Genomic DNA, 72,089 nt, shown 5'->3' with positions numbered 1-72,089 from the left:
GAATAGCGGAATAGAAAATATGATATCAAAAGGTGTATGTATCTCACACGTACAGACACAGACTAGGCCCCAATTACTATTTTTTGTACCCCCAAAGGCAGGATGAGGAGTAGGAGGAGTTCGGAACAGGCAGCACCCTCAAATCCTTGGAAGTATGAGATGCACCCCAAAAATTGGAAAGGTGTATCTCACACGTACCGACACAGACTATCCCGCAATTTAATTGTTTATACCCAAAGGTTTTGATTGAATAGCGGAATAGAAAATATGATATCAAAAGGTGTATGTATCTCAAACGTACAGACCCAGACTAGGCCCCAATTACTATTTTTTGTACCCCCAAAGGCAGGATGAGGAGTAGGAGGAGTTCGGAACAGGCAGCACCCTCAAATCCTCGGCAGTATGAGATGCACCCCAAAAATTGGAAAGGTGTATCTCACACGTACTGACACAGACTATCCCGCAATTTAATTGTTTATACCCAAAGGTTTTGATTGAATAGCGGAATAGAAAATATTATCAAAAAAAGGTGTATGTATCTCACACGTACAGAACCAGACTAGGCCTCAATTACTATTTTTTGTACCCCCAAAGGCAGGATGAGGAGTAGGAGGAGTTCGGAACAGGCAGCACCCTCAAATCCTTGGAAGTATGAGATGCACCCCAAAAATTGGAAAGGTGTATCTCACACGTACCGACACAGACTATCCCGCAATTTAATTGTTTATACCCAAAGGTTTTGATTGAATAGCGGAATAGAAAATATGATATCAAAAGGTGTATGTATCTCACACGTACAGACCCAGACTAGCCCCCAATTACTATTTTTTGTACCCCCAAAGGCAGGATGAGGAGTAGGAGGAGTTCGGAACAGGCAGCACCCTCAAATCCTTGGAAGTATGAGATGCACCCCAAAAATTGGAAAGGTGTATCTCACACGTACCGACACAGACTATCCCGCAATTTAATTGTTTATACCCAAAGGTTTTGATTGAATAGCGGAATAGAAAATATGATATCAAAAGGTGTATGTATCTCACACGTACAGACCTAGACTATGCCCCAATTACTATTTTTTGTATCCCCAAAGGCAGGATGAGGAGTAGGAGGAGTTCGGAACAGGCAGCACCCTCAAATCCTCGGAAGTATGAGATGCACCCCAAAAATTGGAAAGGTGTATCTCACACGTACTGACACAGACTATCCCGCAATTTAATTGTTTATACCCAAAGGTTTTTATTGAATAGCGGAATAGAAAATATGATATAAAATTGGTGATTTATCAATAGCACATGTGAACAGCAGTGTCTTAAATCAGTCAGCTCTGCTGCAGGCTATGGAGGGAAAAAAAAATTCCCCTTTTAAGTTTGTAATTTTTAACTAGATTAGTACAGACTATGCCACAATTTAATTTTTTTAACCCAAGGGTGTATATTGAATAGTGGAATAGAAAAAAGTGTATAACTTTTGAAATCACTCAATAATAGCACATGTGAACACAGCAGTGTATTATCAAAGTCAGCACAGCAGCACTGAAGGAAAAACGCTGCACACAGTGACTGATGAAAAATACTTTTCTCCCTCCTCCTCAGTGGGCAAAAAAGATTGTGTTCACTGCACCCCACACACAGCAAAATCGATGTGGACCAGCTCTGCTGCAGGCTATGGAGGGAAAAAAAATTCCCCTTTTAGGTTTGTAATTTTTAACTAGATTAGTACAGACTATGCCACAATTTAATTTTTTTAACCCAAGGGTGTATATTGAAAAGTGGAATAGAAAAAAAGTGTATAACTTTTGAAATCACTCAATAATAGCACATGTGAACACAGCAGTGTATTATCACAGTCAGCACAGCAGCACTGAAGGAAAAACGCTGCACACAGTGACTGATAAAAAAGACTTTTCTCCCTCCTCCTCAGTGGGCAAAAAGATTGTGTTCACTGCACCCCACACACAGCAAAATCGATGTGGACCACTGACACCTGCCTATCTCCAGCCTCTCCCTAAAAGGATTGATAAGATCAGTCACTGCAAACCCCCCCCCCCCCACACAGCAAAATCGATTGTAGAACACTGACCCTAAAAATTAGCAGCCTCGCCCTAAAATGCCCTACAACTCGCCCTGCCTAAAACACTCCGACCTGTCCCTCAATTCTATTTGGACACAAATGATTTTTGCCTGTCTGTCCCTAATCAGCAGCCAGCAAGGATGATGTGTGCTCTGTCCCTGAACTACAGCATAATGACGCAGCGGCGCTCCGTCTCGAACTTATAAAGACTTGGTCACATGCTTCAGATGGCCAATCACAGCTACTAATACATTTGTAGGCATGGCTGGGATGGCTTAAGGCACACCAGTTAAACGCTTGTTGATTGGCTGTTGAAAGCCCGCCATGAAAAGCGCGCCAATGCATACAAAACCCGGAAATAAAATGACCGAACACGGATTTTTACCCGAATATACAGTAAAGTTTTTGGGTCCGTGTTCGGGTAACAAAAATCCAATTATTCGGTACGAACACGAATAATACAGTCCGTGTTCGCTCAACCCTAGTAGTATTGTCTAGGAAAAAGCGGGCTTGTCGGTCATCAAAGGGGTCTGGGGAGTACAGGGAAGCGTAGAATTCTCTCATAGTCTTTTTCACCTCCGGGGGGGGGGGGGGGGGGGTTTGGATACATTAATGCCCGAGGAATTAAGGAGGGAAGCAATGTGCGTGGGTCTATGAGGCGCCCCACCTAGTCTCACCAAAAGTTTACCCGCCTTATTCCCAAATTTGTGCATCATGGTGAAAAACGGCACTTTAATGTCTTCCAAATTTTCTGACCACGTATTGAAGGCTTGCTTGGCTAAGGTCCATTCCTGGCGGTGTTCGGGAGAGTCTGCAGTCAACAACACACGTTGAGCCAGCCGGAGTCGTTCACTGGCCCGTTGATAGCTTTTAGAAGTGTTTTTCCTATATGCCGAGGCATAGGATATAATTTTGCCACGTAGGTATGCCTTGCCCACTTCCCAGAACAAATTGGGCTGCGAAGCGTGCGAAACATTGACCTCCGCATATCCTTCCCACGCCTTAGCCAAGTAAATCTGAAAGTCAGAGTTGTTGTGTAGGTATCCCGGGAATCGCCACAGCGTGGAGTCAGCCTGTTTATCAGGGGGATCTAGAGTCAGGGAGATAGGGGCATGGTCAGAAATAACGATGTCATGGATATCTGGGTCTTCAATCCTATGAAGAACATTGGCCGAGGAAAAGAAGTAGTCCATCCTGGTAAACACATTATGTGGATGGGAGTAAAACGTAAATTCCCTGTCGGTAGGGTGGTGAAGACGCCAAACGTCCGTAAGATGGAGGGATTCCACAACCTGTGCTAACTGACCTAGGACATGTGGAGCAGAACGGGTGCGCTTAGGGTTTGTCAATGATTTATCTAGGAGTGGATCCATGAGGGAGTTAAAGTCACCGCCTATGAGATGTGGGACATGGGGATATTTAAGAAGATGGGTGGATAGGTCTCTATAAAAAGTTTGGTCTGGTGTATTGGGAGCATATACATTCGTCAACAATATTTCCTTATCATTTATCTTCAAATGTGCGGAGACATAACGACCACTAGTGTCTGAGGAGAGGGAAAGTACGTCGCAGGAGAGCCGCTTGTGGATCAAAATCAACACACCCGCTTTACGACCTGAAGCAGCTGAGCCCACCACCGTACCCACCCACAACTTCTTCATCCTGAAGAAGTCATCGAAGGAGAGATGGGATTCCTGTAACAGGGCAATGTCAGTTTTAAGCCTTTTAAGGTGTCTTAAAACCTTCATCCGCTTAATTGGGGAGCGCAGACCCCTAGCATTCCATGAAAGAATCCTCATGGAGGGTCAGGATAAAAGGGAAATAGTACTAGGAAAGATATGACATCACTTGTAGTTACAGCAGGGAAATGGATGGGTGGTAGTCTGGGAGCTGTAGGTAAGTGTCGACAGTTAGGTGTATGTCGGTACCAAGTAGGGGCCGATTCCAACCGTGGAATCCAGTGGAGAGATGACAGGAGAGGAACAGTGGGAAGCGATATAGGGAACAGGAAGAGGAGGGACAGAAGGGTAATCGGAGAAAAGTACATCAGAGACCTCACTTTTTTCCGAATGCTGTGACTGTGGCCGACGGCAAGTCCCTTGGTGCGGACAGGAGCAGGCCTGCAACTAACCTGTCCCAAATCACCCTTACAAGAGGGGGGGGGGGGAGAAGGGGCGACGGACCCCCAAAACCTGACCCATGTGGGAAAGAAGGAAGTGCCCGAGTCAGACACAATACAGCATTAACGGTAGCATAACATGAGACTTGAGCTGCAATAGAAGAACATCTCAACCTATATTGCATAGAGAAAAACACTATTATAACACAACAGTGCAAAAGAATAAAGCAGAGGGTAGGACCTCAATATGGCCCCCAAGGTGTAGCCTGGGGAGAGAGAAAAACAAAAAAAAAAACAGCTTGTAGAACCATACTTTACGTGACCCCTATAATACCCTCGGAAGAGGAGAGAACATCAGTCAAAGATCCAAGATTCTTCAGCGGTGAGGGAGGAAGCGATTGCCACTGACAACGTCAGAATATTTTTGCCGCTTGGGAGATTCCTTACGTGGGCTCCTCGGAACCAGGGGGCGTTGAGTCGAGGAGGTCTTGAATGAAAGGGGTCGGACCCATCCGCCTGGAGCGAACGAGTAAAAGCTTCCGCCTCCGACGGGTCCTGAAAGGAAAGTTGTTCGCCTGAAGGTGCACGCAGCCGGAGTGTCGCTGGGTATGCCAACGTAAATTTGATTTGAGCTTGATGCAGCTTTGAGCATACAGTCTGGAAAGCCTTTCTTTTTCTGGCCACTTCCACTGAATAATCCGCAAAAATCAGGACTTTCGCGTAGAGTTGAGCAGACACCTGGATGTCCGTGTTCGGCGGGTTCGGCCGAACTTGAAAAAACTTTACCCGGACACCGAACCCCATTGAAGTCAATGGGGACCCGAACTTTCAGGCACTAAAATGGCTCTAAAAAACCAATGGAAAGGGCTAGAGTGCTGCAAATGGCAGCAAAATGTAGTTAAGAGCATGGCAAGTGCTCTGCAAACAAATGTGGATAGGGAAATAACTTAAAACAACAAAAAAAAAACATAAAAATAAAACAATTTTTTTCATCTGTGAAGGACGAGGCCCATATGGAGTAGGAGGAAGGTTGAGGTGGCGGTGTAGGTGGAAGCGGCGGTGGAGAGGGACGAGGTAGCCAACACTGCTTTTTTGTCATTTTAAATTAGGGTACACCCCAAAAGAGTGAGAAAGATCAAAAATATAACAATGGCTGGGTAAGGTCGGTATCCATCTCTATTCTGCACAAGGTACGGAAAAGTCCTGTGGGATCCATGCCTGGTTCATTTTAATGAATGTGAGCTTGTCCACATTGTCTCTGGACAGGCGGCTGCGCTTGTCTGTGATAACGCCCCCAGCCGTGCTAAATACCGTTCAGATAATACACTGGCTGCAGGGCACACCAGCACCTCCAAGGCGTAAAGGGCAAGCTCAGGCCATGTGCCCAATTTGGAGACCCAGAAGTTGAAGGGGGCAGACCCATCATTCACTACAAGTAGGCGTGTGCACACATACTGCTCCACCATGTTGGTGAAATGCTGCCTCCTGCTAAGACGTTCCATATGAGCTGCTGGTGCTGCTGTTTGTTGTGGCGTGCTGACAAAGCTTTTCCACATATCGGCCATGCTAACCCTGCCTTCTGAGGTGCTGGCGGTGCCCTGGTTGCGTTGGCGACCTCTTCCTCCTCCTCCTCTGCCTTGGCCTTGTGCTTCCACTGTGGCCCCACTGTCAGGTGGGAATGCCAGCAGCATCGCCTCTACCAGCGTGCGCTTGTACTCGCGCATCTTGCGATCACGCTCCAGTGAGTGAATTAAGGACGGTACGTTGTCCTTGTAACGGGGATCCAGCAGTGTGGCCACCCAGTAATCAGCACAAGTTAGAATGTGGGCAACTCTGTGGTCGTTGTGGAGACACTGCAGTGTGTAATCTCTCATGTGTGCCAGGCTGCCCAGAGGCAACGAAAGGCTGTCCTCTGTGGGAGGTGTATCGCCTGTGTCCTCTGTATCCCCCCAGCAACGCACCAGTGATGGCCATGAGCTGGCCTGGGTGCCACCCTGCTGTGAACATGGTTCCATCTCCTCCTCCATCTCCTCCTCCTCATCCTCCAGAACTGTGCCCCTGCTGGACAATTGTGTACCTGGCGTTTGTGGGTGCAGGAACCCACCCTCGGAGCCACTTGTGAATGACTGCCCTGAAAGCCTTGGAAATTATCCTTCTTTCTCCTCCTCCTCCTCCTCCTCCTGTGCCACAACCTCTTCCATCATCGCCCGAATAATTTTTTTGAAGGAGGCATAGAAGTGGGATAGTTAAGCTGACAACGGCGTCATCGGCACTGGCCATGTTGGTGGAGTACTCAAAACAGCGCAACAAGGCACACAGGTCTCGCATGGAGGCCCAGTTATTGGTGGTGCTGTTCCGCAGAGCGACTCACGCATGTGCTGCAGTTGAAACTCCACTATCGCCTGCTGTTGCTCGCACAGTCATTCCAGCATGTGCAAGGTGGAGTTCCACCTTGTGGGCACGTCACATATGAGGCGGTGAGTGGGAAGGCCGAAGTTACGCTGCAGCGCTGACAGGCGAGCAGCAGCAGGGTGAGAACGCCGAAAGTGCGCACAAACGGCCCGCACTTTCTGCAGCAGCTCTGACATATCGGGGTAGTTTTTAAGGAACCTCTGCACCACCAAATTCAGCACATGCGCCAGGCAAGGGATGTGCGTCAAACCGGCTAGGCCCAGAGCTGCTATGAGATTTCGCCCGTTATCGCACACCACCAGGCCGGGCTTGAGGCTTGCTGGCAGCAACCACTCATTTGTCTGCTGTTCCATGCTCCTCCACAATTCCTGTGCAGTGTGTGGTTTTTCCCCCAAACAGGCAAGTTTTAAAACTGCCTGCTGTCGTTTACCCCTGGCTGTGCTGAAGTTGGTGGTGAAGGTGTTACGCTGACCGGATGAGGAGGCGGTAGAGGATGAGGAAGCGGAGTAGGAGGAGTTAGGAACAGGAGGCAAACTGAAGCGCCCTGCAATCCTCGGTGGTGGAAGGACATGCGCCAAATTGCTATCCGCCTTAGGCCCAGCCGCCACTGCATTTACCCAGTGTGCCGTTAGGGAGATATAACGCCCCTGACCGTGCTTACTGGTCCACATATCGGTAGTTAGGTGGACCTTGCCACAGATGGTGTTGCGCAGTGCACACCTGATTTTTTCCCCCACTTGGTTGTGCAGGGAAGGGATGGCTTGCCTGGAAAAGTAGTGGCGGCTGGGCATGACGTACTGTGGGACAGCCACCGACATAAGGCTTTTAAAACTGTGCGTCTCCACCAGACAGAATGACAGCATTTCAAAGGCCAAGAATTTTGAAATGCTGGATTCAGGGCCAGGGATCGTGGGTAGGTAGGGGGGTACTTCTTCTGAAGTGTTTGGGAGATGGAAAGCTGAATGCTTCCACGGGACATTGTGGAGATGGTTGGTGACCCAGGTGGTGGTGTTGCTGACAGATCGTTTGTTTGCGGTGTGGCAGGTGCCGGTATCACTACAGAGGTGGATGAAGAGGCCGAGACTGCAGCAGAAGAGGAAGCAGGAGGAGCCAGAGACCTTTCTTGATTTTGAAGGTGTCTACTCCACTGCAGCTCGTGCTTTGCACTTAGATGCCTGATCATGCAGGTTGTGCTCAGGTTGAGAAGGTTTATGCCTCGCTTCAGGCTCTGATTGCACAGGGTGCAAACCACTCGTGTCCTGTCATCAGCACATTTTATGAAGAACTTCCACGCTAGAGAACTCCTTTGAGCTGACTTTGCTGCGCTCGGTCCCTTGCTGCGTTGGGCAGTAGCAGCGTAATGTCTAGGGCACGGCCGCTCTGCTTCTGCACCCTGCTCCCTCTTCTGCTGTGCTGGTGGCTCTGTGCGACCACCTCCTCTTCCTCCAAACTACTCAGGTCACCTGCATGACCTTCATTCCATGTGGGGTTGAGGACCTCATCGTCCTCCACATCATCTTCCACCCAGTCTTCACCCCTGCCCTCCTTGTCGGTCTCCACAATTCTGAGTGCCGCAGCAGTTGGCACCTGTGTTTCGTCATCATCTGAGATGTGCTGCGATGGTGGAAAATTTGAAAGGTGTATCTCACACGCACTGATACAGACTATGCCGCAATTTAATTTTTTTTACCCCAAAAGGGTGTATATTGAATAGTGGAATAGAAAAAAGTATATAAAATTGGTGATTTTTTTTAATAGCACATGTGAACACAGCAGTGTCTTATGTTTTATGTCACGGTCAGCAGCAGGCTATGAAGGAAAAAAAAAAAAAAATTGCACTTTAAATTTGTAATTTTTAAATAGCAGATTAGTACAGACTATGCCGCAATTTAATTTTTTTTACCCCAAAAGGGTGTATATTGAATAGCGGAATAGAAAAAAGTATACAAAAAGGTGTATCTCAGACGTACAAACACAGACTAGGCCCCGATTACAATTTTTTGTAACCTAAAGGCAGGATGAGGAGTAGGAGGAGTTCGGAACAGGAGGCAAACTGAAGCACCCTGCAATCCTCGGCGGTGGAAGATGCGCCCAAAAAATTTGAAAGGTGTATCTCACACGTACCGATACAGACTATGCCGCAATTTAATTTTTTTTACCCCAAAAGGGTGTATATTGAATAGCGGAATAGAAAAAAGTATATAAAATTGGTGATTTTTCAATAGCACATGTGAACACAGCAGTGTCTTATGTTTTATGTCACGGTCAGCAGCAGGCTATGAAGGGAAAAAAAAAAAATTCCCCATTAAATTTGTAATTTTTAAATAGCAGATTAGTACAGACTATGCCACAATTTAATTTTTTTACCCCAAAAGGGTGTATATTGAATAGCGGAATAGAAAAAAGTATATAAAATTGGTGATTTTTCAATAGCACATGTGAACACAGCAGTGTCTTATGTTTTATGTCACGGTCAGCAGCAGGCTATGAAGGGGAAAAAAATAAAAAATTCCCCTTTAACTTTGTAATTTTTAAATAGCAGACTAGAACAGCACTCTGTAGTAAAATATAGCTGAACGCTGCACACAACAGACTGATAAAAATATATTTTTTTCTCCCTCCTCCTCCTCCTCAGTGGGCTCAAGTGAGGGCAAAAAGATTGTTCACTGCACCACCCCCCACACAGCAAAATCGATGTAGATCGCTAATGGACGATTGTTCTGTCCTGTGTCTCCTATCTGTCCCTGCCTACTCTGTCCAGCCTGTCCCTAAAATGCTCAAATATCTTTCCCTGCCTACACTCCGACCTGTCCCTGCATTCTTTTCGGGCACAATTTTGTTTTTCCCTGTCTGTCCCTAATCAGCAGCAGCCAGCACCGTTATGTGTGCTCTCTCCCTACACTACAGCAGACTGACGCACCGCGCTGTGTCTCTCAAGCTTATAAAGACCTGGGTCACATGCTTCAGCTGGCCAATCACAGCCATGCCATTAGTAGGCATGGCTGGGATGGCTTCTAAGGCACACCAGTTAAACGCTTGTTGATTGGCTGTTGAAAGCCCGCCATTAAAAGCGCGCCATTACATACAAAACAGGAAATAAAATTACCGAACACGGATTTTAAACCCGAACATACGGTAAAGTTTTCGGGTCCGTGTCCGGGTAGCAAAAATCCAATTATCCGGTACGGACCCGAATAATACAGTCCGTGTTCGCTCAACACTATTGTCTAACATATAGCATAATAATATATTATTTTACTTGATTCAAAAAAGTACCTTTTCAGCTGCAGCAGATTCTCGCTCTCAACTGTGTGAGAAAAACATGGGATTATGGGTAAATATACCCATAATCCCATGGTTTTGCCTTGTATTTAAGAGGGCTGGGCTGGAAGGGATCATGTGTCTTTTAGACACCTTCTATGCAGTGAGAGGAGAGCCTAGGATGGGTGAGGAATTTCCGGGAATAGCCTGAAACAGGAGAGGACTGACTCGCAGTTCTCTCTGGTTTAATAGAGAAGTATTTGGGACACGGGATTTCAGAGACCCTGAAGCGATATTCGGGTGGGAAGGGGTCTCCACCTCTGACTGAGGATTCCAGCACACACAGGGTTAAGAGCCTCCAGGAAGCAGCTCTTAAAAGACAGGAAGTAATGATAGGTGTGGTCAGGGCCGTCTTTACCGCAGGGCAAAAGGGGCATTTGCCCAGGGCCCTGTCATTGTTGGGGGCCCAAAAAGCTGCTGCCCCTGGAGCCTTGAATAGTTCTGTAGCCGCCGCTTTAAGATAGGGCAGCGCCGCTTTAAGCATTGGGGCCGGGCAGGCCGCTGTGATGATGGCGGCTGCAGCCCCGCCCCCGGCCCCCCGCTGCGCTCCAGACAGAGAGTGATGGACGGTCCATCCTACTCGTCAGCCGCTGTGAGTGGCATGACGTCACGGGGCGGATGCGCAGCGGGGGGGAACTGACTGGCTGTGGCTGCGACTGTCACGGGCGCGCCGACACCGATCCCTCCCACTGTCCCGACACAACACTGACGTCACGCGCCGCGCCAGCAGCAGGTGAGCCTGAAGAGTGAAGAAGAGACTGAGTCTGAGAGAGAGTGAGACAGAGGGGGGTGCTGGAGGAACAACAGCAAACAGGCTTCAGAGACTGCAGCAAGAGGTTAGCATACTTTTAAATCTTTGGAGACTTGACACATCTATTTAAAGTATTGATGCAACTTGTATTGTATCCTATCATGCTGCCTTACTCAGGGTGCCTTGTGATGAAGTGTCAGGATTAAGGCCTCATGCACATTGGATGTGTTTTTACAGCTGCTTGTAGGGGCGTCTGGCATTTTTTTTTCTTCCTGCCTCTAAACGCCCCTTCATGTTAGACTATGTGTCCATGCACACATAGGCAGCCTCTGCATCTACTGTACTATGTCCGCAGAATCTGCATCTCCTGTACCATGTCCGCATAGCCTCTGACATCTCCTGTACCATGTCCACACAGCCCCTGACATCTCCTGTACCATGTCCGCACAGCCCCTGAAGTCTCCTGTACCATGTCCGCACAGCCCCTGACGTCTCCTGTACCATGTCCGCACAGCCTAAGACGTCTCCTGTACCATGTCCGCACAGCCCCTGACGTCTCCTGTACCATGTCCGCACAGCCCCTGACGTCTCCTGTACCATGTCTGCACAGCCCATGACATCTCCTGTACCATGTCCGCACAACCTAAGACGTCTCCTGTACCATGTCCGCACAGCCTCTGACATCTCCTGTACCATGTCCGCACAACCTAAGACGTCTCCTGTACCATGTCCACACAGCCTCTGACATCTCCTGTACCGTGTCCGCACAACCTAAGATGTCTCCTGTACCATGTCCGCACAGCCTCTGACATCTCCTGTGCCATGTCCGCACAACCTCTGACATCTGCTGTGCCATGTCCACACAGCCTCTGACATCTCCTTTACCATGTCCGCACAGCCCCTGACATCTCCTGTGCCATGTCCGCACAGCCCCTGACATCTCCTGTACCATGTCCACACAGCCTCTGACATCTCCTGTGCCATGTCCACACAGCCTCTGACATCTCCTGTGCCATGTCCACACAGCCTCTGACATCTCCTGTGCCATGTCCGCACAGCCTCTGACATCTCCTGTGCCATGCCTGCACAACCTCTGACATCTCCTGTACCATGTCCGCACAGCCTCTGACATCTCCTGTGCCATGTCCGCACAGCCTCTGACATCTCCTGTACCATGTCCGCACAGCCTCTGACATCTCCTGTACCATGTCCACACAGCCTCTGACATCTCCTGTACCATATCCGCAGCCCCTGCATCTCTTGTACCATGTCCGCAGCCTCTGCATCTCCTGTACTATGTCTGCACAGCCCATGACATCTCCTATACCATGTCCGTAGCCTCTGACTTGTCATCCATTACCATGTCCACACAGCCTATAACCACCTCCTATACAATATCCACACTTTTACCACTTTTAACCAGAATTTGCGCTTATATATATAAAGCCTTATGTGCTTTTATATCTGTCTTATCTATATATAAAATACACTCTTCAAATGGGCTTTACAATGCATGATTTTCCCTTTTATGATCAAGAAAATAACGGCGTTATGCTGTTGGGACGGTATAATAATGCTATGGGGCTGGCATGAAATTATTTCCAGGGCTGAATTTTATTCCCAGTCCGGCCCTGTGTAGCGGTCAATTCAGCTGTTTCGTCCTCCCCCGTTTGCTGTTGCACAAGACAGACACTGACAGAGGAGAAGGACAGTTGCTGGCTTAGCTGACAGGGAGTGAGGCAGCTTTGGACAGGGGGGGGATACAGAGGTGGCTGTGGAAAGGGGGGGGGGGTGACAGTGGTGGCTGTGGACAGGAGGGGTACAGAGGTGGCTGTGAACAGGGGGGAGGCAGGTACAGAGGTGGCTGTGGATGGGGGGGGGGGGGTAAAGAGGTGGCTGTAAATGCGGGGGGTACAGAGGTGGCTGTGGACAGGGGGGAGGTGGCTTTGGACAGGGGGGTACAGAGGTGACTATGGACAGGGGGGTACAGAGGTGGCTGTGGACAGGGGGGTACAGAGGTGGCTGTCAACAAGGGGGTAGTACAGAGGTGTCCGTGGACAGGGGAGGGATACAGAGGTGGACAGGGGAGGGATACAGGGGTGGACAAGGGAGGGATACAGAGGTGGACAGGGGAGGGATACAGAGGTGGACAGGGGACAGGTGGGTGAACAGAGGTGGCTGTAGACAGGGGGATACAGTGGAGGCTGTGGAAAGGGGAGGGGGAGAACAGAGGTGGCTGTTGAAAAGGGGGGATGGCAGTGGTGGCTGTGGACAGGAGGGGTGGCTGTGGATGGGGGGGGGGTAAAGAGGTGGCTGTGGATGGGGGGTACAGAGGTGGCTGTGGATGGGGGGGTACAGAGGTGGCTGTGGATGGGGGGGGTACAGAGGTGGCTGTGGATGGGGGGGTACAGAGGTGGCTGTAAACAAGTGGGGTACAGAGGTGGCTGTGGACAGGAGAGAGGCAGTGGTGGCTGTGGAAAGAGGGGGTGGCAGAGGTGTCCATGGACAGGGGGGTACAGAGGTGGCTGTCAACAAGGGGGTAGTACAGAGGTGTCCATGGACAGGGGAGGGATACAGAGGTGGACAGGGGAGGGATACAGAGGTGGACAAGGGAGGGATACAGAGGTGGACAGGGGAGGGATACAGAGGTGGACAGGGTACAGGTGGGTGAACAGAGGTGGCTGTAGACAGGGGGATACAGTGGAGGCTGTGGAAAGGGGAGGGGGAGAACAGAGGTGGCTATTGAAAAGGGGGGATGGCAGTGGTGGCTGTGGACAGGAGGGGTGGCTGTGGATGGGGGGGGGTAAAGAGGTGGCTGTGGATGGGGGGGTACAGAGGTGGCTGTGGATGGGGGGGTACAGAGGTGGCTGTGGATGGGGGGGTACAGAGGTGGCTGTGGATGGGGGGGTACAGAGGTGGCTGTAAACAAGTGGGGTACAGAGGTGGCTGTGGACAGGAGAGAGGCAGTGGTGGCTGTGGAAAGAGGGGGTGGCAGTGGTGGCTGTGAACAGGAGGGGTGGCTGTGAATGGGGGGGTACAGAGGTGGTTGTGGATGGGGGGGTACAGAGGTGGCTGTGGACGGGGGGGATACAGTGGTGGCTGTGAACAAGGAGGGTATAGAGGTGGCTGTGAACAAGGGGGGTACAGAGGTGTCCATGGACAGGGGAGGGGTACAGAGGTGGCTGTGGACAGGTGGGTACAGAGTATGTGGTTGTTTTTTGGGGTAGACAGCGAAATTGCATGGGGAGGGGGGCCCAAGAAAATGCTTGCCCAGGGTCCAAACAATATTAAAGACGGCCCTGGGTGTGGTGGTGAGGAGGAGTTGGTGTATGCACCTGTTTGAAGAGCTGTGAGTTTGGCTGGTGGCTGCAAGAAACAGGACTTAACAAGGGCTGTTAAACCTTGGGGCAAAGACCCAACTACAAACCGTATGTGTTTTGCTTTTACTTTTTGTGCTGAAGATAAGCGGACTTTATTTCGTATTTTTTGTGTGCTGCTGGAAGCCTAATTTTTGTGTTACATGCTGAATAAAAGCCTTTTTGTTTGAAGTTTAATGGTTTTGCACTCGGTCCTGTGCTGCTATAATCCCCCAAACATTACAACTGGTGTTTCCGATGCGGGCAGAATGCATTTGCAGCCGCAAAAGCCGTTTAAAACTTAAAACTGACATTTAAAGAGACAGTGTACTTATGGCATGTATAATATAAAAAAAAAAAAAAACTATCAGCGCAAACCTAATTAGTGATGTACATACACTGTAAACAAAATAAGTCACTGTGCGTGAAATAAAATGTGCCAAATAGTGCAAAAAAATTTACAAAACCTATGAACCATCAATGTGCAAAAAAGAGAGTATCCGGCAGCATACACCTATCGTGTCCACACTTCACAATAAAATCAAAAATAAATCAAAACGTGATGCGCCAGAAGTGCACAAAATTAATCACAAGGTGATGATATATTAAAGTCCACATATACAATCCAATAATTCGTGCTCAAATCCAATGGTGAATAGGTGTCCAAGTGTCCAAATAAGACTTCAATCCCGTGAGAATAAAACACCAATAGTGAAATCCCTCCACCTTTGGCCTCTCACCTCAATATGGGACCCAAACGGGCCAGCATGAGCCTGTATGGGAGTAGGGACTCCTGAAATGACTCTCCAGTCTCTCACCTCCAGAGGTCCCGGGACATATAGTAGAAAATAAAAGCAAAATCTAGTGCTCTCTGCTTGCAAACGTGTAGGCTTTATTAAATAAATGAAAGCAACTCACATGGTAAGGGCACTCAGCCGTGCCTGCTAGTATGGCAATAGTAGTGTATTCCACCCGAGAGACGATCGGTGTCAACCACGCAAGCTCCGCCCTCCTATACGCGTTACGTCAGAGTGTAGGGCTCCGTTGACTTCCTCGGTAGGGGTACTTATGGCATGTCTTGGGTGAAATCAGCTCAGATGCTGCAAACAGCAGGAAAAAGCATGGAGGGGGTCATCAAAGCTTTGGCGCAAGCCACCGTCACCCAGCAGCAAGCCTCAGCAGAGGCAAACCGTCGCCATGAGGAAGCGATGGCCCAGTAGCAGCAAGCCCTGGTACAGGCTATAGCTGCACAACAGTAAAGCACACGGTTGCTAGCTGCTCAGTTTACTGCCCAGCAGGAGTCCACTCAAGCACAGGTGACTGCCTTGCAGGAGGCAGTACAGCGTTTGGCTCAGGGACGAGAGCAAGCGGTCATCGCCGCTAGCAACCTGGTATCCGTGAGAGCCAGCCATTTTTTGCAAAAACTGACACCCAGCGATGATGTGGAGGCTTTTCTCACCATTTGAGAGGATAGCAGAGAGAGAGGGGGGGCCCCCTGACCAATGGGTTGGCATTATCTCCCCTTTCCTCACTGGTGACCCGCAAAAGGCCTACTTTGACCTCACATCAGAGACTATGAGCGGCTAAAGGCAGAGATCCTGGCCCGTCTGGGAGTGACCACGGCTGTCCGGGCTCAGCAGGTGCACCGCTGGAGGTACAAACCTAGCCAACCACCCGTTCCCAAATGCACGAACTGGTACAGCTGGTCAAAAAATGGCTGAAAATTTAACAGGCCCACAGATGGTAGAATGGGTGGTGATGGACTGGTATCCTGCGGTCCCTGCCAGAGGACCTACAGCGCTGGGTAAGCCATGGAGACCCTGCAAGTGCTGACCAGCTGGTAGAGTTGGTCGAAAGGTACACCGTGGTGGAGGACCTGCTCGGACCTGCCAAGCGTCGGGAACCCACATCAAGGGCAACCAGGCCAGCCACAGCACCTAGGAGAGAAGCCTTGCCAGATGTTGGAACCTACAAACCTGCATCACCTTCCGCAGAACCACGAAAGTTGGTTCCTGTCCCAAGGATGGGGGACATACTGTAAGAGAGTGTCCTGTGAAAAAGTGTGCACTGTGAGCAACTAAACATTAGAGGTAGTGAGGAAAATCTCAAACACCTGTTAATATGGCAGAGAAAATTATTACTTACACATTTTTGTATATTTGTATGTATTTAATTCTAATAGCGTAAGGTAGGGGTATTTTTATCACTGTGTGCAACTAGTTACACTTCAGTTGATTCACTGTCATGCTGACTTCTGAAAAGTCTCTCCATATTTGAAAAATCATGATAAAACTCTAAATGATTTTAGTACACATACTGTATTGCCGAGGTAGGCTTTGAAACGCAAGAGACAATATCATACCCCCAGTCAGACACAAGATGGCAGTGCAGCTGCTTGAACCTGAGCCTTGAAGTACTTCAAATGAGTTGTGGTCTGGAGAGTAGACAATGTCAATGACAAAATAATTTGGTGCAATTATAATTAATTTAATAGTCAAACACAATGTACAATACCTCCCACTTGTTTTTTCAGCTCAAGCAAAGGACACAGACGGCTCCTTTGCACAGCTGATCACTCTAAGACATGAATAACAGACATCTTGGCTCTTCTGTGTTGAGAGCAAGAAAAACAAAAGATTGCAATTTGTTTGGCCTCCATGCTTATTTTACCAGCTTTTAAGTAAAGTAGAACCTCAGATGAAGCACAAAATTTAGCAATTAAAATGTAAATGCGAAGCCATTGACCACTTTATTATTTTATTGCATCATTGTAATCAGGATCATGCAGTTGAATGAGCAGATCTTTCAGCGAATGTGCTGCTGCAAGTCATAAACAAGCAAAAAGAGATTCCCAACATGCATAATTAACCACTTTACCACCGGAGGATTTTGCTGTCTTCCGTCCAGGCCACTTTTTGCGATTCAGCGCTGTGCGACTTCAACTGACAATTGCGCGGTCGTGCGACGCCGTACCCAAACAAAATTTACGTCCTTTTTTTCCCACAAACAGAGCTTTCTTTTGGTGGTATTTGATCACCTGTGCGATTTTTACTTTTTGCGCTATAAACAAAAGAAATGCGTTTATTTTGAAAAAATAACAATATTTTTAACATTTTTTTATATGAAATTCCCCCCAAAAAAGATGTAAAAAACAATTTTTTTTAAAAATTTTCGCCAATTTGTTTTATGCTACATATGTTTGGTAAAAAAAATCGCAATAAGCGTATTTTGATTGGTTTGCGCAAAAGTTATTGCGTTTACTAACAAAGGGAAAGATTTCTGTCATTTTTGGTGTTTTTTTTTTAACGCGTAATGGCGGCGATCTGCGATTTTTTTTGCGGGACTGCGACATTGCGGCGGACAGATCGGACCCTTGACTGACATTTTTGACACTTTTGGGGGTACCAGTGACATTACTGCAGTAATCAGTGCTATATATATGCACTGTTACTGTAAAAATGACACTGGCAGGGAAGGGGTTAATTTTATTGGAGAGGGAGGGGTTAATGTATGCCTGGTGCTTACTGATGTGTAGGGGGGCAGATGACTGTGTGAGTCATGGACAGATCGGATGTCCAGCTATGCTGAACAGTCCGATCTGTCACTCCCTGTCACTATGGAGATCCGCCCGCTGTGTGTAAAAATCTCCAGACTCGATCCCCGACGATCGGGTAAGAGCAGCGGCGATCGCCGCTGCTCCTCCCCTGGCCCGACTCCCGCTGTGAATGAAAACAGCGGGAGCGAGCCTCCGGCGGCGCGCAAGCGCCGCCCAGAAGGGGGAGTGTCCAACGACGTTAATACTACGTCGCTGGACGATAACGAGCCACTCTGCCGCAGTAGTATTACTGTGAGCTGTTCTAAAGTGGTTAAAGGTTTTGTTTAAGAAAAAAACTTTTTTCAAAAACTTTGTTAATGCTGCCCCCTACCTCTGCAACAGATGTTGCTACAGTAAATAATGGCGTTTTCCTGCACATACACTTTATCAGTGCAAATCTGCATCTTCTTCAACCAATCAGCAGGCTGGGGTGTATTTGTGACCAAGATGTGTTGCTGCTGTAGAGAAGGTCAAAGATCTGGATATGCTGCCTGGCAGAGATGCCTGGTTCACGAACATTGCACCACACCATAAAATTGCAAACCTATTCCACTGCAGCAATATCACTGTCCATGAGCTCCCACATAATACCCCAGCATGCGCACAGGAATTTATTAATTCCGGCATCAAGGTATACCAAGAATGTGTACTTTTAAAGAAAATTGCAAACAGGCATTTACGTTTGTTTTATTGCAGAACATAGCATGTCTCTTCTGCAATAAAAAGTCTGCCTGCTCACAATCTGTTTTACTTTTTCACTTTAGTTCTACCTCAAACTTTAGGTCTGAAATTTTGTCTTATTGCTGACTATACTCCTTTCTTTCTTTTTTTTTTTTTTAAAGATATATTTATTGAGTTTAAAGACAGACAAACATACAGCAGTACAACACACTTGCCCAGAGCAGTGCAAGAAAAATGCACTCAAGCGAGCGTTAAACAATAAACAATATACAAATATTATCACACGTCTCTTGTACTTCTAAAATGCGTGGTCACAAGGAATTATACAAACAGCAGAGTTTCAGTTTAGCTAAATATTAGTCAAAATGAATAGGGTGTGTTTCACAACCAGGGAGTAAGATCACTATCACACTGATACTGGAGTAAAGAGCCAGAGGGCTAGCTATCCATCTATCACATTTTTCATGACATTTTTTAGCTCTTTTCCGAGTCTCAAACAAGTTTATACAAGGCAAGTAAATCATTGATTAATTTTAACCATAGGGATCTTGGGCGGGGGGGGGGCTGCGGCCCCTTTCACGACAATAAGATGGATTTCTTGGCATAGAAATATATGATATGTAGTAATCTTTTAACGTAAGAGGGGATATGCAGATCACCAAATATACCCAGAAGGCATTTCTTGGGATTTACAATGTTTGGCAGACCCAACGCAGAGGAAATAAAGGATTCTATAGCTATCCAAAAGTCATGAACCATGGAGCAGATCCAGAAAGAGTGTAGGATGTCAGCGTTTTGGCCACAGCCTCTAAAACATTCAGCGGAAGTGGAAAGCCCCATTTTATATAGCTTGACCAGAGTAAGATGGGAGTGGTGAAAAACCTTAAGTTGGATAATGCGGTCTCTAGAGCAGGGCTTCCCAAACTTTTTTGGGCCGAGACCCACTTCTGAATACAGTTATTTTTCGGGGCCCACTGGCTTGTAACTGAATATTGTTAAGCGCTACAGAATTTGTTGGCGCTATATAAATGCAAATAGTAATAATAATGCATATTTTAAAGAAAAGGGGATGTTAGGGCATAAAATTGGCACAACATGGCAACAAGTGTTAGGGGCATAGAGTGGCACATGGCACAAGGCACAAAAAAAGGCATGAGATTTGCATAACATTGCATAGAAATGGTTACTCACTGAGTGTAGATTCTGACAGGAAGTGCTGTGTCCCGCTCTTTCGTCCACCATGCACCGCACGTGATGCAAGTGATGCAAGGGCTGTGGACATGCTGCAGGAGATGCAGGAGATGCAGGGGCTGTGGGCATGGTGCAGGAGATGCAGGGCTGTGGGCATGGTGCAGGAGATGCAGGGCTGTGGGCATGGTGCAGGAGATGCAGGGCTGTGGGCATTGTGCAGGAGATGATGGGCTGGCTGCATAGTGCAGGAGATGATGGGCTGTGGGCATGGTGCAGGAGAGGATGGGATGTGGGCATGGTGCAGGAGATGATGGGCTGTGAGCATGGTGCAGGAGGGGTCTGTCTTACCCATCCCTGAAGCGCCTTCTATTTAAAAGTGGCGCCGCCTGGCAGCTGCATCACTGCGCATGCGTAGTGGACATGGGCCGGCCACAGACATTTTTTTACGGAAAGGCAGCGGCTCTGGCTTCCTATAGTTTGATCGGTCCACTCAGCACGACCCACAGTTTGGGAACTCTTTCTCTAGAGGATATAACTGAGGATTTATATGTATCACTAAATTCAGACCAATCGTCCTCTGTGAGAGGAATATCCAAGGAGGACCACTTTGTCTGCGCAACCTGAAATCTAGTGTTACAGTCTGTAACAAGAGCAGCATAATATGTGGAAATAAGTTAAGTAGGATCAGGGAGTCTTAATATTTCCCAGACAACCAAACTGCGCCAGACAAACCAAACTAGTAAAACAGATAGGTGCGCGGTATGTCAAAGTCCATGCACAATTGGTAAAAGGACTTAAAACCCTGTGTAGTGTATAAGCGGCTAAGATATTTAACTCCTTTGGAGTACCATCATTGTGGGCCAGGCAGGGAGTATAGTTCTGGCAGGTTAGGGTCGAACCACAGGGGGTTGTTAGGGGATATCAACCAAGAATGTTATGAGATTTTCATAACTATGATCTGAAATAGGGATAGGGAAGTACTTAGCATTGATGTGCCAGGGCGAGCTGGAACATGGCCCCTATAGATAACATTATGAAGAGTTTCTAAGGAGGAAGCGATAGCCCCTTCCGCAGTGGTACAGGCATTAGCGGCAATTGGATGTAGTCAGTCATGAACGTGAACCAGTTGGGTAATACAGATAAAAATGAGGAAACACCAAATCTACCAGGTGTGCTGGGAGTCGCAGCGTTTCAAGTGCTACCCTAGGGGAGCTGCCACTCCATAGGGAATGCTGTGCATATTGTATCAATGCATTTAAAGATGGATTTGGGGATTTTACAAAGGGAATTGGCCATAATGTAAGGCAGCTTATCATTTTGATAATATTGGCCCTTCCCATGAGATAAATCATCCATTGCTTGGTCTGTGTTTGCAACTGATATATCAGGGGGCATAGATTGTTATTAATATAGAAGATAAAGGTAACTGAACTATAAAACCCAGGTATCTATCTAAAAGAAGACATAATTTGTAGTCTGGAGTTTGGGTGAACCATAGGTGTGTCGCAGCCTTGAAAAAGGTTTGATTTGTCCCAGTTCACCCGGAAGCCAGAGTAGACACCAAAGGTGTTAATTTCGGATAGAAGAGTTTTAAGGGAGTCATGAGTGTTGGCCAGATATACTAAGGTGTCATCTGCATAAAGCGAGATACGCTCCTTGATAGTATCAATAGGGAGATCATTAATTGAAGGGGAACTACGGATACGTACAGCAAGGGGCTTCATAGCTAGGGCAAATATAGTGACAAAACACATCCCTGCCTAGTGCCCCTGATTATGAGGAAGGCATCAGTAACATGAGAGTTTACTCTTATACGGGCCAACAGGGAAGTATAGAGGAGTCTATACATGCTATAAAGCGAGAGCCAAATCCGTAAAGCTGTAACACTTGGAATAAATAGGGCCATTCTACGCTATCAAAGGCCTTACGCACATCTAGGGACCCAATAGCACGAGTAAGGGGGGGCAATCAAGGGGATATTGTAGATGATAGAACAACCTGCAAAAACTGATTCTTGTGAACCGGCCTGGTATAAATCCTCCCTGATCGCTCCTCACCAATTTCGCAACCACTGTGTTAAGACGGTTAGCCAGCACTTAAGCTAAGATTTTAATTTTAATCAGGCGGTATGAGTCGCATTTAAGTGGATGTTTACGGGGTTTTAAAAACAGAGTAATCGGGGCCTCTCACATAGTGGGAGGGAGAATTCCAACTTCTAGGGCCTTATTATAGATATGAAGAAGGAATGGGCATAGTAGATGTTTAAAGTGGGTATACCATTCAGCTGGGAGGCCATCAAGGCCTGGTGTCTTACGTGCTGGTAGTTGCAAAATAGCCAAGGTGAGTTCCTCAACAGAAAGAGGTGCCTCCAATTTCTCACGTGTATCAGTTGTCAGGGAGGGGAGAGATATTTGTGCCAGATACTCACACAATTGAGATTCAGTTATGTGTTCTGGAGGCATAGGGGTCTGTGTAAAAGGATACAAATGCTTCCACAATATCCCGGGAGTATCACTAAAAAGTTAAAATTCGAGGGATGGATAAAGGGGAGTACTCTGGTCTGATTAAATAGGCAAGTAGACGACCGCCTCATTGCCATGCTCAATTGTTTTTTGGGCAACATTTAGCATTTGTTTTTGTGTGAGGTCTAGCAAACGGAGCTCATAATCTCTGCAACTGTGTAACCACTTGTCCCTTGTGATGGAGTCAGGGTTTTGGACATAAGCAGATTCTGCCATTAGCATGTCAGTTTCTAGTTCTTCAGTACGCTGTTGGGTATTCTAACACAAAGCACCTGTAATTGACATAAATGCGTCCCACTCTGTCAATGGGTCAACCGTGACCAGATTTGTGTTCCAATAATTAGCAATATCCTGCTTACATTCCCTCTGTACCACCTCATCCTCCAGTCACTGAGAATTTAACACCAAATGGCGGGACCCAAGCTCAGTAGAAGGCCCCCTGAGAGGGGTGCGTGGTCAGACATGCCTCTAGGTAAATAAAACACATTACAAATAGTAGGAAGTGTGGTATCTGTAGCAAACGCCAGATCTATACGAGACATGGTGTGGAAGGAATCAGAATGGCAAGAATATTGACAGTCATCCGGATGCTTCCACCGCCATATCTCAGTAAGACCATGTATTTGTGCCCAATCAGTAAATGAAGTGAAGGATCTATCACCAAGCGGTCCACAGCCGGTCCAAAACAGCATTAAATCCCCAACATAAAGTAAGGGACCAGGGGGCCTAGACAGAGTAGGTCTGAGGAGAACGGGGGAGGGAAATAAACATTTACCAATGTGAACGTCACAGAGACAATCCGTATGATATATATAACAAATCTCCCATCCGTGTAAGTTTTGACATGAAGAACCTCTGCAGGAAGGGACTTGACCAGTAAAATAGAGACCCCTCTAAAGTAGGTTGTATGGGTAGCATGAAACGATTTAGACAGCCATGGACCTTTAAGGGCCCATACCTTCCTGCTGGTAAGATGTGTTTCTTGAAGGCATATTATATGTGGTTTATGTTTCTTCAAAAAAGAAAAGACCAGGGACTGCTTCTGGGGTGAATTTAAACCTCCGACATTCCAAGATATAACCTTTAATGACTTAGATATAGTAAATCAAACATTGCATAACAGTTACATTAAGGATGCAGCAGGACTGGTGCAATCATTTTTGACACCCTAGGCGAAACCTCCTTTTTTGCCGCCCACTTGGCTCCACCCCTGACTCCACCCCCTTCTCCCTGCCCATGTATACCCCATCTTTTTAATGACTGCTACCATTTTTTGGGGTGGAGTCAGTTACAAGCCCAGGGCATGATACGTATGCAGCTTATGTAGGTGCCTAGGGATGGCGGGGTGGAGATTTTTTGCGGGACCTCTCCACCTATTTCTTTACCCCTAATCCATCCTCCCCAACCCTTCCAGCCTGATCACATCCCCCAGAGACCCTTCATCCTGATCACACGCTCAGATACCACCCCCCACTCTGATCACACCCCTAGATACCCCCCACTCTGATCACTCACACCCCTGATAGCCCTCCATCCTCCTGATCACAACCCCCAGATACCCCTCATCCTGATCACACCCCTAGATACCCCCACTCTGATCACACACCCCAGATACCCCTCCATCCTAAACACACACCTCCAGATACCCCTCACTCTGATCACACCCCCTCAGATACCCCTCCACTCTGATCACACACCCTCAGATACCCATTCCCCTGATCGCATGCCCAGATACCCTCCCCCACTCTGATCAAAGCCCCCCAGATACCCCTCCATCCTGATTACACACCCTCAGATACCCCCCCACCCTGATCACATGCCCAGATACCCTCCCCCACTCTGATCACACCCTCCAGATACCCCCCAACTCTGATAACACCCCCCAATTACCCCCCTCACTCTGATCACACCCCCCAGATACCCCCTACACTCTAAAAACACCACATAAATACCCCTTAACTCTGATAACACCCCCCTCCCCCAGATACCCCCCACTCTGATCACACCCCCCTAGATACCCCCCACTCTGATCACACACCCCTAGATACACTCCTCCCACCACTCTGATCACACACTACAGTCTTACTTTACATTACAGTACCTCCCATGTCTGGGGACAGCTCCAGACATCAGGCACACTACAGGCTCATGGGGGTGGGGCTGAATGCAGAGGGGTGGAGCCTTGTGTGTAGTGCTGCATGTCGCCTCCTTTGTGACTTTGTGTTGGGCTCCAGAGAGGGGACATGCCAGGGGACAGCTCCAGACAACGAACACACTACAGGCTCGGGGGGGGAGGGGAGGAGCCGAGTGCAGAGGGGTGGAGCCCTGTACATAGTGCTGCATGTGGCTCTTCTGATTGGCCCTCTGCTGTGGCCAATGGGGAGGGAATAGGAGCGGACAAAAAGCTGGTGTGAGTCGCTCTCTCTTCTCCTGCACTGCTGACATGAGAAAAAGGGGGAGGGGCGAGCGAGGGAACCACTCTGACAGCCCGCAGCTCGCCTCTCCCCTGTGTCACAGTGCCACTGCCTGAGATCTCTGGTGGATTGAGCAAGGGAAAAGAGCCCGCGGTACTGTCAATGCTTCACTCACGTGGGGGGGCGCCCCTAACTGATGTGCCCTCTAGGCAGGCGCCTACCTTGCCTATAGGTAGCGTCGGCCCTGGAATGCAGAGTCTAGGTAGAACATTGCAGAACACATCATCCATAGCATATACAATTGAGAACGTGTGAGATTGAGAATAAAAAAAAGGGATTAAGTTAACAGAAAAAAAGAACAACATAAAAAACTTCAAAAGTGCAAAAATCCAACCGTAGTTATCACCAAAAAATGGAGAAAGTCCAGAAAAAAATCCTAACCAACCTTCCCACTCGATCTTCCCAAACAAAGCAAACCTTGAATCACGTAACAAAAAAAAAAAAAAAAAAACCTCAACAGGTAACTAACGTCCCGTGGCCACGCCACAAACTGGTTGGGGGATCGTATGAAAACCCAGAAAGGCTCTTGATAATGAAAGAAGTGTCCATGTTCAGGATGGTAGTCAGCTTAAAAAATTAAAAAGGCACATAATGGCAGTGGCCCATGAGATACTCCAGGAGGTGGGTTGGAGAAAAGTGCATAGAAGGTAGATCTTAGGCCTAAATCTGGACACTGTAGGGTAATGCCTCAGCAGGGCACAGGTGAGGAGCGAGTAAGGAGTAGCAGCCACAACAGGGCAAGTAAGTGACCAGGATATGGAGAGTGTTCACAAATAAGGTAACTTCTGTACGTAGATAAGGAAACCTCAGGATCTTCAGCAAAGAGTTCAGGGAGATAATCCAAGTGTTGACAGCCAGGATCAGTAGCGCCAGTGCCTAGGTGCAGCTCCAAAGCAGTCATTCAGCCAGGCCATAGCTTCTTTTGGGCTTGTGTAGAAATGAGCTTTGCCATCATGGATGATATGTACAGTAACTTAGCAAGAAAAAGCATAGCATATTGTAGGCCCTCAATGTGCAAGGTGTGCAATGTGCTCGTTCAATTACAAAGGTAGACGAATGTGCATCATTGCCAAAAACATCCCGCAGCCATGTGTAGAGAAACCGTTCAGGGCGAGAGCCTTCCGAATGTTCGGGGAACCCCACAAAGCGGAGGTTGTTCCTGCGGATATGGCTCTCCAGGTCATCTAATTTAGCTTGAAGGTGTACGAGATTATCTGTGGCTGTGCGCATCATGGCAGACAAGGGGTGCACTGTATCCTCCAAGGAGCTAATGCGTTCCTCAGCCGCCCCAGTTCTATCACATAGGCTATGTACATCCTGCTTCAATAGGGAGAAATCAATGTGGATGGCAGTGGTGGCTGGTGCTCCATGGGCCAGGGGGGCGGCAGACGGACAGCACCATACACCCCCCCGGAACACACCAGGCCGCACACCCCCGGACCACAGCAGAACAGGACAGGCCCCCCAGGACAGAACAGGACCGACAAGATAACAGGACCCCAGGACAGGACAGGACCGCCAGGACAGGATCACTCACGCTGCCTGGACATCAGTAACGGCGACAGCGGCAGCGGCTTCTTCCCCCTGTCTTCTGCGTCTCCTCCCTCCTCCTCCACCATGCCCAATAACATGGCTTCTCCTTTCGGCCAATCGGGAAACGGATCTCAGATAATTGGCCAGGAGGAGGATCCGTGTGGCAATAGCGAATTTTCATTCGCTATTGTCACACAACTGGGTGCGCTCGGGGTGCAGTGCTCTGTGCCCCAAGCCCACCCTTTTTTTTTTTAGCCTATGAGAGCCTCTGGCTCTAATCACATAGTTTAAAAAAAAAAGCCCCATTGAACTCCATGCGTCTGGCACCCCGCATGTAGATTAGGAGGCCAGCTGCATGGATGGGGGGGGCGGCGCCCCTGCGCTCCATATGCACCAGCCGCCACTGGGAGGACACTGTGCTGTTTGGCAGGAGAAAGGACACAGGATGACTACAGGATTCAAGTTCAGAGCCAGAGCTGCGCGTCTAAGCAGCAGCTCGCTCCGCCATCAAGCCACCCCCCGACCAGTGGCGGCTGGTGCATTGGGGGTGCAGGGACACTGCCCCCCATCCATGAGTCTGGCCCCTAATCTACATGCAGGGCGCCGGACGCATGGAGTTTAATGGGCCTTTTTTTTTAACCATGCGATTAGAGCCAGAGGCTCTAATAAGCTAAAAAGAAAGGGTGGGCTTAGGAACGAAGAGCACTGCGCCCAGAGCCCACCCAGTTGTGTGACAATAGCGAATTAATATTCACTATTGTCACAGGGATCCTCCTCCTGGCCAATCAGGAAGCGGGTCCTGAGACCAGTTTCCTGATTGGCCGAAAGGAGAAGCCATGCCATTGGTCATGGAGGAGGAGGAGGGAGGAGCCACAGAAGAGGGGGAAGAAGCAGCCGCCACTGCTGCAGATGTCCAAGCAGGGAGGGTGAGTGAGCGAGGGGGGGGGGGGCAGGGGTCATGCTGTGGTCCTGCGCGGGGGGGAGGGTACGGCGTGTGGCCTGGTGTAGTCTGGGGGGGATGTGTGTATGGTACGGTTCGTCTTCCCCCCCTCCCCGACCCATGGAGCACCAGCCGCCACTGCCCCTGACTATAGTTTTTTATAACCACTTTAAGACTTTGGGTGTGTGAGGTATACCCCGAAAAGTCCTTTGTTTAACCGCTTATTAACCTTTAGTTACCCCCAATTAAACAATTAATAAAACAGCAACTGCCACATAGATTATTTTTCATTTTATCAAAACTTTTTAATCCCTCAACCCCAAACTGCAGAATATTGTTTTTCAGTGCAATGTTTCTAGCTTTGTAACTGACGTTTCCCAGTTTCTAATAATAATCAGAAAGCATTCACAGGGCCCCTTTAAGAAAAAGAAAATACAAACAAACAGGGAAAAACACTATGGGGGAAAAAACACCCTTTGCTCGAAATACTGGCAATTCTTAATACTAACAATTCCATTGTACTGCCTGTGCATTATTCCTTCCTCACTCAAGTGCTTGCTGCATGAGGATTTCAACTCAATGGTTCAAATGCTGTAAAACTTTCAAAACAATGCATCCTATGTATTATTTATGTTATTTCCTCCTCACTCCAGTGCTTCTTACTCAGGGATTCATTTTTCACTCGGATAAAAAGCAGTATTTATTTTAAACTTGTTCTTACCATAATTATATTTAAGCAGATCTAGAATATTTATCTACAGAATGAATCTCTCCATTTTCAGTTTTAACATGTGGACATATAAGCACAAACATAGAAATTTTCTGTACATTATTTCTGTATCTAAAGCTGGCCATAGATAGATCAAAATTTGGTCGGTTCAACAGGGTTTGGACAAATTTCCATCAGTGTGTGCATATGAATTTGCAGGGAGTACGGCGGGTGTTTGCCTCACCCAATGCCCTGCAATGCACTGTGCGCTGCACAGTGCAATCTAAGCCCTGATTGGACAAAGCTTTGCCCAATCATGGCTCAGTAAATGCTGGTTGTTAAGGAGCAGGGCGAGGAAGCTGTCCGCAGTGTCCTTGACAACCGATAAGTCCTGTCAATATGCTTCCCCGCTGACAGCTGAAAAAAAAATTGCCGGTAAAAAAAATAGTAAAAAAAAATACGGCGTGGGGGTCCTCCCAAAATCCATACCTGACCCTTATCCAAGCAAGCAGCCTGGCAGGTCAGGCAAGGGGGGACAAGAAAGCGGCCCCTCCCTCCTGAACCATACCAGGCCACATGCCCTCAGCATAGGGGGTGCTTTGGGCATCCCCGCCCCCCTGCCCCAAAGCAACTTGTCCCCATGTTGGGATCTCTTCCCTACAACCCAGGCACCCTAGCACCAACCATGTGGCACCGCACCATTGCGATGTCACCGACCCAGCATGCACTGTTTTGGGACTTCACAAGGGGGCAGTGCCACTTGACCTATTAGGCTGCATGCTCGGATAAGGGTCTGATATGGATTTTGCCAATATTTATTTTTTTAAATTTTGGTGTGCGGGGGATCCCATGCTGTTTTTTTTTTTTTTATAGCCGAGTGCAACCGCAAGTCAATTTAAATGTAATTTGACTCATTTTTTTTTTTTTCCATAGAAATATAATTTTTGTAGCAGCATGTTCTATGTTACATGTCCCCCAGGGCAGTACCCGGACCCCCATACCCCTTTTATTGCCAATTACTTGCATATAAAACTTCAAAATGGGCACTTTTGATTTCTCATGTTCGGCTCCCATAGACTTCAATGGAGTTTGCGGTTCAGGGGGTGTTCGGTCAATCTATAATTCTAGGTTTGGGTAATGGTCTTTCCTAAGTTCCCCAGGACTTGGCTGTCTTGCCAATGCAGAGGTAAGTAGTTGGTTGCTTAGGCAGTCATTAACATGCTTAGGATAAGGAAAAGTCTGCAGCTTAGTTTAGCACTGTCTACATCTTTCAGGCCCAAGTGATCTAACATGATTGTTTTTTCGTTATCATTTTCAATTAATTATCTTATATGATTTGCAACTCCAATCATTTTTTTCTTCTAATTTACTTTTTTTCTCCAGTTATTCGTTTTAGGTCTGTTTTTCAGTTCTTTCTTTCTTTGGTGGGGAATGCAGAATTTTGTCTTAGCCAGGTTAGTTTCCTTTCTCTGGTGGGTGCCCCTTCTTTTAGGACCCAACCAATAAGTTATTGTAATCCTTATCCTCTTCAATGTAGGTTGTTGGGGTCAGCCCTGTAACCTGTTTAGTGCTGGTGTTGCTGTCTCAGACCTTAATGGATTCATCTAGTTCCCAATATAGGTAATTATCTTCTACAGGTGCCAACCTGCTGTCAATCTTCTTTGTTGTTCAAATGGCCTTTTGCCTTTATATTATATGAGTTGCAGTGCTGGATCCCAGTGGTTCACTGGATCAAAACATCCAAAGGGCTCAACTCCACCCTTTGAGGGTGGACTAATTGCTTGGTACTTTGCTGGATGATCTCACATATGCATCGATTGGGATAAGAATATGCATTTTGCCTAGATTTGTTAATGCAAATTTACCATGTAAAAAAACTCCCTGATTTTTTCCATCTCTCCAGATCCATTGCCATCTCAGGGCTTCTGATTTCTTACATTCTAGCAGTCTGCAGATAACTGCCCATGGCTTGGAGGTGTGACCCCATCACACCTGTTCAGTCAGAGCTGGAGGGCATCTGTTGGTGCTTGAAGTCACTTAAAAAGTTTGCATCTCTCATGTAAGAGTTTAACAAAGGTAAATGAATTTGTGTTTTCCCTGCCTCCAGCTTAGTTTCTACTGCCAAGCATTTTTGTTGTTTTTCCCTGCCTGCCCACTGAAAGTTTTCATGATCTTATTCAGGCTTTGTCAAACTTTTCCACCATTCTAAGCTTGCATCTGGTAAGTATGTGTTTTTTCTGGACCAATAGAAATCATATTAAATTTAAAATAAACATAAGAGGTAATTTTCCATTGAGGAGATCAGCTTGCCATGAAAACAGTGTATACTGACCTAGTTAAGATCCTGGGTGGCCACCTCTTCAATCCCAGTGGATTAATCAGATGCCCTAGTCTTAGGTAAAGAGTTAGGAGCTAGGTTTACGAGTCATATAAATTGATATTGATTAAGAGCATCAAATGCAGCCCAGAGTGTTTTGAGGAAAAGACTTCTCCTTCATTAGAGCTTCAGTTTATGGTTCATATTTAAATCCAAAGGAAATTAATTAAAACAACTTATTTTAGGGTTAAATTGATCTGTGTAATCCCATTTATACTGTTGCATTGCAGTAATTCAAATATTTCACATGTCAGTGTGCTGTGGTGCCATTCATTTTCAATTGCACCCCAAAGCACTAAAGAATTGCACATGTGTTGCAACACACCACAATGTCCATTTTTTGGATGGTGTCATGCATTGTCAGTCCATGTATCTGCATGGGCTGCCTTAATGCAATGAATACGCTCTATACAGAAAAGGAGGTTGTCAATCATATCCGCATAAGCAAAAAAAGAACGAACCAACCACAAAAAATAGAAAACTAAATGTCATATTTGTTTACCATATACCAAAGCCCTTAAAAACAAGGACTTGCAATTTTCTACCCTGTAGTTTAACCACTTACCCACTGGGCACTTTTACCCTCTTCCTAACCAGGCCAATTTTCAGCTTTCAGTGCTCTCACATTTTGAATGACAATTACTCAGCCATGCAACACTGTACTGATATTAAATTTTTGTCCTTTTTTTACACAAATAGAGCTTTCTTTTAGTGGTATTTAATCATCACTGGGGTTTTTTTAGGCTATAAATAAAAAAAGATCGAAAATTTTGTAAAATAATTTTTTCTTTGTTTCAGTTATACAATTTTGCAAACGTAGTTCTTTTCCGTCATAAAATTTGGCCAAAAGTTATATTGCTACATATCGTTGGAAAAAAATACCCCAAATAAGTATATATTATTTGGTCTTTGTGAAGGTTATAGAGTCTGCAAGCTATGGTGCCAATCACTGAAAATTTATCACACTTGATGTACTGACAGCTTATCTAATTTCTTGAGACACTAACAAGACAGGAAAGTACAAATACCCCCCAAATGACCCTTTTTTTGGAAAGTAGACATTCCAAGGTATTTAGTAAGAGGCATGGTGAGTTTTTTGAAGTTTTAATTTTTTTCCCACAATTCTTTGCAAAATTAAGGTTTTTTTTCACACAATTGTCATATTAGCATTTTATTTCTCACACGCTGTATAGGCATACTTGCAACTACACCCTAAATACATTCTGCTACTCCTCCTAAGTATGGCGATACCACATGTGTGAGATTTTTTCACAGCCTGGCCACATACAGAGGCCCAACATGCAAGTAGCACCTCCAGGCGTTCTAGGAGCATAAATTACACATATCATTTCCTGACAACCTATAACAGTTTTGAAGGCCCTGGAGCACCAAGACATTGGAAACACCCACAAAATGAACCCATCTTGGAAAGCAAATACCCCAATACATAATCTAGGAGGCATTATGAGTCTTTTGGACATGTGATTTTTTTCCACAGGTTTTTGGAAATGTGGAAAGAAAATGAAAACGCAATTTTTTTTTTTTTTTACACAAAGTTGTCCATTTATAAAATATTTCTAACACATAACATGGACATAGAAAAAAATGACACCCCGAAAAGACATTCTGCTACTGCTCCCAAGTATGGCGATACCACATATGTGAGACTTTTTCACAGCCTGGCCACAGACTGAAGCCCAACAGGGAGCACCGTTAGGTGCTGTAGGGATCTAGGGACATAAATTTACAAATCTAATTTGTCTAGACCTATCTGACTACCCATTACACTTTTGTGAGGGACTGAAGGGCACTGATAAATACTGTAGTGGCACTGATGGGGCATGGATTAGCACTGATGTGGCATGGATAAAGCATGGGTGAGCACTGATGTGGCATAGATGTGGCACGGATGAGCACTGATGTGGCGTAGATGTGGCACGGATGAGCCCTGATGTAGCATGAATGTGGCACAGATGAGCACTGATTTGGCACAGATGAGCACTGATGTTGCATAGGTGAGCACTGATGTGGCACAGATGAGCACTGATATGGCACTGAAGTGGCACGGATAAGCACTGACTATGTGTCACCATTTTATAGGTTCTTTTAAAACAGTTTTTACTGTAACCTTTATTGATAAAATGAGACTGAGGTTTTTTTAGCTTCCTCTTTAAATTCAGTATCTATAGTACCATTGCGGCTAATGGGTAAATATTGTCCAATGTCCAACTGACATATTCTGAATAACATGTGTCAGATTGGAAACGCCCTGCATGCAAGATAGATTTGTCTGCTGTCTCTTTTCGATAAAGTATCCTACTAATTTTGCAATGCCTTTCCTTTCTTATTTTAAGATCCAGAAATGATAGCTCTAACTCACTATAACGGATGGCAAAAGTAAGATTCTATATATTCCTATTAAAAACTCACAGAATTCTAAAAGTAATTGAATTGTCCTGGACTAGAAAATGGAAGTATCGTTGATGCACCTGTGCCTCACATGGCACAGGTACATCGATCCTTCCCCACTCACAAAAAGGTCACGTTCTATCCCCTCCAGGGAAAGGGTTAGCGTAAAAAGGGGCACATGTAGTCCCCATCTCTACACCCCGCCCCTGGAGGTTGTGAGATTAAAGAGAAACACATTATGTGTCAAAATAAACATTAGCAACTGCAAAATTAATGTTAGGACATTTTGCCATTTTGTATACATTTCTTCCAGAAACATTTTTTAATTTGTAAACCCTAGTGATGGGGTATACACGAATATAGCATTTCAACATCAATGGAGAATAAGAAGGTTTACGGGAGCATGTACACCTTATTTAATATTATCAATAAATGTATTGTGTCCTTTAAGTTGCTTGGCAGCCTTTCAACATGAGGGAGTAAAAAATCCATGAGGATATGTTCTTTTGAATCTTTGGCAACACATAAAATGTTGGCATGATCGGCTGGTATTTTTTAGAAGTCAGTGATGATATTAAATCATCCCTAAAGGCTTGATCTATTAACTGAAAAATATTATCTTTGGTATTTTTTTTTATTTCGATTTTTGAAATCTTTTTATACCTGTTCCTTATCCTTAGTGATTGTAAAGGTTTATATATTTAAATAACAAACATGTTTTACTTACCTGCTCTGTGCAAGGGTTTTGCACATAGCAGCCCTGATCCTCTTCTTCTGGGGTGCCCCAACGGTACTTCTGGCTCCTCCCCTTCATCTGGTGCCCCCATTGAAAGCTGCTTTCCTTAGGGGCATCCTTGCAGGCTAACTCCCGAGGCTCGCTGCTGTGTCCATTGACACAGACAGTGGGACTCGGGCCTGTCCCCGCTCCCGTGTCACAGGATTTGATTGACAGCAGTGGGAGCCAATGGCTCCTGCTGCTTTCAATCTGTCCAATGAAGAGAGAGACAGCTGCTGGAGCCGCTGGGCTTGTGCACATCACTGGATCAGATAGGTTCAGGTAAGAAAAAGGGGGGTCTGGGGGCAGCTGCGGCACAGAAGGTTTTTTTACCTTAATGCATAGAATGCATTAGGGTGAAAAACCTTGAGACTTTACAACCACTTTCAAATAGCCTCACAAATATCAACATATTGGTCCTTATCTTGAATAACAATGTTCACCTACTCGTCGCAAGGTTTAATTACTATTCCTTTACTCTGACTCAATCTTCGCAAAACCTGTATTTAGGTTTGATTCAAACTCTTTTAAAACTGATATCTGGGCATATATGTAATTTCCCGTGTTACCTCACTAGTATATTTATTGGTGTATTTGAGTCAGAATTTTTTCTTGTTCCTCATCTTTCTTTAGATCTCCCTGATAACTCTCATTTTAATTCCTCAAGAATTTTTTAACATATGATAAGCTTTTGGAGTAAAACCTTGCATTTTACCATGTTTTTCTTGTTCCTTCAGATTATATTTATTTTCATGTATTATTTTTAACAATAACTTTCTTGAAAAAAAGCTTGACATCTTTGATCAACTTGAAGCTATCGATGTTATATGAAGGACAAAAACTCAAACCATACTTCAAAACTTGTTTCTCAACTGGCGAAAATCTATAGGAAGAGAAATTGACTGCTGCCAGATCTCCCGCTGGACCCATATTCAACTCCTTTTTTTCACAAATACAGTACAGTACTGTGCAAAAGTTTTAGGCAGGGAAGGAAAAATGCTGTAAAGTAAGAATAATTTCAAAAATATATATTTTAATTGTTTATTTTTATTATTTACAAAATGCAAAGTGAGTGAACAGAAGAAAAATCGAAATCAAATTAATATTTGGTGTGGTTACCCTTTGGCTTCAAACCAGCATCAATTCTTACACTTACACAAAGTCAGGGATTTCTTAGGATTAGAGTCAGGTATATGTTTAACCAATTATACCAAGCAGGTGTTAATGATCATCAATTTCATATGTAGGTTGAAACACAGTCATTAAGTGAAATAGAAACAGCTGTATATGAGACTTACAACTGTGTTAGAAACAGCCAAACTCTGCTACTAAGGTGAGGTTGTGGAAGACCGTTTCATGTTATAGGTCATACACCATGGCAAGACTGAGCACAGTAACAAGACACAAGGTAGTTATACTGCATCTGCAAAGTCTCTCCCAGGCAAAGACTTCAAAGCAGATTGGGGCTTCAAGATGTGCTGTTCAAACTCTTTTGAAAAAACACAAAGAAACAGGCAACACTGAGGACCATAGATGCAGTGGTCCCCCAATGAAACCTAATGCAGCAGATGAAAAACGCATCATGCTTACTTCCCTTTGACATCAAAAGATGTCTAGCAGTACCGACAGCACAGAACTGTCAGAAACCAGTGGGACCCAGGAACACCTATCCATTGTCCAGAGAAGTCTGGCCAGAAGTAGTCTTCATGGAAGAATTGCAGCCAAAATCTATACCTCCAGCATGGAAACAAGGCTAATAGACTCAATTATGCACAATAACTGGGGTACAGAAAAATGGCAGCAGATGTTCTGAGCTGATGAGTCAAAATTTGAAATATTCAGCTATAGCATGAGGTTAGTTCTCTTGTTTATAACAACCTACCTGCTGAGTTCCTTCAAAAACTGTGTGCAAGTGTACCTAGAAGAAATGATGATGTTTTGAAGGCAAAGGGTGGTCACAACAAATATTAATTTGATTTGGATTTCTCTTCTATTCATTTACTTTCCATTTTGTTAATTGATAAAAATAAACTATTAACATTTGTATTTCTGAAAGCATTTCTCAATTTACAGCATTTGTTCGAACTTGCCTAAAACTTTGCACAGTACTGTATATCCATGTTGTTCCCCCGCCTCATTCCTTGAGCCTTTGTGTCCTTTACTGTGTAATCTCTTTATAGAAAGACTCCAAGTAAAATGTCAATTCCACTTCCTTGTCCTTTTTACCTTCTATTTTTTTTTTTTTTTTAACCTGACCAACGTATTTGAAGCTTCGTGGATCTCCATGTCCAGTTTAGCAATTTCTTGGAGATAATGTTTTTGTAAAATCATAAACATATTGAATCAAATCGGTTTTAAATTACTTTCCCATTTTGTTTTCAAATCTACCCCTATTTTAAGGACAGTTGAGATAATATGAATCCTCAAGCCAAAAGGAAAAAAATAAGCCTCCAAATATTTGGAAAAATATGAAATGTTCCAATGCACTGAAGATTTCTTCCCCAATGACTTCTTCGGTTTAAAAACTAGATTGGAGATCACATTGTCATCCCCCTGAGGTCCAATAAACTGCTGTTGCAAATTTAACATTAAACTGCCTCACGCTGCTCAACAATATTGAGACATAACAAAAAAAAACAATATTTTCCTTCTAACAATCAAATTTCTACTAATTCATCAAATTATTTTACACTACAAAAAATATTATAAAAAAAACATATATTACATATATTATATATTAAAGAAGATCACCAATCTGTGTATTGAAGCACTTACTGTAAATACAAAACCTATCTCTTAACTTTATATTAGATTGGTGATCCTCAAATACAACATTCTAATATGCTGCAGTGTTGATTACCTCCATAACATCAAATAATAAAATACAGAAAAAGAGGTTGTCAAGCATATCAGCACATGCAATCAAAGAATAAACCAACCACTAGAAAAAAAAAAAAAGAAAGGAAGAAAAAAGAAATGTCATATTTATTCAGCATATACCAAATATCCTAAAAGCTGGGAATAACAACTTACTACCCTACAGTAAAATTAACAATCCTAGTGTATACTAAAATCATATACACATCTATCAACAGTCATTATTATGCATTGGATACATGATTACAAAAATATATCTATATAATATACAGTACATAGTTACAAAGGGGTAACCCATACGTTGTCTAGACCTCCAAATCTAGCATACAGCATGTACATAAAAGTCAAAAAAGGAACACAAATCTCATACAGGTAGAGGTGGTAGGATTCTAGGATACTAATCTATTTCGTAGACTCAATAAAATTTACACATGAAATTTATGAAATAACATGTTGCATTTTTTAGGCTTCCCTTGTCCTGAAGAAGTAGGCAAGACCTGAGAAAGGCATAGATAACTCATTGTTTACCCCTGTTCCTATATAGATATTAGATATACATTCAATCACCACCATGCCCAAGAGAGTGAAAAAAAATCTATATACAGTATATGTCAATTAAATGCACACCACTGTGAAAGATACAATCAATATAAATAAAGTAAAACAGAAATCCTGTATGTTGTTTTCTGGCAGTGTAAACGATTGGGAAGCTTCTGGGTAGCTGTATGTGCATTGATAGCCGCAGTGACTGGGTTAAAACTGCCCCTCTCTCCTGCTCTGGCGCTGCTTAATTTGGGTATGGATGGGGTGCCTCCAAAGTTCAGATGCATACTCACCCATATATTGACAGCGGCTAAAATGATGATTACAGGGGCCTGGAGGACCACCGACTGCCTACGGTGTATGAAGTCATAAATAAAGTAAAAATGTACTACTCATATGAAAAATGTTTTGCTTACTCACAGGACTCTGTTTCAAAGTTCCACAACCTATGGTCTGCCTGGTCAAAATTGTACCCGGAGTAATTGATCCTTGACTCCATTTTGAATTACCAATGCCCATGAATAATTCATGTCTGATGACTAATACACCATCGTTGGAGGTAATGTTCGGACTGTCCTGTTGATAGTCCAATTTTTTATATCTAAACCATTCTCACTACTAAGACTCCAATTACGGCAGTCATTATTATATGTTTCAGAGTTAGCTGTGATGTCACTTGGTTGATGTGTTAGATACGGTGGCTCACGGTCCGGATTATCCGGCTGGTGACAGAGGGGGGGGGGGTCAGTGCTGGCACAGTGTGTTCCCTAAGGGGTGCCAGGACTGGTGACGCTGCGAGCTGAGCTACATAGTGATTATTTTTTGTTTTCTCTTAGCCCTGTATATCCTATGCCACTGCTATTGTTTGTCACATGTACTCCTGTTACATACTGATGGAAGATTGACTCTACGTATGACTAATCATTGCAAGTTCAATTCACTGTTGTGGTGAGGATTTGTTCGTATTTGTTGTATACTTGAAAATCTTCAATAAAATCTATTGAAAAGAAACCCTGTATGTTGCAGTTGCTGCAGCCCCCTTAGGCTCCATGCACACAGGGCGTCATAAAAACGAGCTCCATAGCTGTTTCTTGACGCCAGGAAAAAGCAGCTGTAAAAACGTGCTTTTAGTAGCTTTTTCCATTTGCGTTATTGCACGTTTGGCCACGTTGCTTTCAGCAGCGTTTTTTCTGCCTCCATTCAAAATCAATGGTTCCCTATGTGAGCCTATTGATTTGAATGGAAGGCGCACCGCAAGTCGGATCAGGATGATCCGACTTGCGCTGTGAGAATCTTGAGGGAGAACTCCACGCCAAAATGGATAAAAAAACAGCGTGGGGTTCCCCCGCAGGTTCCAAACCAGGCCCCTCGGGTCTGGTATGGAATTTGAGGGTAGCCCCACGCCGAAAAAACGGCATGGGCCCCCCCCCAAAATCCATACCAAACCTTTATCCGAGCATGCAGCCCGGCAGCCCAGGAAAGGGGAGGGGATGAGCGAGCGGCCCCACCCCCCTGGACCATACCAGGCCACACGCCCTCAACATGGGGGGTGTGGGTGCTTTGGGGCAGGGGGGCTCTGCTCCCCCCACCCCAAAGCACCTTGCCCCCATGTTGATGAGGACAAGGGCCTCATCCCCAGAACCCTGGCTGGTGGTTGTGGGGGTCTGCAGGCAGGGGACTCATCGGAATCTGGAATCCCCCTTTAACAAGGGGGCCCCCCAGATCCTGGACCCCCTCCCTATGTTAATGGGTATGGAGTACATTGTACCCCTAACCATTCACCCCATAAAAGGCAGTGTATGTAAATAATGACAGGAGACGTTTTGAAAAGTTTATTAAAAATCTTCATCCGGTCTTCTCCGCTCTGGTCTTCTCCTCTCTGCTCTTCTGGTCTTCTCCTCTCCGCTCTTCTCCCCTCTGCTCTTTTGCCCTTCTTCTCTTTTGCCTCCTCTTGTCTTCTTCTTCCCTTCGCTGTCCCGGTGATTATGCCGGTCTCCGGTCTCTGCAGCTTTTTATATAGCCATTAGGGGCGTGGTCTCTGGTGATGTCACTGGGAGGCCCCGCCCCCTTATGTCACCGAGGACCCCACGCCGTTTTTTCCCCATTTTGGCGTGGAGTTCCCCCTCAAGATTCTCACAGCGCAAGTCGCACCGCAAGTCGGATCATCCTGATCCGACTTGCGATGTGCCTACCATTCAAATCAATAGGGAAACATTGATTTTGAATGGAAGAAAAAAAACATATAACGTGGCTTAACACAGGTTAAGCAACATTATTCAGCCTTTAGCAGTGTCAGACGTTTTTACAGCTTGATGCTGCAGCTCCAGAACGCACTGGTCCTGGGTTTTTTTGCAGCTATTAAACGCCTATGCCACTTGGAGCTCTTAAAAGCTCTATGTGTGCATGAGGCCATAGAGTAACATGGATGGGCGTTCTGCAGCTGCAAAAAAAAACGTCTGCAGATGGGGAAGAAAAGTTGGCGCAATCGGACAGTGTGGGTAACTGCAGCAGTGTCAACTATGGGCAGATAATGGAGTGCGATCCGGTGGCTGTACACTGGGATGGCTGCAGGCTTGTAGAGGGTGAAGCAACCCTGTAAGATACCAAGAGAGAGAGAGAGAGAGAGCCCAGCGCCGATCTGAGTGTAGCACAGCAGTACTTTAATGACACACAAATAGCAATGCTACTCACAAGAGGTGGATAAAAGCAGGCATCTTAAAATCAATAGGGGAAGGTCTCTGTAGTCACATCCACGGTGGAAGGTCCGGTCAGGCGGGAGCGCTGTGATGAGGGAGGGCAGCCGATGACCTCATGTGGGAGGCGGGGGACGTGCCGATCCTCTTTGATGTTGATGCAGCGTGGGACCGCCGGTCGGATGGGTGTAACGTCACTTCAGGAGACACCAGGGGATCAAACGGCGACGCGTTGCGGAGCTCAGCTCCTTCTTCAGGCCGTGCGGGGGCCATATTGGTTGTGGTATTTATGCCAGTAGTCCGGGGTAGGCAGTATGGTGGCTCGGGAGGGACAGAATTGGGAAAAGCAAACCAGCAATGGGATTGTATGTTGAACGAAGGGGGGAGGAGGCTAGAGAGCGGAGGAGGAGAGGTTTGGATGTGTGGGAAGGGGGGATGAGGGGGAGGGGGGGGGGAGAAGGGGGGAAGGGGGGAGGAAATTGGCTGAATACACTGGATGTTATTGTATTGAAGCCAATGTAGGTGTAGCCATACAGAATGAAACTGTATGGAGAGGAGAATAATGTGCATGAAGGGGCCAAATGTTCTTTTGGGTGCACTCGGGTGCGTGTATAGAGTGACCCGTGGGATGGGAGCGCACTTGTCTAGGTGTCTGTGATTAAGACTATTGTTATGATGTGAATGGGTATGTACAGGGTGTCAGGAATAGGGATGATCGAACGGTTCGGGTCCACCATCGGTTCGGCCCGAACATTGGGTGTTCGAGGTTCGGCCGAATTTAGAACTTTTTGCCCAAAAAGTTCGGAATTCGGCAACCAGAACCGCCCAAAATGCAATGCTTCAGGAAATGGGCTTTAAAAGCCCGTGATTGGACCAGAACCATTAGCAAAAGCCAATTGAGGGGGCAGGAGAATGCTAGGAATGTGATTGGAGTGACTAGGGGGTCCCTAGACCAATCATTAGTGAATACGCCCCCCAGTATATAAGATCGCCCCCGCCATATTCCCAGCATTGTTATACTGGACATGGAAGAGAGTGGAAGCAGTTCTGTTAATTTTACTTTAAAAGTGTCATTTAGCTATTTTTAGTGTGAGGAAAGGGATATCTAGTGTAGTTAGAGTGCTCCTTTACACTTAAGTTAGCTTCAAAAATTTAGTTTCTGTAGGGAAAGTGTTAAGTGTCAGGGGACCGTAGTGTAGTGTAGGGTTAACTGGCAGTGACTGCTATGGCAGGGTGACAAAACCCTTCCATAGCAGGGTGACCGCTATAGAGAAATGATAATTTCTCTGAGTTGCTTCGGGACAGGATTATGGCTTCTCACCAGCCAAGCATTTTTTATGCTGCAGGGGCTGCCACTGCCAGTGCTTTTTTGAGGACATGTTTGATGTCAGACATGACATCTGAACATGTGTATAGGGGGTATATATAGACATACAGTGGGTACAGAAAGTATTCAGACCCCCTTAAATTTATCACTCTTTGTTATATTGCAGCCATTTGCTAAAATCATTTAAGTTCATTCTTCTTCCTCATGAATGTACACATAGCACCCCATACTGACAGAAAAACACAGAATTGTTGACATTGTTGCAGATTTATTAAAAAAGAAAAACTGAAATATCACATGGTCCTAAGTATTCAGACCCTTTGCTCAGTATTTAGTAGAAGCCCCCTTTTGATCTAATACAGCCAGGAGTCTTTTTGGGAAAGATGCAACAAGTCTTTCACACCTGGATTTGGGGATCCTCTGCCATTCCTCCTTGCAGATCCTCTCCAGTTCTGTCAGGTTGGATGGTAAACGTTGGTGGACAGCCATTTTTAGGTCTCTCCAGAGATGCTCAATTGGGTTTAAGTCAGGGCTCTGGCTGGGCCATTCAAGAACAGTCACGGAGTTGTTGTGAAGCCACTCCTTCGTTATTTTAGCTGTGTGCTTAGGGTCATTGTCTTTTTGGAAGGTAAACCTTCGGCCCAGTCTGAGGTCCAGAGCACTCTGGAGAAGGTTTTCGTCCAGGATATCCCTGTACTTGGCCGCATTCATCTTTCCCTCGATTGCAACCAGTCATCCTGTCCCTGCAGCTGAAAAACACCCCCACAGCATGATGCTGCCACCACCATGCTTCACTGTTGGGACTGTATTGGACAGGTGATGAGCAGTGCCTGGTTTTCTCCACACATACCGCTTAGAATTAAGGCCAAAAAGCTCTATTTTGGTCTCATCAGACCAGAGAATCTTATTTCTCAACATCTTGGAGTCCTTCAGGTGTTTTTTAGCAAACTCCATGCGGGCTTTCATGTGTCTTACACTGAGGAGAGGCTTCCGTCGGGCCACTCTGCCATAAAGCCCAGACTGGTGGAGGGCTGCAGTGATGGTTGACTTTCTACAACTTTCTCCCATCTCCTGACTGCATCTCTGGAGCTCAGCCACAGTGATCTTTGGGTTCTTCTTTACCTCTCTCACCAAGGCTCTTCTCCCCCGATAGCTCAGTTTGGCCGGACGGCCAGCTCTAGGAAAGGTTCTGGTAGTCCCAAATGTCTTCCATTTGAGGATTATGGAGGCCACTGTGCTCTTAGGAACCTTAAGTGCAGCAGAAATCTTTTTGTAACCTTGGCCAGATCTGTGCCTTGCCACAATTCTGTCTCTGAGCTCTTCAGGCAGTTCCTTTGACCTCATGATTCTCATTTGCTCTGACATGCATTGTGATCTGGAAGGTCTTATATAGACAGGTGTGTGGCTTTCCTAATCAAGTCCAATCAGTATAATCAAACACAGCTGGACTCAAATGAAGGTGTAGAACCATCTCAAGGATGATCAGAAGAAATGGAAAGCACCTGAGTTAAATATATGAGTGTCACAGCAAAGGGTCTGAATACTTAGGACCATGTGATATTTCAGTTTTTCTTTTTTAATAAATCTGCAACAATGCCAACAATTCTGTGTTTTTCTGTCAGTATGGGGTGCTATGTGTACATTCATGAGGAAGAAGAATGAACTTAAATGATTTTAGCAAATGGCTGCAATATAACAAAGAGTGAAAAATTTAAGGGGGTCTGAATACTTTCCGTACCCACTGTATATGTCTGAATATATACCCCTAGACATATATAGGTGTGATAGTAGCAGAAATAAATGCTTGCGCTAATGAAATCATTTACAGTAATATATTTCTGCTACTATCACACCTATATATGTCTAGGGGTATATATTCAGACATATATGCCTATATATACCCCCTATACACATGTTCAGATGTTTTGCCTGCCTCAAAAGAACCCCAAAAAATGCCAAAAAAAACGCTAGCGTCAAAAAAAAAATGCCCAGGTGTGTTTTTGCTGGCATTTTTTGGGGGGTTTTGGAGGCAGGCAAAACATCTGAACTTGTGCACAGTACCACTATACACAAGTTCAGATGTTTTTTCTGACTGGAAAGAACCCAAAAAAATGCCTGCTTTGAAACCGGCAAGGTGTTACAGCAGCGAAGCCATATTCCTGTGCTCAAAGTTTTCTAATACAAACAATCTTTTTTTTTCTGGTTCTGGAAATGCTACAGAGCTGAAACTTCACAGGTACACCTTTTAGACCCCCCAGACACAAAATCACACAAAAAAGTTCTTAAAAATTGTAATTTTTGATAAAAAAGCCAATTATTGAAAAATTAAAAAGAAAAAAAAAAAAAAGAGATTTTTACTTTGGATTTAGTATCTGGGGGGTCTAAAAAGTGTACATGTGAAGTTTCAGCTCTGTAGCATGTCCAGAACCCCCCAAAAATTAGCATTTTCTTATAATTTTTATTAGAACAGGAATACGGCTTCTCTACGGCGCTTTTTCTTGCATTTATCGGGCATTTTTGGAGGCAGGCATGACATTTTTTGGATTTAGTGTCTGGGGGGTCTAAAAAGTGTACCTGTGAAGTTTCAGCTCTGTAGCATGTCCAGAACCAGTAAAAATATCATTTTTCAGTAGAGAAGGGATGGTGGGACCCCTCTTTTACACTTATATGATCTTTTTTGGGGGTTCTAGACATGCTACAGAGCTGAAACTTCACAGGTACACCTTTTAGACCCCCCAGACACAAAATCACACAAAAGAAGTTCTTAAAAATTGTCATTTTTGATAAAAAAGCCAATTATTGAAAAATTAAAAAAAAAAAAATTAAAAAAAAAAAAAGAGAGATTTTTTGATTTTTACTTTGGATTTCAGATCTGGGGGGTCTAAAAAGTGTACATGTGAAGTTTCAGCTCTGTAGCATGTCCAGAACCATAAAAAAAGATCGTTTGTATTAGAAAACTTTAAGCACAGGAATATGGCTTCTCTGCTGTAACACCTTGCCGGTTTAATAGAAGGCATTTTTTTGGGTTCTTTTGAGGCAGGCAAAACATCTGAACTTGTGTATAGTGGTACTGTGCACAAGTTCTGATGTTTTGCCTGCCTCCAAAACCCCCCAAAAAATGCCAGCAAAAACACACCTGTGCATTTTTTTTTTGACGCTAGCGTTTTTTTGGCATTTTTTGGGGTTCTTTTGAGGCAGGCAAAACATCTGAACTTGTGTATAGTGGTGTATATACACACATACATATATTTATATACACACCTAGACATATATAGGTGTGATAGTAGCAGAAATATATGCTTGCGCTAATGAAATCATTTACAGTAATATATTTCTGCTACTATCACACTTATATATGTCTAGGTGTGTATATAAATATATGTATGTGTGTATATATACCACCATACACAAGTTCAGATGTTTTGCCTGCCTCAAAAGAACCCCAAAAAATGCCAAAAAAAACACTAGCGTCAAAAAAAAATGCCCAGGTGTGTTTTTGCTGGCATTTTTTGGGGGGTTTTGGAGGAAGGCAAAACATCAGAACTTGTGCACAGTACCACTATACACAAGTTCAGATGTTTTGTCTGCCTCAAAAGAACCCCAAAAAATGCCAAAAAAAACGCTAGCGTCAAAAAAAAAATGCCCAGGTGTGTTTTTGCTGGCATTTTTTGGGGAATTTTGGAGGCAGGCAAAACATCAGAACTTGTGCACAGTACCACTATACACAAGTTCAGATGTTTTTCCTGACTGCAAAGAACCCAAAAAAATGCCTTCTATTAAACCGGCAAGGTGTTACAGCAGAGAAGCCATATTCCTGTGCTTAAAGTTTTCTAATACAAACGATCTTTTTTGTTATGGTTCTGGACATGCTACAGAGCTGAAACTTCACATGTACACTTTTTAGACCCTCCCAGATCTGAAATCCAAAGTAAAAAATCAAAAAATCTCTTTTTTTTTTTTTATTTTATTTTTTTTTAATTTTTCAATAATTGGCTTTTTTATAAAAAATGACAATTTTTAAGAACTTTTTTTGTGTGATTTTGTGTCTGGGGGGTCTAAAAGGTGTACCTGTGAAGTTTCAGCTCTGTAGCATGTCCAGAACCAGAAAAAAAGATCATATAGGTGTTAAAGTTAAAGGAGGCTCCCGAACCACATCCCTGTTCTACTGAAAAATTATCTTTTTTTTTTCATGGTTCTGGACATTCTACAGAGCTGAAACTTCACGTGCACACCTTTTAGACCCCCCAGATACTAAATCCAAAGTAAAAATCAAAAAATTTCTTTTTTTTTTTTTTTTTAATTTTGCAATAATTGGCTTTTTTATCAAAAATGACAATTTTTAAGAACTTTTTTTGTGTGATTAATAGTTAATGGGGCATGACCCAGAACCCTAGGCACTTTTTAGGGGCATTTATTGGGTTTTGGGGCTTCAAAATGGTGTTTTTTGATTACAGAAGTTCGGGTCCCATTGATTTCAATGGGGTTCTGAAATCCGGGCCGAACTTTCGGGAAGTTCGGATGTTCTGGCCGAACCGAACTTTTCAAAAGTTCGATCATCCTTAGTCAGGAAATGTCAGGAGTTTTTTAACATGATAAGATGGATGGGATCCAAGTGATATTAGTGAAGTATATGGACCTACGCATGGAGGCATACATGGGGGAGAAGGAAGAAAAATGTGTGTGCGTGCTAGCATGCATAACTATGCACGCATGTTGACAGGTCCTGGTTCATGGTCGGAAGTTAGGGATGCCAGCCCACAGGCTTGCATGTATGTGTATATGGAAACGCACACTCACAAGAATGTACGTGGCGCATTTTGCATACAGATACAGAATTAAAAGTCCAACCACACACGCACAAGCACACCCATGGGAATCGTTGTGCCAGTGCGTGGGCGGTTACCGTGCGGGGCATATGCAAAAGAAAGTTGTGCTGAAAATGGGATGGTGGCAAAGAAACTGTATGAATGGGGTGACTTATATACGGTACTTACTTTGGAGTAGGTTTGGTGTAGGGAAGCATATGTAGGAGGGTTCACAGAGATCTCTGGAAGGCGGAGGGAAGAACCTGGGCAAAAAATGGTCATGTTAGTACAAGGGTTATTGCTTAGGGAGATGGGCTACAGCAGCACATTGATTTCAATTTCTTCGTTCAGGCCCCCAGGCAAGAGCGTTTCAAGGGAGTAGATCCAGAAGGTTTCCCTCTGGCACAACCGCTTGAAACGCTCTGTCCTGGGCAAGGTGTTCGGAATTGATTCGATTACCCACACCTTGAGTCCAGAGGGAGATTTGTTGTGGGACTCTGCAAAGTGTCTGGGGACACTGTGTTTGTCCTTCCCTTTTTCGACCAGCCTGCGATGCTCCCCGAAACGTTTTCTGAGGGGCCTGATGGTACGGCCTACATAGAATAGTCCACATGGGCAGGTTAGGCAATAGATTACATATTCTGTGGAGCAGTTGTAAAGTTGTTTGATGGGGTATGTTTTGCCTTTCACGGTGAACTCAGTCTGGCCGTGTTGGACATGGGCGCAAGTGAGGCACAGAGGTTTCCGGCACTGGAACATCCCTATGAGGGGGATGAGGCAGATGGTGGTGGTGGGGTGGGGGGTGTCAGATTTGAGTTTGCTCGGGGCAATGAGATTTTTGATGTTTGAGGATTTTCTGTAGGAGACTTTGGGTACAGGGGGGATGGAGGATTTTAGATGGGGGTCCTCTGATAGGATGGACCAGTGTTTTCGTAAGATCTTTTCCATTTGTCTGTGTTTGGTATGGAATTGTGTGGTATATACAATTCCATACCAAACACAGACAAATGGAAAAGATCTTACGAAAACACTGGTCCATCCTATCGGAGGACCCCCATCTAAAATCCTCCATCCCCCCTGTACCCAAAGTCTCCTACAGAAAATCCTCAAAAATCAAAAATCTCATAGCCCCGAGCAAACTCAAATCTGACACCCCCCACCCCACCACCACCATCTGCCTCATCCCCCTCATAGGGATGTTCCAGTGCCGGAAACCTCTGTGCCTCACTTGCGCCCATGTCCAACACGGCCAGACTGAGTTCACCGTGAAAGGCAAAACATACCCCATCAAACAATTTTACAACTGCTCCACAGAATATGTAATCTATTGCCTAACCTGCCCATGTGGACTATTCTATGTAGGCCGTACCATCAGGCCCCTCAGAAAACGTTTCGGGGAGCATCGCAGGCTGGTCGAAAAAGGGAAGGACAAACACAGTGTCCCCAGACACTTTGCAGAGTCCCACAACAAATCTCCCTCTGGACTCAAGGTGTGGGTAATCGAATCAATTCCGAACACCTTGCCCAGGACAGAGCGTTTCAAGCGGTTGTGCCAGAGGGAAACCTTCTGGATCTACTCCCTTGAAACGCTCTTGCCTGGGGGCCTGAACGAAGAAATTGAAATCAATGTGCTGCTGTAGCCCATCTCCCTAAGCAATAACCCTTGTACTAACATGACCATTTTTTGCCCAGGTTCTTCCCTCCGCCTTCCAGAGATCTCTGTGAACCCTCCTACATATGCTTCCCTACACCAAGCCTACTCCAAAGTAAGTACCGTATATAAGTCACCCCATTCATACAGTTTCTTTGCCACCATCCCATTTTCAGCACAACTTTCTTTTGCATATGCCCCGCACGGTAACTGCCCACGCACTGGCACAACGATTCCCATGGGTGTGCTTGTGCGTGTGTGGTTGGACTTTTAATTCTGTATCTGTATGCAAAATGCGCCACGTACATGCTTGTGAGTGTGCGTTTCCATATACACATACATGCAAGCCTGTGGGCTGGCATCCCTAACTTCCGACCATGAACCAGGACCTGTCAACATGCGTGCATAGTTATGCATGCTAGCACGCACACACATTTTTCTTCCTTCTCCCCCATGTATGCCTCCATGCGTAGGTCCATATACTTCACTAATATCACTTGGATCCCATCCATCTTATCATGTTAAAAAACTCCTGACATTTCCTGACACCCTGTACATACCCATTCACATCATAACAATAGTCTTAATCACAGACACCTAGACAAGTGCGCTCCCATCCCACGGGTCACTCTATACACGCACCCGAGTGCACCCAAAAGAACATTTGGCCCCTTCATGCACATTATTCTCCTCTCCATACAGTTTCATTCTGTATGGCTACACCTACATTGGCTTCAATACAATAACATCCAGTGTATTCAGCCAATTTCCTCCCCCCCTTCCCCCTCATCCCCCCTTCCCACACATCCAAACCTCTCCTCCTCCGCTCTCTAGCCTCCTCCCCCCTTCGTTCAACATACAATCCCATTGCTGGTTTGCTTTTCCCAATTCTGTCCCTCCCGAGCCACCATACTGCCTACCCCGGACTACTGGCATAAATACCACAACCAATATGGCCCCCGCACGGCCTGAAGAAGGAGCTGAGCTCCGCAACGCGTCGCCGTTTGATCCCCTGGTGTCTCCTGAAGTGACGTTACACCCATCCGACCGGCGGTCCCACGCTGCATCAACATCAAAGAGGATCGGCACGTCCCCCGCCTCCCACATGAGGTCATCGGCTGCCCTCCCTCATCACAGCCCTCCCGCCTGACCGGACCTTCCACCGTGGATGTGACTACAGAGACCTTCCCCTATTGATTTTAAGATGCCTGCTTTTATCCACCTCTTGTGAGTAGCATTGCTATTTGTGTGTCATTAAAGTACTGCTGTACTACACTCAGATCGGCGCTGGGCTCTCTCTCTCTCTCTCTCTTGGTAAAAAAAAACGTCTGATGCTGCTAACAGCAGCTCCAAAAACGTCTAGTGTGCATGGCGGCTTATTGTAAAGACATATATTTAAAGAGAATCCACAATTGTCCCTAGATTTCAGGAGACATCAAGCAGTTTCTCTGTGTGTGCAGACTATCAATCATAAAGTCATAAGATTCATAAAATTCCCAAATAAGTTCACCACAACAATATCTGTAGTGCTACGGTGCTCTTCAAATCAAGTGTCCTACAAGAAAGCAATTAGTGCTTGCATCAAGATCCAACCCACCCCCTTTTGAGCAATCACCACTTCCAATCTGACTTTCATTAACCAGATCCCTGTGCCTCACATTTAAAATGATTGGCAAAAAGCATTTTTCGATTAATCACTTCCTCCACAGTTCCATACGCACTTTCACTTCATCCCAATCCATCTGATGGTCCCTGAAAAGTTTTGCAAAAAGAAGCTCCGTTAGTGTGTTACCATAAAACCATTTAAAATGTATTCAACCTCATTAAAATTACTCACAAACATAAATAAAAAGTAAGTCTATCAAATCACATATCCATAGACAAACAACTTAATGTGAGTGTCAACACTGTCACACGTTAGTGTGCCAATTCCCGGGAGTCTCGCCCGCCTCCACTATGTGACAAAGCCATTGCGTCACTTCTGGGATGATGAGGTAAGGGATCTGCCGCACGGTGAAGCTTTAGAGCGCAGCCACACGGAGCACAGAACTAAATACAAGTTTCAAATAACGCAATTGTTACTGAGTGAGAAATGTGCATTACTATGTCTGTGTTAATGCAATACTCCAGGAGGCCAATGTGTGAATTTGCCCCACTGTTTCTTATATGTTTACTATATGATTTGTCCCCTACTGCCACCATTTCCATTGCTTCTTTGACCATTGGATGGTCATGGATAAAGGAGTTGTATTTTCCCAGACTACCACATTAACCACTTAAGCCCCAGCCCTATTTCGGACACTTTTTGTTTACAAGTTAAAACCAGTATTTTTTCCTAGAAAACTACTTAGAACCCCCAAACATTATATATATTTTTTTAGCAAAGACTCTGGAGAATAAAATTTCGGTCATTGCAATATTTTTTGTCACGCGGTATTTGCGCAGCGGTCTTTAAAACGCCATTTTTTTGGAAAAAAATTTGAAAAATCACATTTCACTGCATTTAAAAAATACTAAACAGTAAAGTTAGCCCATTTTTTGTATATTATGAAAGATGATGTCACGCCGAGTAAATAGATACCCATCATGTTACGGTTTAAAATTGCACCCCCCCGTGGGATGGCGACAAACTACGGTCAATGGAGATCTCAATAAGCGACGCTTTAAATTTTTTTTAACGGTTACCAGTTTAGAGTTAGAGTGTAGCTCTTTTTTTTTAATTATTGCCCATGCTCTGGCAATCGCGGCGATACTTCACATGTGTGGTTTGAACAGCGATTTCATTCGCGGCTCGATTTCCGTATACGTTTTTTTTTTGTGCACGAGCTAACGGTGACAGGGGCGTCTATTTTATTTTTTTTAAACTTTATTACAGTTTAAAAAAAAAAAAAAAAAATCTGATCACTTTTATTGCTGTCACAAGCAATGTAAACATCCCTTGTGACAGCAATTTGCAGTGACAGGTACTCTTTATGGAGGGATCGAGGGTCTAAAGACCCCTCCACTACACTTCCATATATGCAAAACGCCGAAAACTGCATTTTTGCATACAGCCGTTTTATAAATTAGCCGCCTTTTGCAGCACAGTAACCCGGAAGTGATGTCATGGACGCCGCCTCCGGGTTACGTCATCGGAGGCCCGATCTAAGCCATTTCCGGCATTGATCAGGACTCCATCCAACAGTCGGCTCTAAACCACGGTACCGGGATGGTGTCTCTAGCTAGAGGCATCATCCCGGTATCCTACCGAAAAGTTTGCCGACGTAGTCTTACGTCACTTTGCGGTAAGTGGTTAACCACGCAGTGTACAAAGAAAAACATGTTTGTAGTAGCCAATGAAAAGGTTTTAGGGCAAAAGGGATGCCTCTTCTGTCAAGAAACTCAACTTTTTGGTTGCTTTTTTGGTATTTGAACATTTAAAATATAATAAGCAATTGTATGTAAACACCATAATGTGATAATCACTCCAAAAACTAAATTGCAGCGTTGTCTGCACCAGTGCTCTAATGGACGACTCGCCATAAGTAAATGGTCCTTGATAGAGTACTTAAGTTGAAATGCATTGGGCGGAGTTTAAAGTGATTGTAAAGTCTCTCTTTTTTTAAAATAAGAAACATGTTATACTTACCTCCTCTGTGCAGTTGGTTTTGCACAGGGCAGCCTGAATCCTCCTCTTCTGGGGTCCCTCGATGCTGCTCCTGGCCCCTCCCTCCTATCGAGTGCTCCCACAGCAAGAAGCTTGCTATGGGGGCACGCAAGCCGACCTGCAGCTCCTTGTGTCTATTCAGACAAGGAGCTGTCATTTGGCCCCACCCCCCCGCCCCTCTCTCCTAATTGGCTAACTAACTTTGATTGACAGCCGTGGGAGCCACTGGTGCCGCGGCTGTGTCTCAAGCAATCAGGAGAGAGTCCTGGACGGCCAAAGGACTCGTGGACATCGCTGGAGAGAGATGGGGCTCAGGTAAGTATTAGGGGTTCTGGGGAGGCTGCTACATACAGAAGGCTTTTTATCTTAATGAATAGTATGCATTAAGATAAAAAGCCTTCTGGCTTTACAACTCCTTTAGGCACGCACTAGTTGTTCCATCCTGACTTTGGTTGCAAGTTAGCAGTGGCAGAGACATTCGTTTTGGTTGTCAGGCTGGCAGAGAAGCTTAGCAGCCCCTTTAAATCAAGTGCAGGCAGTGGCAGTTGGAGGGTATAAATGAATGCTGTGAGCAGCACAGAGAAATGTGAGTGTAGTGTTTTTCTGTTTTTTTTTTTTTTTTTTTTTTTAAATCATTTTTAGCAATATTACACTGTCTGTAGTCTTTTTTTTTACATTTTCTCTATTGCGCTTCTGATGAGACCTGGAGGAGAAGTGGATCAGAGAAGGATTACTAAAAAACAAAGTTCTTCAGACCATTTTTAGCACAAAGGTCATTTACTTCTGTTGAGTCACTCATGAGAACGCTGTTGTGGGCAACGCTGCAGTTTTTTTCTTTTTGAAACAATCTTCTCGTTATGGTTTAAAAAAAAAAAAAAGATTTAAAATACTTTTTAGACAGAGACTTGTGTAGTTAAGCCCCGGTTCACACTTGTGCGTGTGCGGGGTTCGCATGTCATGTCGGAGCGCACTGCTCCGACATGACATGCGATCAGCTGTGCGGTGCGAGTTTAGCCATACAGTTTGTATGGCTAAATTCGCATCGCACCCGCAGCAAACACGCACAGGAGGCATTTTTGCTGCCGCATCAGGATCGGATTGCACAGCGGTTCACACTTGTGCGATCCGATCCTGTGCGAACTGCACGATCGCACTGCGATATGCGATCAAACTGGGGGTGTCGTTAAGATTACATTGACACCCCCAGCGGATCGCATATGGCAGTGTGAACTGCCTGGGGTGCGTGTGCGATGCGGGAACAGGCTGCGAGTTCGCAGCCTTCCCGCATCGCATCAGTGTGAACCGAGCCTCATACACAAGTATTTGTTACACATTGTATTACTTGTTGCAACATTATCTGTCAATTTTTAAACAAACTACTGTATTTATATAAGCTGGTTCCTTTTTGAAACAAAGCATACAGGTTTATCCATTTTCATTATTGTACTTAATTTCACACAGGTTGTGCTTATTTGTTTGTTGTCACTGTTTTGGGCATTCATTGCATTTAATTTGCCCAGCATCTGTGGGTACAAGTGTTTTTGTTTGTTAAAGCGGAGTTCCACCCATTTTAATACGTTTAGATGTACGTAATCCCCTTTATAAATGCTTTTACCAATGTAAACTATTTATTCATTTTGTTTGCAAATAACTTTTTTCTTCTTTATTCATCCGCACTTCCGGGTCCAGCCGCCTATAGGCGATTATGTCACTCGGCGATTTGCAAGGGCTCCTGGGCTAGCGGCGTCATGTATCCCAGCATACCTTGCGAATCGCCTAGTGATGAAATCTTGCATTATTACACCAGCACCAGCTGTACTCAGGGATGTATTGCTTTGAGTATGCGCTCCTCCTCTGCCCTGCCTCCTCTCAGTGAGCACTATGGTATGTAATGCTTTCAGTCCACGCTCACTGAGAGGAGGCGAAGAGGAAGGAGGAGCGGAGCGCGGACTCAAAGCAATACATCCCCTAGAGCTCACTGAGAGGAGGCTGGGCGGAGCAGAGCGCTGACTCAAAGCAATACATCCCTGAGTACAGCTGGTGCCGGTGTAATAATGTGAGATTTCGTCACTAGGTGATTCACAAGGTATGCTGGGATACATGACGCTTCTATCCCAGGAGCCCTTGCGAATCGCCGAGTGACGTAATCGCCTATAGGCGGCCGGACCCGGAAGTGCGGATGAATAAAGAAGAAAAAAAGGTATTTCCTTGCAAAAAAAAAAATAAATAATTTGCATTGGTAAAAGCATTTTTAAAGGGGATTACGTACATTTAAACTTATTAAAATGGGTGGAACTCTGCTTTAAAGATATGCAAAACATTTGTTTTGTTCGTATGTAAAAAGTGCATAACAATGCACTTTGCAGATTTAATATTAAACAGTTTGTTAAGGCGAAGTTGGCCCAAATGAATTAGTTCCATGTCGGAATAGTCTGGCCACTGAGGTTGCTGTAATAAACTATAGTAATATTTGCTACCTATAGTAAGCAGTACCTTGTATTTTTATCAATACATACATTTATTATACAATATATTTCCTGACAGACTCCATGGCAGCATACGTTCGGGTAGGCTCCGCCTCCTCTCCTACCTCATAGGACCCCACTCCCATAAATCTTTGCTCCCTTTCAGCATCAGTGTTCTTTTTTCGTCCTCCTCATACATATAGTTTTATGTTCCTACTTTCTTCGGTCCTATATGAAAAACGGTGGCAGATTGAGTCATGGAGTCTCCGATAAGCCCTGGCTCTTAGCGGGGTATGGAGGGGGCAATGGAAGAGACCCTTAGCAGGAGCTCTGTGGTCTGGCCGAGAGAGCCTTGCTGCTGCGGGTGGCCCTTTTTTTGCCTGAAGATTTAAGCTGGTGCTGCGTCTCCTGGACTCGATTATGCCGTCGGCAGGGTGGTAAGCCCTGATATGGGACCAAGTTTCTTATCCTTTTTACTTATTGTGTGTCTTTTGTACTGCCAAAATGCATGTCTATGTTTCCTTCCTGTAGTATACAGTAGTGCCATTATTATAGGGTCTAGTTTGTCTCTCACCTGTTAACATACCGGTTTCTTCTTTCCTTGTCGGTTCCGCTTCTCACGGCCATGGCCGCGATCGTATCCGCCGCTTCCGGGTTGTCCGGCGCCTCTGCGCATGCGCAGTGTGCTCCGGATAGGTCTTTTCGTCGCGCATGCGCAGACACGATGTCTGACGTCGCGTGCGCATGCGCAGTACCTAGGGATCACCTCGGGGCGGCATATTTAAACAGGGTAATTGACCAGAGCTGGTGGGAAGGTCGGCAGATCGATAGCCTCCCCCAGTCTCTGGTATACTTTATTGAGGTAAGATTCTTCCTTTTCTGGGGTCTGTTTGTATGGCTTTGAGACTGATAGTCTTCTGTCCTCCCTCCAGCTAGCTTCAGTACAAAGTCTGCTTATACTATGGATACCTCATCACCGCCCCCTAGTGGCCAGCCAGCTCTTTCAAGGTATGTGCTGGAACCTGTAGCTAGATTGATCTGAGTGTCTTTGTAGTGTCTCTTATGCTCTGCTGTATGTGTCTGTCTCCAGCTCTTTTAGGCCTGATCAACAGCCACGTGCATGCAGCGAAGACAGACATACAAAATCGCAGCACCGGCGCTCCTCATCCAAATCTAAACGCAGCTCCCCCCATAGTAGGGGACGCGATGGCCACTCTTCCACACATTATGGCCAAGTGGAACGCCAGCAGGGGAAAAAATGCTGGGGATGTCGCACTGTGATACTGGAAGGTTCCTCCCTATGTAAAACCTGTTATGCCCAAGCTACGGGTGAAAGAGAAAAATCAGACCAACATATTGAGGAGGTGGTGCGCAGGGTTCTCAAGGACTCTCTCGCTGATTTTCACAAGACAAATGCTCCTGCAGGGCCGTCCCACTCCCCTGATAGAGATCTTTTGCTTCAGGATCCGTTTGAGTCTTCCCAGCCCAGCCATCCTTCTATTCTTCCGTCAGATACCGAATCCGATTCAGATGACTCCGGTTCTGGATTTGAGTTCAGCCTCGTTTCCCCGTTAGTGAAGGCGGTTAGAGAGGCCCTTGACTGGGAAGATCCTGCTGTTTCTTCGCCTAAGCAGAAGAAATATTTCAAGCAGCTGTGTAAGGAGCGGTTAAACTTTCCATTTTTAGGAGAGCTGGGAGACATAATCTCTGAGGAGTGGAACAAGGTGGAGAGGAAAAATTCCATGACCACAAAAATGACAAAGATGTATCCTTTTAAACAGGAAAAGGTGAAGTATCTGGAGTCTTCCCCCAGTGTGGATGCCGCAGTGATGCGTCTTGCAAAGCATGTCACTCTTCCAATGGAAGATACAGCATCTTTTAGGGATCCTTTGGATAGGAGGATTGATGCTGACCTTAAACGGGCATATCTTTCAGCCGGTATGGCCTGTAAGCCAGCTTTGGCCTCGGCTACAATTTCTAAAGCAATGGAAGTTTGGATCAACGCCCTTGAGGATACTCTTGGAGGAGTTTCGGAAGAAGCTCTTCGGAGCTCCCCGATTCAGGAGCTGAAGATGGCCGCGGGCTTCTTGGGGGAGGCGTCTCTGGACACCATTCGCCTCTTGGCCCGAGTTATGCTGTCCTCTGTTACGGCTAAACGTGCCCTTTGGCTTCGTCCTTGGGTAGCCGATGCTGCCTCCAAACAGGCTTGGTGCCGAATTCCCTTTGAGGGTTCTTCCCTCTTTGGGAATAAGTTGGATGCAGCCATAACTCGGGCCACGGGTGGAAAATCTGGGTTCCTCCCTCAGGATAAACGCCCAGGCGCTCAGAAGCGTTCCTTCCCAAGAAGACAGAATACTAATCGTTCGAGGGAAGCGCGCAGCTACAGACCAGGAAAATCTTATGGAAGAAGCTGGAAGTCAAGACAAACCTCCTTTCAGAAAAATTCCAAAGGCTCTTCGTCCGGTGACCGGGAGGCCACTAAATCCTTTTGAGGTTGGGCCCGTCCAGTCTGTTCCGGTAGGGGCCAGGTTGCTCCAATTTCGGGACGTCTGGGCGGCCTCGATCCAGGATCCCTGGGTTTTAAATATTGTGTCCCAAGGGCACTCTTGGGCGTTCGACAACGTCCCCAAACCCAGGTTCGTTGCAACTTCCCTCCCTCCTGCAGCAGAAAAGAAGAAGGTTCTTCTCAGTTATGTGGATACCCTACTGGATCAGCGAGCTGTCGTACCAGTTCCCGAAGCGGAAAGAGGTCAGGGAGTCTATTCACCTCTCTTCCTCGTCCAGAAAAAGAATGGCACATGGCGCCCGGTAATAGATCTTACATATCTCAACAGATCTATCCATCGGGAGAGATTCAAAATGGAATCTCTGGTCACAATACAACATTCGGTCCTTCCAGGGGATTGGTTGGCATCAATAGACCTAAAGGATGCGTATTTCCACGTTCCTGTGGCAAGAGAATACCATCAGTTCCTCAGGTTTGCTGTCAATCATGTCCACATGCAATTTACATGTCTTCCCTTCGGGCTCTCGACTTCGCCTCGCACCTTCTCCAAGACGCTGTTGGCAATTGTGGCCCTCATCAGAACCAGAGGTATCAGATTACATCACTACCTGGACGATCTTCTTCTTCTGTCCCAGGACAGGTCCCAGCTACTGATACATCTGGAGCAGGTGATCCTTACTCTTCGAGAGTTCGGTTGGATTCTCAATTTGGAGAAGAGCCATCTGGTACCCACGCAGTCCCTGGTATTTCTCGGAGCACTGTTCAACACGTTGAATTGCACCATATCTCTACCAGAGGAGAAAATCCCAGTAGTCCAGAGCAGGGTGGCTTTCGCTCTTGCTGCCTCCCATCTCACTGCTCGTCAGTGTCTAAAGGTGGTAGGGACTCTAGTAGCTACCTCGCCCATGGTGAAGTGGGCTCTGTGGAAGTTGAGACCCTTCCAGAAAGGGTTTCTACATCAATGGACGACAGAGAACTTATCACAAGTCATTTACCTAACACCATTCATGAAGGGGTGCCTTCCATGGTGGTTACGCCGTGCGAATCTAACCAACTGCCACTCAATTGCTCCAATTTCCTGGGTGACGATAACCTCCGATGCCAGCAGTACCGGTTGGGGAGCCCATTGCCTGGCGGAAGTGGCACAAGGCAGGTGGAATTTCTCCAGTCACGGAGTGGTATCCAACATCCTAGAGTTACGAGCCGCCTTCAAAGCCCTTCAGGCTTTTCACCATCTGACTCAGGGAGCCTCAGTGTTACTCAGGATGGACAACACCACGGCAGTGGCATACGTCAAGAGGCAAGGCGGAACCCGCAGCATGTCTCTACTCCACGAAACAGAACCAATTATGTCCTGGGCCCAGCAACATCTGGCCAATCTCTCGGCGGTCTTTGTACCAGGAGTGTTGAATACGGAAGCAGACTTCCTGTCCAGATTTCAGTTGGACAACAACGAATGGTCCCTCCATCAGGAGGTGTTCAATTGGGTTCTGTCTCTGGGAATCTCACCGGAGGTGGATCTCTTTGCGAGTCCACGCAACAAGAAACTTCAGAAGTATTATACGAGGTTCAGGGATCCCCGAGCCTTCGGAGTGGATGCCCTCACAGACAGATGGAACTTCCAGTCTGCCTATGCCTTTCCTCCGGTGCCAATAGTACTCCAATTCCTTCGGAGACTGAAGATGGAGGAAGTGGAGGTCATAGCAATAATTCCCTTCTGGCCCAACAGGCCTTGGTTTCCTCTGCTGTCCCTTCTCAGCTTCAGGGATCCGATCCCTCTTCCTCTCAGGCCAGACCTTCTATCGCAGGGTCCTACTCTTCATCCATGCCCTGCGCGGCTACACCTCAAGGCCTGGTTCTTGAGAGGGGGAGGTTGGAGGCTCTCGGATGTCCAGAAGAGGTGATTCCCACTCTTATGAGTTCTAGAAGAGCCAGTACCAATAGAGTTTATGAGAGGATCTGGGCAAGGTTTATGAGTCATCAAGCTCGGAGTTTGGGTTCAGCAGGCGCCCCTACTATTCAGCAAATCTTGAGTTTCCTACAGTCCGGGTTGGATCTATCCCTCTCGGTTAGTTCTCTCCGGGTACAAGTTTCTGCCATCTCTGCTTTCACCGGGATTCAGTGGGCAAGACATCAACTGATCCAACAGTTTTTTAAGGGTGCAGTCAGGCTAAGGCCGCAGAGAAAGCCAAGATTCCCGAAATGGGATCTTCCGTTGGTTTTGGACTTCTTTACTTCAAAAGATGTTGCTTCCATGTCCATCAAGGAGCTTACGCTGAAGACGGTATTTCTGGTGGCTATCACCTCTGCTAAGAGGGTTTCAGAGATACACAATCTGGGCTGCAAAGAGCCTTTTCTGACCTTCTTTCAAGATAGAGTGGTCCTAATCCCTATGCTGGGGTCAAACCCTAAAGTAACATCTGTCTTCCACGAAAATTCTGAGATAGTTCTTCCCACCTTCAGAACAGATGAGCAGTCCTCAGTCCATCCTCTGGACGTGGGCGACACTCTGAGTCGATACTTAGAAGCCACATCCTCCTTCCGTCAATCAGATTTCCTGTTCGTTCTTCTCCATGGAAATAAGAAAGGAAGGCGTGCTTCTTCAAGAGCAGTGGCTGCATGGATTGTTCAGGCTGTACAATGGGCATATAGAGCAAAAGGCTTGGCTCCTCCAGAGGCGATTACAGCTCATTCTACCAGAAGCATCGCTACGTCCTGGGCTGTTTCTAAACATGTCGCGCCTGACGTAATCTCCAAAGCAACCGCCTGGTCGTCTGTGAATACCTTTCTTACACATTACTGTGTAGAACCTGCTGCTTTATCTTCAGTTAACTTTGGCGTTCAAGTTTTGTCAATTGACAGTGCCAATTAAAGTTTTTTTCTTTGTTCAGCATCTTCCCACCCGGGAGTGTATAGCGAGTTATTTCCCGAACGTATGCTGCCATGGAGTCTGTCAGGAAAACGGAAAATTGATATCAAATACTTACCGTAATTTTCCTTTCCTGATGGACTCCATGGCAGCAGGAGTCCCCTCCCAATTCCTGAGTAGGCTAGTTACAGAACACTGATGCTGAAAGGGAGCAAAGATTTATGGGAGTGGGGTCCTATGAGGTAGGAGAGGAGGCGGAGCCTACCCGAACGTATGCTGCCATGGAGTCCATCAGGAAAGGAAAATTACGGTAAGTATTTGATATCAATTTTCCGTTTTAATTCAATGCTAACACAATACTGCATTCTTTTCTATATGAAAATTGCTAATAAATTTCAATAGCATTTCACAAAATTATAGGTTTCGGCTATGTTAATAACACAGATATAAACAAACAGGGAGGGATTTACTAAAACTGGTGCACTCCAAAAATAAATGCCCAGCATGGACCTCACCAATATAGTGTTGACATAATAGCCAAATTAAAGCTTAGAAGAAAAGTGTATCCTGCAACAAGAGACAGGGAAGGAAAATGACTATCTCTATGACAAAGGTTGGGTTAAAAATTGTATTTATTCCATAAATTGTAAAAAATAGTCTACCATTAGGGGTAAGGGGTATCAAAACCCACCCTGGATTTGGGAAACACACAAATACATATCAATGCATGCCAAGTATGCCTACAATTACCAAAACAGGAACAACACAAACAAGGTTTACACAAACGTCCGAAAACCAAGTGTTTTGCCACACTGAGTTCTATAACAGCTGATTGTCGTGTACAAAATTACCAAATGGTTCAGATTATGATTGTGTTCCTGTGTGTAAACCCCTTGGGAGCTCGAGCTGGGGGAATGGGTGATAGCTGACTCATGGCTGGATCTATATGTCTTGTATATAAATTTCCACTCTTGGGATGGTAGTGATTCCAATACTGAGGGTTTGTTACAGTCTATGGCCTAGTTGTGGCTGATGGATACATCCAGAAGTCTTGTTTATGGAGATAGGGCACTGTAACGCTCCTGTGTTTTATGTATAATGTGGATTTACAGCTGCAGAAATATTCCACTTCAGTAGTCATGTAGAGAAACGCTGAGACACCAATCCCAACTCCCAAGACTCATCATGTGTGGATAGTCTCAATTCAGCAAGTAGATACACACACTCAATAAGATGTTCCTAGAGTGACTTATATGTATAGTAATATAGTGATGATAGGCTGAAGAGACAGGTTGGGTAGAGATGGTAGATGACAGACACTTGAAAGGAATGTTCTTGAAAGTAAGATAGTAGCAGATGGGATGCAGATAGGTTAAGCAATCATGTATGGTAGCAGATGATAGAGTAGCAGGTGAACATACAGGATAGACCAACCCAGTGCAAGAACAGATGGTATTAGGCTCAAGAGCTAGCAATCTTAGTTAATGCAGATGTAGTAATAGTCCTTAGTATGCAGAGCTAGATAGTGTAAGCTTTAGTATGAAGGTTATAGAGGTTTCCCCTGTGGGGTACTTATCACTAGTAGCAATGTAGTAGAGGAGAGGTTCGGCAAGAGCGGATGATCCGGTAGCGGGATACAGGGATCAGCAGCGTGGTTCCGATAGCGAGGTATGCTTGCAAGCATGAGAGCTTCAAGGCAGATTATGCGGCGTTGAACGAACATGTGAGTGAGACCGCCGGAGGTTGAAATAGCCGCTCCAGCGGCGCTCAGTGATGACAGCATCGGTCTTAAAGGTGTATGCGCACCTTACCAAAAGAGAATGGTGGGGCGCATACACTTAGGAAAAGTGGAATTAGGGTACCAAAGGTACCAGAACATTACAGGCACTGATGTTACCAGTAAGAGCAATCTTCCTAGATACTTGGTTTACTGTCTCTGCAGAGGTGATCTGCTTCTCATTAGATGGGATATCATATAGTCCAATGCCACCTATCCTATGTAGCAGGTGTTCCTATATAGATGGTCATGTTTAATGGTATGAAGTATAGGGGATGGAGAGGCCGTACACCAGAAGTTTGCGGGTAGATAAAGGGCACTTAAACACCTCATGCGGTAGTTGCAGCCTCAATTGGCATTCCTTACACCCTAATAAAACAACACAGCGCAAAACAGTAAAGTGTTAACTTACAAATAGGCAGTCTGTGATAACGATTATGAAGAAGATATCGAGGAGAGCAGTCCACAGGTGAAAATTATGGTGAAGCATGCACAAGATATAAACATTCAGTGCTCTTCAATGTGCTGGTAATCCTCCACCCAGTCTCATTAGCCTCTCACCTCACACTTAGCCCCTGTGTCACCAGACGGGCTAGTAAGACAAACTTTCTCCAAGGATATCACCAATATAGATCAGATCAGTATTCCTCTTCTCAGAAGATAAGGCTCACAGGTAACAGATCACAGGTCCATAAAGCGGGTCACAGGTCCATAGGAAAACAAAGGTCCGGACATAGTGCATTACCGCAATAAATTACTTTATTGAACATAGCATAAAATCATAAAAATTACCTTGTAAAGCACTATACAAGTGCATGTGATGAGCAGATTGTATTACACACAGCGGTCTCGACCGCAATGGATGGCGGGTGACGTCACCCGCCATCCATTGCGGTCGAGACCGCTGTGTGTAATACAATCTGCTCATCACATGCACTTGTATAGTGCTTTACAAGGTAATTTTTATGATTTTATGCTATGTTCAATAAAGTAATTTATTGCGGTAATGCACTATGTCCGGACCTTTGTTTTCCTATGGACCTGTGACCCGCTTTATGGACCTGTGATCTGTTACCTGTGAGCCTTATCTTCTGAGAAGAGGAATACTGATCTGATCTATATTGGTGATATCCTTGGAGAAAGTTTGTCTTACTAGCCCGTCTGGTGACACAGGGGCTAAGTGTGAGGTGAGAGGCTAATGAGACTGGGTGGAGGATTACCAGCACATTGAAGAGCACTGAATGTTTATATCTTGTGCATGCTTCACCATAATTTTCACCTGTGGACTGCTCTCCTCGATATCTTCTTCATAATCCATATTTGATAGCGCTGCACTTTTTGTTATATATTTGTTATTGGGACTTTTGGTTTATTGATCCTTTAGTGCATAGCAGCTTTCTATTATATTATTTTATACAGTTGCGCTGAATTTTTATCTATTATTATTAGTCTGTGATAACGCCCACTGGGAGGGGCAAAACGTGCCAACGTAGTTTCTGGTCCTCAGTAATGTTATTTTCGGCCCGAGTGGAACGCACATGGAAGTGTGCACGCCTCTGTGTTTTCACACAGGACACGGACAATAAGCCTCCACGGTGTCTGCCTATTTCCAAGTGATATGAAATTGCGAATATACATCTGGCCTTTGTAAGTTCTATTCTTTTTTATGTATAAATAAACATGAACGTATTACATTATTGGAATTTTCTGTCTTCCTTACCATGAGTGACGACCACTAGGAGACTACAGGAAGCATCAACCCTTACTTACCAGATCAAGCATTATAGACCCACATGCAATATTGCTAAGAGGTCCATACCATCTGGTAAGTGGATTCACATTGGGGTGTGGAATACATTATATTGCATGAGAGTCATGGATTGGCACATACAGTGCCTTGCGAAAGTATTCGGCCCCCTTGAACTTTTCGACCTTTTGCCACATTTCAGGCTTCAAACATAAAGATATAAAACTGTAATTTTTTGTGAAGAATCAACAACAAGTGGGACACAATCATGAAGTGGATCGAAATTTATTGGATATTTCAAACTTTGTTAACAAATAAAAAACTGAAAAAATTGGGCGTGCAAAATTATTCAGCCCCTTCACTTTCAGTGCAGCAAACTCTCTCCAGAAGTTCAGTGAGGATCTCTGAATGATCCAATGTTGACCTAAATGACTAATGATGATAAACAGAATCCACCTGTGTGTAATCAAGTCTCCGTATAAATGCACCTGCACTGTGATAGTCTCAGAGGTCCGTTTAAAGCGCAGAGAGCATCATGAAGAACAAGGAACACACCAGGCAGGTCTGAGATACTGTTGTGGAGAAGTTTAAAGCTGGATTTGGATACAAAAAGATTTCCCAAGCTTTAAACATCCCAAGGAGCACTGTACAAGCGATAATATTGAAATGTAAGGAGTATCAGACCACTGCAAATCTATGAAGACCTGGCCGTCCCTCTAAACTTTCAGCTCATACAAGGAGAAGACTGATCAGAGATGCAGCCAAGAGGCCCATGATCACTCTGGATGAACTGCAGCTGAGGTGGGAGACTCTGTCCATAGGACAACAATCAGTTGTATACTGCACAAATCTGGCCCTTATGGAAGAGTGGCAAGAAGAAAGCCATTTCTTAAAGATATCCATAAAAAGTGTTGTTTAAAGTTTGCCACAAGCCACCTGGGAGACACACCAAACATGTGGAAGAAGGTGCTCTGGTCAGATGAAACCAAAATCAAACTTTTTGGCAACAATGCAAAACGTTATGTTTGGCGTAAAAGCAACACAGCTCATCACCCTGAACACACCATCCCCACTGTAAAACATGGTGGTGGCAGCATCATGGTTTGGGCCTGCTTTTCTTCAGCAGGGACAGGGAAGATGGATGGAGCCAAATACAGGACCATTCTGGAAGAAAACCTGATGGAGTCTGCAAAAGACCTGAGACTGGGACGGAGATTTGTCTTCCAACAAGACAATGGTCCAAAATATAAAGCAAAATCTTCAAGGGAATGGTTCACAAATAAACATATCCAGGTGTTAGAATGGCCAAGTCAAAGTCCAGACCTGAATCCAATCGAGAATCTAAGGAAAGAACTGAAAACTGCTGTTCACAAACGCTCTCCGTCCAACCTCACTGAGCTCCAGCTGTTTTGGAAGGAGGAATGGGCAAAAATTTCAGTCTCTCGATGTTCAAAACTGATAGAGACATACCCCAAGCAACTTACAGCTGTAATTGCAGCAAAAGGTGGCGCTACAAAGTATTAACTTAAGGGGGCTGAATAATTATGCACGCCCAATTTTTCAGTTTTTTTTTTTTTTAAAGTTTGAAATATCCAATAAATTTCGTTCCACTTCATGATTGTGTCCCACTTGTTGTTGATTCTTCACAAAAAATTACAGTTTTATATCTTTATGTTTGAAGCCTGAAATGTGGCAAAAGGTCAAAAAGTTCAAGGGGGCCGAATACTTTCGCAAGGCACTGTATTTCTTGTCATAGGAGTATAGTTCACAGACTTTCACTGGATACATGCTTGTCATATTTTCTGGACTTTTTACAATTATTTTTGGGATTTTATTTTTTCTGTCGTTTTGGTGTGTTTCAGATCTTTGAAGATATAGATAATTTGTACACTAGGTTTTGTTTCACAATTCACTCACTTATTGAGTTGATTAATTTCATTTATTTCAAGGGATATGTATATATGTGTGTATTATTAGCATATTATTAGGCATATATATATACCTGTATTATATGCACAATTTGTAAGTTAACAATTTACTGTTTTGCGCTGTGTTATTTGTTTGTTTTTTTTTTTTATTTAGTCACATAGTGATGAACAGTAGTGATGGATGAACATCGGCCGGGGCGGTTCGCGAATGTCAGTCACAAATTTTCTCAAAAGTCCGCGAACCGCAAGTTCGCGGCGGGCCCCATTGACTTTAATGGGAGGTGAACTTAAACTACTTGTCTTCTGTGCACTTAAACACCCTTCCCATCCAGACCAATTTTTAGCTTTCAGCGCTCTCACATTTTGAATGACAATTGCGCGGTCATGCTACACTATACCCATATAAAATTTTTATCATTTTTTTTAACACAAATAGAGCTTTCTTTTGGTGGCATTTAATCATCTCTGGGTTTTTTACTTTTTACAAAAAAAAAGAAAAAAGACAGAAAATTTTGAAAAAAAAAAAAGTTTTTCTTATTTTTTGCGAGTAAATTTTGAAAATAAATAAATTTTTCTCCTTCACTGATGTGCGCTGATGAGGCGGCACTGATGGGCACTGATAGGCTGCACTGATGGGCACTGATGAGGTGGCATTTATGGGCACTGCTGAGGTGGCACTTATGGGCACTGGTGAGGTGGCACTGATGAGGAGGTACTAATATGCCGCACTGATGAGCACTGATAGGCGGCACTGATGAGCACTGATAGGCGGCACTGCTGGGCACTGAGAGGTGGCACTGCTGGGCACTGAGAGGTGGCACTGACGGGCAGCACTGATGGGCACTGGCGGACGGCACTGCTGGGCACTGAGAGGTGGCACTGCTGGGCACTGAGAGGTGGCACTGACGGGCAGCACTGATGGGCACTGGCGGGCGGCACTGATGGGCACTGGCGGGCAGCACTGATGGGCACTGGCGGGCGGCACTGATGGGAACTGGCGGGTGGCACTGATGGGCACTGGCGGGTGGCACTGATGAGCACTGATGGGCGGCACTGATGAGCACTGATGGGCAGCACCATCAGTGCCCACACTCAGTGCCCATAGTGCTGCCAGTCAGTGCTCATCAGTGCCTAGATGAGCAGGCACTGATGGGCACTGACTGGCAGCACTATGGGCACTGATTGTGTGCACTGATGGGGGGCACTGATGGTGGGCACTGTGGGCATTGAAGGTGTGTTTGGTGTACCTCTAGTAATCAGGGCACTGGTGATCGGTGCCCTGATTACTTTTTTCTGTGTCCCCGGCGCTGTGCAGCTCTCCCTCCTTCCTCACACGCAGGCTCTGTGTGAGGAAGGAGCGCTGGCGATGAGAGATGATCTCATATGTTTACATATAAGATCATCTCTCATTGGACGGCTTGATCACGTGGTGAATGGCCGCTGTGATTGGCCATTCACCACGATCTGTGATCGGCCGTGTCCAAGGGACACGGCCGACACAGATTCCCCCCGATGCGCGCTCGCGGGGCGTGTCACTGGGAGGCCGTTTAAAAACGGCCTCCCGAAAATTCGAGTCCGCGCTGCAGCCGTATATAGGCTGTAGCGGGGATGGCAGGAGGTTAAAAACCTTTAGGTCATATTTGCAGCCACAAAAGACATACTAGCTGTGCACAAATAGTCCCAGCACATGGACAATGTCATAACAGAAGTATTGCAATTGGAAAAGTTGCCCTAAAATTATTATTATTTTTTTTTTTTTTTACAGCAAATTTTTTTTTTTTCATATATCAGCTAGAACTGACAGCAACAGGTAAATACATGTCAAATACATATAGGGTCCATTCACACATCTGTAAAATGGGTCCGCATCCATTCCACAATTTGGCGGAACCTTTACAGACCCATTGATTTTCAATTCCAGTCTGAAAAATTAGGCATTCACAGGATAAAGAAGTAAGTGTCGGCCATTCCAGGCCCCAAAAATTAGCCCACATGGGTTTACCTGACAGCTAAGAACATTGTATTCTGTTGCTGAAGGTACATTAGGCATTCACAGGATACAGAAGTAAGTGTCGGCCAGTATTGGCCCCAAAAATTAGCCCACATGGGTTTACATGACAGCTAAGAACGTTGTATTCTATGGCTGAAGGTACATTAGGCATTCACAGGATACAGAAGTAAGTGTCGGCCAGTATAGGCCCCAGAAATTAGCCCACATGGGTTTACTTGACAGCTAAGAATGTAGTATTCTGTGGCTGAAGGTACATTAGGCATTCACAGGATAAATAAGTGTCGGCCATGAAAGGCCCCAAAAATTAGCCCACATGGGTTTACTTGACAGCTAAGAACGTTGTATTATGTGGCTGAAGGTACATTAGGCATTCACGGGATACAGAAGTAAGTGTCGGCCAGTATTGGCCCCAAAAATTAGCCCACATGGGTTTACCTGACAGCTAAGAACGTAGTATTCTGTGACTGAAGGTACATTAGGCATTCACAGAAAAAATAATTGTCGGCCCTGAAAGACCCCAAAAATTTGGCATTCCATGGACATGAAATGCCTTTTATGCTACTGTATTTAGCGAAGACAAGGACCAGGAATTGTTGTGGGTGGATGGCGGTCTGGCGGATATTTGTGGCCTGGCATGAGGAATTTCAATGAAACATTGTCTACTGGTCACATGTGTTGAATTCCTCAGAGATCCATGCCTCATTCATTTTTATAAATGTGAGGTAGTCTACACTGTCATAAGCTAGGCGAATGCGCTTATCGGTCACGATCCCCCCTGCTGCGCTGAACGTCCTTTCGGACAGGATGGATGGGGGGCAAGCCAACATTTCTATTGCAAATTGTGCAAGCTCTGGCCAGAGGTCAAGCCTGCCCACTCAGTAGTCCAGGGGTTAATCACTCCTCAGAGCGTCCACATCGGCCATTAACCCGATGTAGTCAGACACCTGTCGGTCTAGGCATTCCCTGATGCTGGATCCAGAGTACAGCTGTCGATGGTTCGGCTGAAAGAAGGATCTCATATCTGAAGTTACATCTTCGAACCGCCCTCTTCTTGTAGGCGCTGTTGGATTGCTACCGGCAACTGTCTCTCTGTGACCGCAAATTCCTCTGCCAGCGCACGCTAAAGCGGAATGCAGCATTTCCCGCAGCAAGGCCTGGAAGTGCTGCATTCTGACCGCCCACTGTGATTGTGGTAACATTTCCGCCATTTTTTGTTTGTACCGGGGGTCTAAGTACGTTGCCACCCAGTACTGGTCCTTGGCCTTTATGCTTTTTATACGGGAGTCCCCCTTAAAACACTGGAGCATGAAGGCCCCCATTCGCACTAAACTGGAAGAGGTGTAGTGGCCTGCTTCCAGCTCATCATCCAGGATAATGTCATCCTTGTTCTCCTCCCCCCATTCACGGATAACACCAGGGATCCCAGAAAGGTTTAAAGCATGCTCTTCTTGCTCCTCCTCATCCCCCCAGCACCATCCTCCTCTGACTCCTCTTCAGACTCCTGCTATTGACTTGTCTCAGATGGAGTAACACACACTGGGAATTCATCGAACATTGCGACTTCCTCATCTTCCTGCTCCACGATGGCTTGATCAATGACACGAAGCAATGCACACTCCAGAAAGAAGGCATAAGGTACGGTGTCAGTGATAGCGCCCTGGCCGTGACTGACCAGTTTGGTGATCTCATGGAATGGCCGCAGGAGTCTGCATGCGTCTGCATGAGCAGCCACTGGCGAGGTAAAAAAAACCCAAGCTCCCCAGAACTTGTCCTGCCGCAGAGTTCGTACAGGTAGTCGTTAACTGCACGCTTCTGCTGGAGCAGACTATTAAGCATATGCCCGTTGAGTTCCATCGCGTCGGGCAGTCACAAATAAGACGCCGGCCGGCAGGTTGTGTCACCGCAGAATGTTAGCAAGGCGAGCCATGGCTGTGTAAGATCTTCTGAAATGGCCAGAGATTTCCCTGGCCTGCCGCAAGACGTCCTGGACCCCAGGGTATTTGGCAACGAATTGCTGCACCACCAAGTTCAGGACGTGTGCCATGCATGGCACATGTGTTATTTTGCCCTGTTTCAGCGCGCTCAGCAGATTGACACCGTTGTCGCACACCACTTTACCAACTGTCAAATTCAGCGGTGTCAGCCACTGATCTGCCTGTGAACGCAAAGCTGAAAGGAGTGCAGGACCAGTGTGGCTCTTGGCTTCCAGGCACAACAGACGCAGCACAGCATGGCAACGTCTCACCTGGCATGTGGAATAGGTTCTGGGGATCTTAGACGGCGCAGCGGAAGAGGCGGTAGCAGCGGAAAAGGAGGAGTCAGCCGAGGAGGAGAGGGAGGAAGGAGGAGGAGGAGAAGAAGAGGCAGGTCTGCATGCAATCCGTGGCGGTACAACCAAATCTACATGGGTGCCACGGGTTACATGCTTGATGGCAGTCAGAAGGTTCACCCAGTGGGCAGTAAAAGTGATATACCTTCCCTGCCCGTGTTTGCTAGACCATGTGTCTGTGGTCAGATGTATCTTGGCACCAACATTGTGTGCCAGAGATATATTCCCTTGCCGCTGAACATGGCTATACAGCTCTGGAATGCCCTTCTGTGAGAAATATTTCCTGCCTGGGACCTTCCATTGTGGTGTTCCAATGGCCGAAAATTTCCGAAGGGCCTCCGAGTCCACCAGTTGATATGGCAGTAGTTGGCGGGCTATCAGTTCCGACAAGCCAGCAGTCAAACGTTGGGCAAGAGGGTTATCCGGCACCATCATTTTTTTCCGCTCCAACATTTGGGCCACAGAAGCCTGCTTTTTTCCAGAACAACGTGACAACGGCATCATGGATGGTGGAGTGGAGGACAAATGTGAGGAGGGAGAAGAAGGAGAAGGTGAAGAGGCTGGATGGTGAGAGCCTGGAGTGTGGCTTTTTTGGTTCTGACGGTGATGCTCCCACTGGGCTCGGTGATGGGAGTTCAGGTGCCTTCTTAAGGCGGTCATCCCTAGGTGAGTGTTGGGCTTACCGTGACTTATGCGTTGACTGCAAAGGCTGCAGATGGCAACACTGTTGTCAGCAACGGACACATTAAAAGAAGCCAACACTGCGGAGCAATGTGCCGGCGTCCAGGGAGCGCCAGATGTGACTGTACATGGTTGATGGCTCGCTCCTGATACATTTGCAGTCTGCTTTGTACCTCTTGTGCAATGCAAGTTCTGCCTGCTGGTCCTTCTCTCCCTCTGAACTCCCCTCCTCTTCCTCTCTTGTGGGCACCCACGTGATGTCCATAGGCACGTCATCATCCACATCAGCTTCCGCACCATTAACATTCGAGATCTCGGAGTAGGCAACAACAGCGGGGACCAACCTCCTTGGGCTGATCTGGGTACTGTCATCAGACTGCTGAGTGGCGGCTGTTGCTACCTCCTCTTCCTGATCCGATGCCAACAATGACTGCGCATCGCAAATGTCTTGTGATGGATCGGAAAATAATTCCAGTGACTCAAGCGGAGGGTATGTGGTGGTGGTGGTAGTGTTTGTGGTGGTGTCTTTGGGGTTGCACACAGCAGAGAGTGAAGAGGGTGCAGATAGAGAGGATGAGGAGGGTTCAGAAGAGGAAGGCTGATTAAGTCACTCAACCAAGTCTGGTGCGTTCTTTGACGTAATCGAACGCGCCTTCTGAAACTTCACACTTTGGCTCCGGCCTACTGCTCCTGCCCTACCCCTACCACCCCTGCGTACGTCTCTGCCTCTTCCTCTGCCTGTCATGTTTTTTTCTTAACAAATAATTTTTATTGAATTTTCAAAAAATTACATGACAAATCATACAGATGATAGAACAGTCATACATAGGAACAATCGCACCAGAGAACCTGGGTTTAACAACGGGTAATAACAAAAACAAGAGATAAACAGTAGTGCTATCCATTGTTAGGGGGAGAATAAAGCCAGTGTGCTTCCCCTGTGCGACTCAGGAAAGTAAGTTACATAGCAGAACAGAAACCAGTTTACAGTAATGCAGATAAAGCAATAATATAGATAAAGCAACAGTGTAGACAAGGCAACAGAGCACCCTGCTGGTCAATATTAGGAAGGCAGAAATCATGCAGCTTGTTGAAACTCCTGCCAAGGTTTCCAATATTGGCCTATTTTATGGGAGGAACCTTCTTTTAAGGCCATCATGCGTTCATACATGTGAACTTCCTGAAGAAGTCTAGTGGCTTCACTTAATTCAGGGACCTCAGCAGACTTCCAGTGTCTCATTAACACTGCTCTGTCTGCGTACAGAATCTGCATGGTAATAGGTCTAATAGAGCTGTGTATCAATTCACTCCCTATACTAAGAAGCGCCAGGGTCGGGTTCTTTTTGATTAGGTTTAGGGATGATCGAACGGTTCGGGTCCACCATCGGTTCGAGGTTCGGCCGAATTTAGAACTTTTTGCCCAAAAAGTTCGGAATTCGGCAACCAGAACCGCCCAAAATGCAATGCTTCAGGAAATGGGCTTTAAAAGCCCGTGATTGGACCAGAACCATTAGCAAAAGTCAATTGAGGGGGCAGGAGAATGCTAGGAATGTGATTGGAGTGACTAGGGGGTCCCTAGACCAATCATTAGTGAATACGCCCACCAGTATATAAGATCGCCCCCGCCATATTCCCAGCATTGTTATACTGGACATGGAAGAGAGTGGAAGCAGTTCTGTTAATTTTACTTTAAAAGTGTCATTTAGCTATTTTTAGTGTGAGGAAAGGGATATCTAGTGTAGTTAGAGTGCTCCTTTACACTTAAGTTAGCTTCAAAAATTTAGTTTCTGTAGGGAAAGTGTTAAGTGTCAGGGGACCGTAGTGTAGTGTAGGGTTAACTGGCAGTGACTGCTATGGCAGGGTGACAAAACCCTTCCATAGCAGGGTGACCGCTATAGAGAAATGATCATTTCTCTGAGTTGCTTCGGGACAGGATTATGGCTTCTCACCAGCAAGCATTTTTTATGCTGCAGGGGCTGCCACTGCCAGTGCTTTTTTGAGGACATGTTTGATGTCAGACATGACATCTGAACATGTGTATAGGGGGTATATATAGACATATATGTCTGAATATATACCCCTAGACATATATAGGTGTGATAGTAGCAGAAATAAATGCTTGCGCTAATGAAATCATTTACAGTAATATATTTCTGCTACTATCACACCTATATATGTCTAGGGGTATATATTCAGACATATATGCCTATATATACCCCCTATACACATGTTCAGATGTTTTGCCTGCCTCAAAAGAACCCCAAAAAATGCCAAAAAAAACGCTAGCGTCAAAAAAAAAAAAAATGCCCAGGTGTGTTTTTGCTGGCATTTTTTGGGGGGTTTTGGAGGCAGGCAAAACATCTGAACTTGTGCACAGTACCACTATACACAAGTTCAGATGTTTTTTCTGACTGGAAAGAACCCAACAAAAATGCCTGCTTTGAAACCGGCAAGGTGTTACAGCAGCGAAGCCATATTCCTGTGCTCAAAGTTTTCTAATACAAACAATCCTTTTTTTTCTGGTTCTGGACATGCTACAGAGCTGAAACTTCACAGGTACACCTTTTAGACCCCCCAGACACAAAATCACACAAAAAAAAGTTCTTAAAAATTGTCATTTTTGATAAAAAAGCCAATTATTGAAAAATAAAAAAAATAAATAAAAAAAAAGAGATTTTTTGATTTTTACTTTGGATTTAGTATCTGGGGGGTCTAAAAAGTGTACATGTGAAGTTTCAGCTCTGTAGCATGTCCAGACCCCCCAAAAATTAGCATTTTCTTATAATTTTTATTAGAACAGGAATACGGCTTCTCTACGGCGCTTTTTCTTGCATTTATCGGGCATTTTTGGAGGCAGGCATGACTTTTTTTGGATTTAGTGTCTGGGGGGTCTAAAAAGTGTACCTGTGAAGTTTCAGCTCTGTAGCATGTCCAGAACCAGAAAAAATATCATTTTTCAGTAGAGCAGGGATGGTGGGACCCCTCTTTTACACTTATAT

The sequence above is a fragment of the Pelophylax lessonae genome (genome assembly GCF_965119305.1).
Source record: "Pelophylax lessonae genome assembly, chromosome: 3".
Lineage (NCBI taxonomy): Eukaryota > Metazoa > Chordata > Amphibia > Anura > Ranidae > Pelophylax > Pelophylax lessonae.
Note: the sequence above shows the minus strand (reverse complement) of the source record.